The sequence below is a fragment of the Herpailurus yagouaroundi genome, unplaced genomic scaffold (assembly GCF_014898765.1).
Source record: "Herpailurus yagouaroundi ecotype Mexico unplaced genomic scaffold, PumYag 182, whole genome shotgun sequence".
Taxonomy (NCBI): domain Eukaryota; kingdom Metazoa; phylum Chordata; class Mammalia; order Carnivora; family Felidae; genus Herpailurus; species Herpailurus yagouaroundi.
This window is the reverse complement of record NW_024412413.1, coordinates 6,139,495-6,192,139: the sequence shown is the minus strand read 5'-3', so window position 1 is coordinate 6,192,139 and position 52,645 is coordinate 6,139,495. Positions and strand designations below refer to the sequence as shown.

General features: G+C 54.6%; 1 protein-coding gene, 1 long non-coding RNA gene and 1 pseudogene across 14 annotated transcripts; 1 reads left to right on the top strand and 2 right to left on the bottom strand.

The window, feature by feature from the left end:
* Nucleotides 1-2,557: 2,557 nt before the first annotated feature.
* TTLL1 (TTL family tubulin polyglutamylase complex subunit L1) lies at nucleotides 2,558-31,498 on the bottom strand. Of its 13 annotated transcripts, XM_040490622.1 has the most exons (16): nucleotides 31,168-31,291; nucleotides 30,925-31,064; nucleotides 28,300-28,331; nucleotides 27,238-27,296; nucleotides 25,971-26,041; nucleotides 22,480-22,596; nucleotides 16,922-17,130; nucleotides 16,071-16,251; nucleotides 15,307-15,441; nucleotides 14,604-14,712; nucleotides 13,700-13,776; nucleotides 11,360-11,543; nucleotides 9,311-9,397; nucleotides 7,471-7,634; nucleotides 3,303-3,356; nucleotides 2,558-2,830 (listed from the first exon to the last, which is right to left on the bottom strand). In XM_040490622.1, exons 6-16 carry the CDS (start codon nucleotides 22,590-22,592, stop codon nucleotides 2,701-2,703), a joined length of 1,443 nt encoding a protein of 480 aa, XP_040346556.1. In that variant the 5' UTR covers nucleotides 22,593-22,596; nucleotides 25,971-26,041; nucleotides 27,238-27,296; nucleotides 28,300-28,331; nucleotides 30,925-31,064; nucleotides 31,168-31,291; the 3' UTR covers nucleotides 2,558-2,700. The 13 variants fall into 13 exon arrangements, with proteins under 13 accessions (XP_040346556.1, XP_040346557.1, XP_040346554.1 ...); XM_040490623.1 differs by lacking the exons at nucleotides 30,925-31,064; nucleotides 31,168-31,291 and adding an exon at nucleotides 31,396-31,498; XM_040490620.1 differs by lacking the exon at nucleotides 27,238-27,296.
* Nucleotides 31,499-31,503: 5 nt separating this feature from the next.
* LOC121040223 (uncharacterized) lies at nucleotides 31,504-32,445 on the top strand. The gene is made up of 2 exons (XR_005795193.1): nucleotides 31,504-31,700; nucleotides 32,120-32,445. It is a non-coding gene; the product is annotated as an uncharacterized LOC121040223 (long non-coding RNA).
* Nucleotides 32,446-45,634: 13,189 nt separating this feature from the next.
* Nucleotides 45,635-46,160, bottom strand: LOC121041026 (60S ribosomal protein L23a-like; annotated as a pseudogene).
* Between the last annotated feature and the right edge of the window lie 6,485 nt (nucleotides 46,161-52,645).

The window sequence follows — 52,645 nt, the reverse complement described above, 5'->3', positions numbered from 1 at the left end:
GTGGCTCAGTCGGTTAAGCGTCCGACTTCGGCTCAGGTCATGATCTCACGGTTCGTGAGTTCGAGCCCCACGTGGGGCTCTGGGCTGACGGCTCGGAGCCTGGAGCCTGTTTCGGATTCTGTGTCTCCCTCTCTCTCTGCCCCTCCCCTGCTCTCAAAAAGAAATAAACTTAAAACAAATTAAGAAAAAAGTAACCCGCGTCTCAAAGTTAGAACATGCGTCACTCTGCCCAACTGACTCAGGTGTTCCCGTGTCTTCCTCTGGGTCACTTAGCGTCCAGGGTGGCATCGTGTCCACACACCACACCTAGAGCTTGTCCTGGCTGATGGCCATGGACCGTGCTTCACCCCCCCCCCCCACCCCCCAGGCCTGCGGCAAACCCAGATGCAGACGTCACGTAAGCCACGAGGCAGGAACCGTCTGGGCCCATCTGACAGACTCACCTACAAAACCCAAGTGACAGAAACGGGTCTCTTCCGACAGCACCGACAGACAAAGGCTTTCGTAAAGATAAATTACGGACAAGTATTTCCAGGGGCAGGTTTCCCTCAGAGTCAAGTGCAAGGGAAGGAAGCCAAGACGGCGGTCAGGTTCAGTGCCTCGCTTCGGCACAGCGGCAGGGGAGAGAGTCAGGTTTTGTTTTTAAGTTAGTGCGGTATTTTCAAAACGTGAACACCTCGTAAAAAACCAAATCACACGCCGAGGCTGGTACGCTCTGCGGAAGGGGCTGGTCTCCTCCACTTGTGAATCCATTCTTCCAGCTCTAATGAAATAGAATGGGGCGCTGGGGTTTATAGGCAACATATATTTGGTTGTCACGCGGTTCCTAAAAATACCCTTGTTGATTTGCTTTCCAGGAGCTACAGGGACATCATTTTGTTATCACGTTTCGTGTTGTTCCCAGTTCCTGAAATAGCTCCAGATAGCAAAGGTTGAAATGGGCGTTTTTCGGATTCGAACGAACCAGTTTGTGCTAAAGGCTGAGCGGTGGCTGGGGCTCCTGGGTGGCCTGGAGGGGGCTGGTTGCGGGAGGAACCACTCAGCGATCCCAGGGTTGGCACTTTCAGCCCCGCCCACTCTCTCTGGGGAGGAGGTGGGGCTAAAGGGTGGAATCAATTCACCCATCAGTGGTCCACAATTTAATCGGTCGGTACCACGTGAGGAAACCTTCATACACCCTGAACTATGGGATCCGAACTACAGAATTCGGAGAGCTCCCGGGCTGGTGAACACACTGATGCGGGGAGGCCGGTGCACCCGGGGAGGGCACAGCCGCCCCCACCCCTTCCCCGCACACCTTGCCTTATGCCTCGCTTTAGGGGGCTGACCTGGTGGCAGCCCCCGTGATGAATCGGTAACGTAGCAGCGAAACTGTTTTCCTGAGATCCGTGAGCCACTCCGGGAAATTAATCAAGCCCTCGGAGGGGTCTGAGAGGTGGTGGGAACCTTCAACTTACAGCAGGTAGGTCAGAAGTTGTGTGTCACATTCCCCGGGCACTCGCGGCCGCCCTAAAGCTAAAACAGGAAAGCACAAATGGTTACCTGATAGAGATCGGGGTCCTGCAGGACAGGAGGCTCCGTCAGTCTGCAACCGTTTTAACGATTTACGAGAAAAACAAGGCAAGCTCCAGAAACATACGAGCCTCCGAGCCTCCGTTTCCTGGAGCCCTAACGTCACCCTCCCCTCCAGAGTGATGTGGGGAACTAAGGCAAGAAGAAAATGGAGATAAAATTACGTGTCCTTGTAACCTGCAGCGCACTGACAGATACCTGAGGCAAATACAGAGGAGAACATTCCTCCAGGAAGTCCCTAGGGTCTTAAGGTTAATGCTTTGCTTGCTGGAGGGAAAAAAAACAATCTTAGCTTGACAATAGCAAAGGCTCAGGTATCCTAGGAATCCTCCTTAGCAATGAGAGTCCTTTTGTTTTTTAAAAGTTTTAAATGTTTATTCATTTTTGAGAGAGAGGGGGCAGGGGAGGGGCAGGGAGAGAGGGAGACCCAGAATCGGAAGCAGGTTCCAGGCTCTGAGCTGTCGGCACAGAGCCTGACACGGGGCTAGGGCTCAAGAACTGTGAGATCATGACCTGAGCTGAGGTCAGACGCTTAACCGAATGAGCCACCCAGGCGCCCCTGAAAGTCCTTTTGGAGGCCTCCCTTTGGCCTTCCCTCACCTCCCCTAACTCTGTGGTATAGAACCAGTCACGCCTCACGACCCCAGTGCAGCTTTCTGCCCAGGGTCCTGTCCACGTGCTTTAATAGAATCACCTTTTCGCACCAAAGACGTCTCACGTGGGCCCCGGACCCCCACCGTCACTTCAAAAGCGCATCAGTGGGGGCGCGGGAGGGGCCGTCTCGCGGGACGTGGGCCCTTCACCCGTGGGATCCGACGCCATCTCCAGGCAGATGGTGTCAGAATTGAGTTAAATCGTGGGACACCCAGCACCAGCCGGAGACGCGCAGAATCACTTGGGGTGGGAAAAATCCCCCCGTCTGGGGTCCGAAGTACCGTCCGAGAGTGACGGAGAAGCAGGGCCCCTCTCCCTCGCGAGACACTCCTTAACCTTTCAAAGAAGTGCCTTTATTTATTTACAGGGCTTACGAAAGGAAAAAAGCTCTAGAAAAAAGGAAATTTCAAAATAGGCCCAGGTGCGGGGAGCATTTGGGAGGGTCGGGCTGCGGTCTTCTGCGCCTCCTGGTGGTCACTTCCAGGTTGTGAGGACGGTTCTCCCCGAGTCTCTCGATCGGCCCCCTCTGGGCCCCAGCGACTGGCCCTGGCGACTTCTCAGCTCCCGGTCAGCCCCGTCGCCCTGCGCCAGCTCTTCATCATAGCTGGAAACAGAGGGACATCTTCAGGGTCCAGCAGCAGCAATGCCACGCACGGCCACTGGCCGCTGGGCGGCGGCGTGGCGAATCCCGCAGCAGCCAGGGAAGCGGCCCGGCCCCCACCCTGCGCTCCCCCAGCCCACCAAACCCTGCCCGAGGCCACAGAGCGCAGGCGTGCTGCCTTGTTAAACTGTTTTCGGGAACAGCTGACATCTTATAAAAGGCTACCAGATGGAACGGCGCAATGACCCCAAGGGAAACATGAGTGAGACACCAGGGTGGTGAGGGAGAAAGCTGACGTCCGGAAACATTTTTACGCACAGCATCTGGGGGCAGGTTATGACTGACCCCGGTTGAGATCGGGAACAGGGTGTGAATGACCCACCCGGGAGGAGGGGGCCAGGACAGGGAGAGGCTCACAAGAAAGCAGGGCCCTCCCAAGAAAGGCTAGATCCCGCCTCCACCAGCCTCGACTTACCTGCCCCTCTCCATTAACATTCGCGCACCAGGCCTGTGTAGGAAAGTGCATGATCTGTGTAGGCAACAGAGCCTGGGCTTTCGCCTTGGAAAGAAGTGAGCTGGGACCCTGGACGCGCCCGCCCGATGATGACATCTATCGGGGCAGTCCCTGGCCCCTCTCGCCACGATGAGCCCCTCTTACGGGGTCCGTGAGGGTGGAGAAACCCCACTGCACCGCTTGCCGGCCCTGGCAGGTGAAGGCTCTGGCCAACAAGTTCTCCTATCCCCACCGTGACTTCACATCACCCTCCTGACTCAGAACAGCGGGACTTATGATCCCCACGCCCTGACTGAGGACCCTCTGTGATAAGCAGACATTCATGCCAAATGCGACAGAGACTAAGATGCTGAGTTATGTCGCGTTGGCTGAATTTTGCTCACTTTGGGAAAAGGGTATATTTCTGTTAAATGTTTATTCCCAGAATCAGAATCTGCACGTCGAGTGTGGTGTGGGACAGAAGCTTCTCAAGCTTCTGTCAGAGACAGAAGACTATGCAGAACATAGTCTCTGCATCGTGCTTCTGGTGGCAAACTGGGGGCTGAGAAGGAAGGGCAAGGAGGGGGAAGGCCAGTTTGTTGGGCTTCTCTCTGTCGGGATGGGGATCAGGGCAACAACGGGGGACCCCCGTCTCCCCCGTCTCCCTAAGGAGAGATGATGCCGAAGGGAGGACTCCCCAGGGACGCTGGAGGGTCCGCCTGTGGGGGGTCCTCCCAGGAAGCCTCCCGGGCCCCTCTCCACCCCAGGGACTGCTAGAGCCCCTGGACGCCCCGTTCGCATGTCAGCACCCACCCGTTGGCACCTGCTGCCGGTTCTGTGCCTGTGCTGCTGCCCTAAAGGCCGGAGTGACCCCATCCATCTGGCTCGCAGTTGCCCCAGCACCTCGCTCTGGGGCGGGTGTGCAATGAGAATGTACTGAATGAGGGGGGGGGGAGACCCACACAGGGATTACCAGTCTCACTGTGCATTTGTGCTGGTGTGTGCAGCTTGCAAACATGACAGAAACAAGCATTTGGCAAGCAGCTGGCATCTGGGACGAGCTGTTCCCAGGGGCGGGATGGCCCCCGATGGAGCTAATGTGGAGGAGAATCAGGCAGGAGGGTTTTCAAGGGCCTCCTCCCATTCTAGCAGGCTTTCCTCCTGGCTTTTTTTTTTTTTAGTTGACTTATTTTGAGAGAGGGAGAGAGACTGAGAGAGAGAGCGAGCTCGCACAGCAGGGGAGGGACAGCGGGAGAAGGAAAGAGAAAATCCCAAGCGGCTCTGGGCCGTCTGCTTGGAGCCCAACGCAGGGCTCGATCCCACGAACTGCAAAATCGTGACCTGATATGAAATCCAGAGTTGGCTGCCCAACCGACTGAGCCACCCAGGCGCCCCTCCCCCTGGCTTTTTGACAAGTGGATGGCAGTCATCGGCAGGGTTCAGGCAGTGTTTTAAAGCCTGTACGAGTATACCCAGCACCTTCAGACCTGGGCCTGGAGGCCGCAGGTACAGAGGGCGGGGCCTCATGGCTTGAAGGCCGGGATGGCAATCAGGGCGACGAGAGCACCTATCTTGCGGGGCCGGCGGCAGCAGCAGCCCTGTGACCTTGGGCAGTTAACTGGCACCCCGGCTTCCTCCTCCTCCTCCTGCCGGCACCCCCCCGGAGGATGGCTGGGAACAACCCTCCAGGAAGGCAGAGCACCTAGCTGGGCAGGAAGCCGGGGGCCCGCCCTCCTGCTGCGGGAGGGAGGCCGAGGCTGTGAGCCACAAACAGGATTCCTGCCTATGAGGTCATCTGAAGCACGGGGAGCAGTCCTGAATGGAAGCGTCTGGAACTATCAGCTCTGTGCTGGAGCCTTCCTTACGTATGGGGTGGGGAGAGGGCAGCTGAGTGGGTTGGTGGGGGGAGGGGGGGTCACCTCTCTGTCTCTTCACCTAATCGCAGGGAGGCTCTGACCTCTGCATCTTCAACGGGGAGCAGAGTGCCGCCCTCCCCCGCGGGCTCCCGGCAGCCCCGCCACCCACCACCCTGGGCTGGGAGCTCGCGGATCCGGATCCGGGTCCCTCACGCTGCTGGCGAGAGAGGCAAGACTCCTCCCCACGCTCTGCCCCCACCTGTCTCAGAGGCTGTCGGGGCTCAGCCCCCGTCTCCTCCATGTCACCCTGCACGTCCCTCGCTGCCACCCCCGGAGGCTCCGCACACGCTCCAGTCTGACCCCCCCCCCCCAAACTCTTCCTTTGCGCCCTCAGATCTCCGTCGCCAGCAAACCCGAGTCCTGGGCCTCATCCTGGAAACGTCCCCTGCACCTTCCCGTGCTAAAACCTGGCTCTCCCTGAAGACGTTGCTCCCCTGCAGCCCTGCCCGTAGGGGTGCTCTCTCTCCCACCCATCATGCCCCTGGGCCTGCAGCGAGCTCCGCTCGTCAAAACCTCCTTCCCGGGTCAGGAGGACCCACCACCCTCCTTGCGCGGCTACCCAGAACCCTCCACGGTGCTGCCCCTAACTGCTTAAGGCTCGGGCTCCTGGCTCACAACCCCGGCGACCGCAATGACCAAACAGAGGAGACCCCAGTTCCCTGACCCTGCGCCCCCTCCCCCCACGACCTTGTCCTCCCCCAGCTCAGACCATTCCCACGGCACCTGACCTTGTCCCGTTCAGCAACCGCCATTCCTGCAAAACCCGGACCGCAGACGCTCACCCTGACCTCTCCTCTCCCGCTCGCTTCCCGGGCGTCCCCACCCCAGCAACTCCAACCACCGGGATCTCGGATCACCTCCCACCCCTCCCACTGTCCTCCTCTCTCGCCATCCTCCTTGCCTGACAAGCCCCCAGTGCGGCTCACTTCCCACCCTCTGCTCACCCTGCACTCGGACCAGGCAGCTGACCGTGGCTGGAGAAAACGGTCAAGGGCACCGAGCGCTCGTGCTTGAAGCTCCCCTCCGCCGCCCTTGGAGGCTCCACGCTCTTGTCTGCGGAGCTGACCTTCCACCCTCCCCTGTACCACTCGCCCATCATCAACACCACGCAGGGCAGAGGCTCTGTGGTCCCAGCCCCCGCGCCCGCAGCGCCTCCAACTGGGGGCCTGGGACCTTGTGCTGCGAGAAGTTCACTACAAATTTCTTCCCTTGTTTTCTTGAAACATTAAACACGCATTTTTACTTTCACAGAAATACATAATGTGAACCTGACACACGGGCCCCTTCAGTTCGGGACACTATCTCCTTTTCCTCCCACACCTCACGGCCCGTGGCGGCAACATCCGTGTGGACAAGCTGGTGCGCGGCCCTCCACGTTTCTGGGCTCGCCCACGCTCACGGAGGCAGCCCGACACACAGACGTATGTCCACGCTGGGGGGGGAGGGGGGGGCTGAAGCCACTGTCCGTTTAACAAGGATTCTGGGATGCGCTTTCCTCCCTCAGCATCCCCGGCCCCACGGCAGAGCTCCTGGGCCACGTTTCAGTGGCCACCCGCCACCCCGTGGTACGAACGAGTGGTACTTCACGTATCCACTGCCCTCCTGACGCTGCTCCCACTTTTTGTCACTGCCGATGGGCCACACCACCTCTCTAAACCTTTGTTTCCGCATGCCTAAGGTGGAGCTAATGATGACACTGACCTCAGGAGGGTGCTGGGGGAACGAAGCACGGGAACACGTGAGTAAAGGCCTTGGCAGTTTCTGGCATGTGGTCAGCCCTCAACTGCCTGCTGCTATTGTTACCATTTCCTGTCCTTCCCTCTGTACAACAGCCCCACTCAAAAGGCGCACAAACTGAGGCTCAAAGAGTTGCAGAGTTCCTCAATGTCATCCAGCTCCAAGTGGTGGGGCTTGGGTGTGAGCGGGGCCTGGGGTGGGGGGGGGGGGGGAGGGGGGGAAGGTAAGCCACAGAGATCTCCTGTTCCCACCTTACAAGGTGCCCAGCGTGTGGCAAACGCTTCATGAATAATTATCAAACAAAAGGCCTAGACAAACACCTAGTTTAATACCCGTTTTTTCGCTACCACGCGATCTATCCCGGAACACCGTTAGTAAAAGAAATACTCGGCCCAAACAAGGCAAGTCCACGCACAACCAGAAAATCCAAGCTGGGCCTCGCCACCCCTCTGTCTGACACACACGAGGACGGCTGCCCGGTCTGCACGCCAACTTACAGAATTTCGTAATTGCCAAGAACTTCCTTCGGGGGTGATTTGTTCCATTTACAGTCTGGAATCTCGCCATTAGGGACTGCGATATTGAGGGTGTCATTGATCAGGTTATACTTAAGGATTCGGTCGTTGGCGGTGCTGGAGGTGAGAGACGGGGACGCGTTCACCTACGAGAGGAAAGGAATCACTCTTCACGTGGATCACTGGCTCCTTTGGCATGAAAACACACACTGCAGAGGAAAACGCTGGCTACCGCGCCTTTTAGGCAAAATTGTCAATTCGTTCCGTTAACGTATAGTATCTTCAGGCACCTTGTATAGGAAGCGTTTTAGGATCCTACTTTCATCAGCTGTTAGACGAAATATAAAAAGTCAGACACAGTTTGGGATTACGACCTACAAATCGCTCAGCGCACAGACAAAAATGTTAAGTGAACGCAGATCATAAACCTAACCTCCGTGTCTACCTGTGTAGACACTCTACCCCAAGTATTGGAAGCCACTCAGAGCTTTGCTAGAATCAGCAAACCCAATTACCCTCAGTAGCATCGTGGGGTTGAAGTAAAAAGTCACGTGTCCCCGGGGCGCCTGGGTGGCTCAGTTGGTTAAGCGTCCGACTTCGGCTCGGGTCATGATCTCACGGTTCGTGGATTCAAGCCCCACGTCAGGCTCTGTGCTACCAGCTGGGAACCTGGAGCCTGCCTCTGATTCTGTGTCTCCCTCTCTCTCTGCCCCTCCCCTGCTCATTCTCTGTCTCTGTCTCTCTATCTCTCAAAAATAAATAATAAAGATTAAAAAAATTAAAAAAAAAAAAAAAGGAACGCGTCCCCTCCGCTCCGCCTTTTAAGCAATCTCTACACCCAATGTGGGGCTCAAACTCACAACCCCGAGATCAAGAGTCACGTGTTCTACCGAATGGGCCAGTCAGGCGTCCCCAGTGGGCCCCTTTTTGGCAAAGAGAGTAATACCTCACCAATAAAGCAATATTCTGACAAATGGAACCCATCTGATAAACGGAAGGTTAGTCCCCTGAGGCCTCTGAGGAGCTAAGCAACGTCAGGAGTCCTCAGGTTAAAATGCACGGACTGTGTGGAGAGTCCCACAGGCCCTCAGTCACCAGCTATTTACTCCACTTCAGGCACAGCTGTAATGACCTTGGTTAGCTGCTTCCTCAGGCCACGGCAGAGTGGAGGCAAAAACCTGCAAGTTACTCGGGTTTCTCCCAAACAGTCAGGCTGTGTCTTCGTGCTGCTGGTAGGGTATCCAACGTATACAGTCAAAGGGGCTGCATGAACCTCAGGCGCCCTTGAAATTACCACTGTAGCATATCATCATGCCCTAGTTATCGTAAATAGGCTACAATTAAGGTCTGTTATGTTACAAGGAGTATTCGTCATATTCCCAATTAAGGTCCTAGCTCATCAAGGAAAGCTTGACTGCCATTCAAGTGACTCGCTTTAAAATGGAGAAAAAGGGCTCTGTAGCGCAATGGGTAGCGCACTGAACTTCTGAAATGGAAAAACAGAGCAGGTAAACATTTTACCCACGCGTCTGTCGATCTCTCTACATATCTGTGTGTGTCTCTGCACACGCGGGTTGGGCAGCGTAAGAAGTAACCCGGGAAGAGCTATTTTGGAAGTTTGCTCTCTGATAACCTGACTCTTCCGGCAGCTTCCTGCAGGGGCGGCTCCCACTGTCCACCATCAGCAAACTTGTCCGACCTGCCCGTCTGTCCCCGTCACCTTCCAGAGCCTCACGTGCCCCGGCCCTGCCGCCTGGCCTGAGAGACGGGGCAGCGGCAGCCGGGAGGGCGACCGGCCACACGCGCTCCTGCGGGCGGTTACCTCAATCAGCCAGGGCTTCAGCTTGTCGTCGATGATGATGTCATAGCCATAGCACTCGAAGCAGTGTTTGTCGTTGTTCATCACCGGCTGTAAGACAGGAACTAGCGTCTTGTACAGCCAGCCTCGGGAGGGCCCGGCTGGGACCACCGCCCCGGGCACACAGCAGGTCACGGGGCAGGACCTCCTCGGGGTCCCGACGTGACGTGCGGGGTCTCACCACCGAGATCAGCGCTCCCCACCTCCACCCCCAGTGCCGCCTCCCATCCTTCCCCAGCTCCTCCCACAGGGCCCAGACTCGGAAACCTCCCTCGGCCTCTGAGGGCACTTCCTGAAGCGATTACTGGGTCTCCGGGTCTCACTCATCAGAGGCTTGATCAAAGCAACCATGTGTCTGCTGGCATGGGACTGTCCTCAGAGTGGACAGAAGCCCAGCTCCAGAGTCCAGGCCTGTGCAACCTCGTCACAGGCCCTTCTCAGGTCCTCAGGGATGCGGGGAGCCAGGCTATGAACCTCTGTTCTCTTTGACCAGCCAATCCGTTTACTAAAAATTTGGGGATTTTCTTTTTAATTTTTTTGTTCCATTTTTATTTTAAAAACTTTTAAATGTTTATTTATTTTTGAGAGAGAGAGACAGAGACAGAGCATGAGCGGGGAGGGGCAGAGAGAGGGAGACACAGAGTCCCAGGCAGGCTCCAGGCTCTGAGCCGTCAGCACAGAGCCCGACGCGGGGCTCGAACCCACAAACCACGAGATCCTGATCTGAGCTGAAGTCCGACGCTTAACCCACTGAGCCATCCGGGTGCCCCTCTTTTTAACTTTCAATTCCACTTTATAAACCGTTCTCCAGGTACATAAAAAACCCTGCCAGCCGCTCGCTTACAATGCAGGTCCCCAGGCCCCACCGAGGCTGCGTGGATGAAAACCTGTGGGAAGGCCTAGCAAGCAGCCATGTCACATACACCTGGGGACCCTGCTGTCCCCCACAGTGAGTAAAACCCACAGACACAGCAGTGAGGCCTTTTCACACATTAGCGGGCGTGTGGACTCTACTTCAAACGCTGGATCTAGAACCAAAAACTCCTGAGGGGGAGACAGGCCAGTCCAGCCTCACTCACTGGAGGAAAACTAGGCTGGGGGGGCAGAGGCTGGTTTCCCAGGGGAGTCAGCGGGCCCGCATCTCGCCGGGGAGTGGTCCTACCCCGGCCACTGCCCACACCACCGTCCCAGCAGCCTGTGCAGGACAGGAGGTTGCTAGCTCCCCCGGCCCCCACCCCACTGTCTCCCGGTTTCCCAGAGACGGCCTCCGAGGCTCAGAGGGGCTGGAGCTCCCTCCACGGGACGTGCCGCCTACTCTCCGGGCCGGGCCGAGCGCCCTCGGGTGTCACACCCACTGGGCCTGTCTGCTGGGAGCCCCCTCGGCAGGCCTGGGCCCCAACGCCTGTCCCCGCGCTTCCCCACTCCGGGGCCGGGCCTCCGTTTTGCTTCTGAGTCACGGGGTGATGAGCATCTGGGAGCCCACATGTGAAGCTCGGGGCACAGCCGCCCGCGCACCGGCGGCCTGCTGTTCATTCCTTCCCGTTCCCTCACACCTGCTTCGGCACAGCAAAACAAGACACCAGCGGGGACTGCGAGCCAGCCAACGAGGAGCACGCTTGGGGCAACAGGGAGGTGGGTTTCTAGCACCCCGACGTCCATGACCCCGCAGAGCGGGAGGCCCAAACTCGAGGAGGCCACCGCGAGTCCACCTCTGACCAGCAGCTTACGCCAAAACACGCCCCCTCGATCCGATGGCACGGACGGGCTGCAGCGGACACCGGCAGGACTCGCCTGGGCCGGCGGCTGCCGCGGAAGGCCCGGCACCCGGTACGCCCTGGGCGGCACCCGGCCGGAAGCTGGCCCCTCTCCCTCCGCCAAGCTGCCCCGGCCTCTGGCAGACGTGTGGCCATGCGGGAGGTGGGCCCGTAAGGACGCGTCTCCGTAGCCAAAGAACCAGCAGCCCTCCCCGCCCCACTCGGTGGCTCCCAGGCCCGACCCCCGCCCTTCTCTCACCGCCACGGCCTTCAGCGACTGCACGATGATCCAGTGGATCTCGTCGAACAGCTTGCCGGTCACCTCCTTGCCTCGGGTGCTCTCCAGGTACAGCCGCAGGTTGTTCACCGTCCACTTGCCCCCGTGGATGTGGTTGTAGTCCTCCTGGCGACGGGAAAGGACACGGGGCCCCAGGCAATGCACCCTGAGGACCCCAGCACTTGCTCTCTCACCCTAGAACGGTGCTGGGTGCTCCTGCCCCGTGAGGACCTGGACCTCCTATGCGGCGCTTGGTTTAAAATACCCACCTGTGGGCACCTGGGGGGCTCAGTCGGTTAAGTGCCAGACTTTGGCTCAGGCCGTGATCTCACAGTTCGTGAGTTCGAGCCCTGCGTCGGGCTCTGTGCTGATGGCTCGGAGCCTGGAGCCCGCTTGGGATTCTGTGTCTCCCTCGCTCTCTGCCCCTCCCCCGCTCATGCTCTCTCTCTCAAAAATTAAAAAAAAAATTTAAAAAATTAAAAAAAAAATACCCATCTCTGGGCGCCTGGGGGGCTCAGTCGGTTAAGTGCCCGACTCTTGGTTTCGGCTCAGGTCACGATCTCAGGATTCACGAGTTCGAGCCCCACATCAAGTTCTGTGCCAACAGTGCAGAACCTATTTGGGATTCCCTCTCCTTTCTCTCTGCCCCATCCCTGTCCCAGGTGTCGGGCTATGCTCTGCACCCAGGGACACTCGGGAGATGCAGCCATAGACTGCTTGACGTGTCAGCGTCCCGTGTAACATCTGTCCTTCGTGCGATTCTGAATCGGAGCCACGTGAGGCTACCAGCAAGTAGTCTCCTCAGAGGAAGGACTTCCTCACGTTAAAAAGCTAAGCATTTACCAACAGAACCGACAGGGACGGCACAGAGGCTTCTGGAACACTGCAACGATGCCAAGCTAAGGTCCTGCCTTCTGCTCTCTCCTTCCACGGGTTAAAAAAAAGTGACTTCTGTTTCTTATTGATGCAGCAGTGACTCAGCTGACTGGTGTCCTGAGAAGGCCCATCAAACGGAGCCCTCCCAATGTCAGTGTGGCCCTGCAATCCAAGCGGGGGTTGGGGCAGGCCAACATATTCTGCACTGTCCTCAGAGAAACCAAGAGGACTGGAGGCCGGTCACTGGCCACACCCACACCCACTGGCCACACCCACACCCAGGCCTCACTAACTTGGCTACAAAGGGCCTGATGTCATTGCTCAGCTTTCTCCAAACGGCTGCATCCCCTGAAAACTCATCTTCCCAATTCATTTTTTTTTCAAGATTTTATTTTATTTACATTTTTTTGATGTTTATTTATTTTTTGAGAGAGAGAGAGACTCAGAGTGTGATCGGGAGAGGGGCAGAGAGAGAGGGAGACACAGCATCCCAAGCAGGTTCCAGGCTCCGAGCGGTCAGCACAGAGCCCGACACGGGGCTCGAACCCACAAACCATGAGATCATGCCCTGAGCTGAAGTCGGACGCTTAACCGACTGAACCACCCAGGCACTCCAAGATTTTATTAAGTAATCTCTACACCCAACGTGGGGCTCGAACTTACAACCCGGAGATCAAGAGTCTCACACTCCACTTACCGAGCCGGCCAGGCGTCTCCGTTGTTCCAATTCTTCTGAATAAAGTTCTGGCCAAGCCATCCTTTCTCCTCTAATCTTGACCATGTAACAGTGATACTCTGAAGTTTGCTCTCAGGGAAACCCGAGGGACAGTGAACCAGGGTTGGCCTCACACAGAAGACCGTCAAGGCCCTCAGTAAATGGTGGCCATTGTCATTTCATTACCAGCAAGGTAATACCAGGGCTCTGTTTGCAGATGAGGAGGCCCAGGGAGGCCGTGTGACTTGCCCAAGTCACACAGAGAGAAGTGATAGATGGGGGACTGAGCCCATGCTGCTCTGAACAAACCCTTCAGTAGGTGACTCAGAAAAGCTTGGTTTGGGGGCGTCTAGCTGGCTCACTCGGAAGAGCATGCCACCCTTTTTTTAATATATTGTTTTTGATGTTTATTTTCGTAGGAGAGAGACACAGCCTGAGTGGGGGAGGGCCAGAGACAGAGATGGAGACACAGAATCCAAAGCAGGCTCCAGGTTCCAAGCTGTCAGCACAGAGACTGACCCGGGGCTCAAACCCACAAACTGCAAGATCGTGACCTAAGCCAAAGTTGAATGCTTAACCAACTGAGCCACCCAGGTGCCCCAAGAGCCTACAACTATTAATCTTGGGGTCACGTGAGCCCCCCAGTGGGCATAGAGATTACTAAAACAATTAACTTAAAAAAAAAGAGAGAGAAAGAAAGAAAAAGAAGCTTGTTTTCTATCAATGCTTACCCTCTTTCCACTCCAATTATACAAAAAGGACCAGGATACTCAAGGCCTCCAATCAAGCAAGATCCAAACAGAAGAGTCTTTCATAAAGAAATGAGACCTTCAGAACATTTTTGTTAGGACCAGATTAAAGCCCCAAAGCCCACACAGAACCGACAAGGTCCTGGGGCCTGGCCTCGCTGGCCTCACCAGGTACCTCTAACTCCACCACCCTCGGTCTGGGGGCTCCAGCCACCCCGGCCGTCTCTCAGCTCCTGCGACGCTCCTTCCTGCCACGGGATCCTGGCACAGGCTGTACCCTCTGCTAGAACGTTCCCTCCCCACCTCCACCCGGGTAACCCCTGCTTATACTTCAGGTCTCTGCTTGAGCATTTCTGCACACGGAAGCCTTCTCCGGCCACCTGGACCAGGGACTTCATTCCATGCTCTTCCGGATCTCTGCATCCCCTAGCTTGAGAGCATGCGGCTCAGTTTGTGATGACACATTGACTAGTGTGATTACTTGACGGCCGTCTTCCCCTACGGGCCAGGCTCCGTGAGTGGGGACCATCAACGTAGCCCTGGCACTCAGCACGAGACCAACCCAGACAGGTGCTCAGGGAGACTTTGCTGAACGAATGGCCACGCAGGAGCCCTCTCGTGAATCCTTCCGCCACCCCCACGAGGGGGTAACAGGATCTCCTTTCACAAATGGAGAAACCGAGGCTCCGAGAGTTCCAACGGACGTGCCCACGGCCACGGAACCAGAAGGGCTGATGTGCCAGATCCTTAAAGCTCCCACTCCTCACGAGTGCAAGGGCGTCTGGAATCCGGCTCCCAGACCCGCTTCGCCCGCGCACGCGAAAAGGAGAGAGAAACCCACAAAAGCAGCCCATTTCCGTACGCTCCAGGGAAGGGAGGCGCTCACCCCGTGCTTCTGGATGGCGACGTTGGTGAGATGAACAAACATGTTGTCCAGCTCGCTGGTGCTCGGGGTGTACTTCACCGTGCAGAAGCGGCAGAATCCAAGTTTATACCTGCGTGGGAATTGAGACCACTTCAGCACGCTGAGGAGAAGCACAGATAAGACCGAACACTTTGTTCTCTTACAAAAGCCGCTTTCTGGAGCATCTGGGGGACTCAGCCGGCCAGGCGTCCGACCTCAGCTCAGGTCAAGATCTCACGGTTCGCGGCTTCGAGCCCCACGTCGGGCTCTGTGCTGACCGCCCAGAGTCTGGAGCCTGCTTCGGGTCCTGTGTCTCCCTGCTCTCCCTGCCCCTCCCCTGCTCACGCCCTCTCTCTCTTTCTCTCATAAATAAGCGTTAAAAAAAATAATAATAGAAAGACCTGCTTTTTGATTCGGGCCGTTAAAAGAGCTGCTTTTTCATTTTTTACGGTTCTTTTCTTCGAACGGTCACGCTAAGGTACAATTCCTAGGCCACAGGACTCCCCCACCTAAAGCGTATGACGCAGTGGTTCTCGGTATACTGAGACTTGTGGGGCCGCTACCACGATCGAGAAACCCTGTGACCGCCAGCAGTCACCCCCCCACGCCGCTAATCTACTTTGTCTCTGAAGGGCTGCGTCTCGCGAGCTGCCGACCAACAAGACAAAACCCCAGCGACTCTCACATGTAACAGCGCAGTGGGCGGTACGTAGACACCAGCACGTACAAGCGCAGGTCAAACTTCCTCCCGCCGATCAGCAGCGGGTTGTTAATGTACAGGGAGATCACGTAGGCCTCCTTGGTGGACTGGGTCACAAACCTAAGGGCGGTGGAGACGGTCAATATTAGATGGCAGAGTTCAAAGGCCCCCGTCGCGTCGGGGGAGAAGACGGCGGTGAGCTGGTGTCCACGCGGGAGCCCCCAAGCCTGAGACCCCGCCCCAGAGGACGGTGCCAGCAGCACCCCCCCCCCCCGGGAACCCACCAGGGAAGTGCTCCCTGAGCCTGACCCACCTGGGGGCCGGCAACGTGCACTCAAACTTCAATGCTCCGCACAGGGAGGTGACCCTGCCACGCCCGGGAACGGTGAGCCACCAGCCCTCCGGGAGAGAACCACCTCCAGCATCTCTGTACAGTTCAGGACCCGCAGAGGCAGGGTGGGCCCCAGACAAAACCGCCTGGCCTGGTATCTCAGTTCTGGGGAGTCCTCGAACGCTGGGCAGAGACCTGACCTGACGCGGCCTCGCGCTACCCCTGCTACTGATCACAGACACTCCCGTGTTCGCCTGTCCCATCCCCGTCTTGCCCCCGTGATGGTGCTGCTACTGTCCCCAGTTTACCCAGGTGAAGCATGTAAGCGTCCACAAAACAAAAGGTACTCAGACGGTAAGTGTAGACAGGGATTCAGACCCACACACCCTGGGCCCTGATCTTAAGCAGGTGCACTCACGAAGATGTTTTGCTGTCCCGGGACCACTTTTTGATCTGCGAGAGCTTGTTGATCAAAAAGATGCCCTTTCCCTGGGCTTTGCCACAAGGTTTCATGATCCAGGTGCTGGAGGGGCTTTTCCTGAACTCCTCCACGAACAGGTTGTAGTCCGCGGGCAGCATGTAGGTGACCGGAACAAAGTCTGCAAGGTGAAAAAGAGGACGACGGCGGGTGAGCTGGCCCAACAGCGGCCACGGACGGAAACACACTGCCACGGCCTTTCCGGAGGCTGCTTCATGCCCTCTGCCCCAAGCCAGCGTCTGAAGATCAAGGCCCTGTGCCGTTCAGTTCCCGTACAATAACCTCATCGCCCGTGTGCTGAGCGCTTTACAAACCTGTAATGCCCACAGCAACCTGTTGTCATTCCCATTTATCAGATGAGGAAACGCAGGCCCAGAGAGATTGGTTATATAATTTTTCCCAGGTAGGTAAAAGGATTCTGGAACTATCCGGCAGGCCAGCCCACCAGATGGAACAGGGACACGCCGTTCCGCCTGGGAACCGCCAGATGCGGTAGCGACCGTGAATTCCAAAATGCAGCTTGCAGCTCACGCCGTTTCCCTCCATCCACACACCGGGGACACTCTCTCCCTCGCATGCACCACATTCCCTGGGCACCCATGGAAACTCAGATCCCAACGTGAGCGCCAGCCTGCCCATTCCAGACACACGTGGAATGAGAGAGGCGCCTGTCACAGCTGGCACGAACATGTTCACCCACCAAAGCCAGCAGTCGCCATCCCGGTAGCTCGTGTGACTAAGGAACTTCTAGGATTCACTTAACACACGAGCCCAGTGAAAAAGGCACAAACCCAGGTAGAGGTATTTCCCGTTTTCATCTTTTTCTGCCAGAGGACTCCCTTCTTTCTCCAGCTCCTTCCTGTATCTTTTAATATTCTTCACCATCAGATCCTTCCGGGTCAGTTCATAGTGGTTCGGAAAATGGTTGACTATTTGATCGTCCGAGAGCCGATAGCCAGCTTCGACACTAAAAACGTTTCGGATGGTTTGCACACTCATCCTAAAAGAGAAGCACAGAAGGGACGTGCAGGGCGAAAGCTCAGAGGAGGTCCCCGTGGTGGCAGTTCTCATTAAAGCTCGCGACCAGAAGGGCTGGCCTGTTCCCTGAGTCCCAGCACCCAGACCCGGAGATGCCCGGGCCACGGCGGCACAGCGTTGGGTCTGGTGACCGGCTGTGACCTGAACCTGAACTGAGGCAGGAGCAATTCTGAGTCCGTCTTACAGTGGACGGTGTCATTGCCCAGCACAGAAGAGCTACTCGATAAATGCTTACTGATGAATCAATGATACCATTGACTGCTGATTACAAACTAATGAAAAATGGCCTCCTTCAGACTCTAAAATCAGGAAAATCATTTACACAGTATTTGCACCCAAAGTCAAGAAGCACCCGGACCACAGGGCAGGGGCGCCTGGGTGGTGGCTCAGTCGGTTAAGCGTCAGACTCCTGGTTTTGGCTCAGGTCATGATCTCACAGTTCGTGGGTTTGAGCCCTGCTCTGGGCTGACAGTGCAGAGTCAGCTTGGGATTCTCTGTCCCTCTCTCTCTGCCCTTATCCCAGTTGCGTTGTCTCATCTCAAAACAAATAAATAAACTTAAAAAAAAATCACAGGGTGATTTAAGGGCTCTGGGTCATATTCTTGTAGAAACCGATGACAGGCCAGCACCCGAGTAAATGAGGACGGTTGAAAAAGAAATTGATTCCCTCTAATCCTCTAAGAAACCCAGCCTCCCGGACACACCCCTCCACCCTACCAGCCCCTCAGAGAGGCAGGGAGGGAGGGAGGGAGCAGGAAGGACTGGACTGGCACTCACAAGGGAGCCACAGGCAAGGCAGGCTGGCATGGCTTCTTGCTCTAGGCCCCCACCCCACCCCACCCCGGGCACCAACCTACAGAGGGCCCCAAGCACCCAAAGGGTCTCTTCTGAGTCTATGATCATTAGAATGATGGGGGAGTTTTCAAACTTTTAATTATGAAAGAGCTCAACCACAAGCAAAAGCAGAGAGGAAAGTGTAAGAGGATCCATTGCTCGCTTTAGGGGCTGCAACCAGGCACCCGGTCTTGTCTTGATTGTACCCCACCTGCGCCCCACGGCACTGGCTTATTTGGAAGCAATTCCCAGACACGAGATTCCAACCAAAATGCTCCTGTAAGAATGTCTAACAGTTACGGACTTCTTAATATATGATATCCTACTGGGGCGCCTGGGTGGCTCAGTCGGTTGAGCATCCGACTTCAGCTCAGGTCATGACCTCGTGGTTCATGAGTTCGAGCCCCACGTTGGGCTCTGTGCTGATGGCTCAGAGCTTGGAACCTGCTTCGGATTCTGTGTCTCTTTCTCTCTGCTCCTCCCCCACCTGTGCTCTGTCTCTCAAAAATAAATAAATGTTAAAAAAAATTTTTAAAGAGAGATACGATATCCTACTTCATACTGCTGTCACAACTAAAAACAAGCAGCAGTGACTTCTGGATATCATCAAATATTAATCAGTGTTCATATTTCCCAAGTCATCTGATAAGTATTTTTAGAGCTTGTACAGATAAGGGTCAGGCCTTCTGATGAGTTGTTCTCTCTCTCCCGACTCGTTTAACCTACAGTCTCCCTAGGCCGTCTGTTTCTGGAGGACCCTGGGCCACTTGCCTTCTAGGTCCTCACACGCTTCTTCCTCAGCCCAGTGCCCTGGCTCCCGTGCCGCCTGTCAATCAGGAGTCAGACCGCAAGGCCTGGGGAGCTGCAGGTCCATTTGGGGCACACCTACAACTGGGCCCGCCACGCCGAAGTGCTCGTCAGCCCTGAGCTCAGCGGCTCCCATACTGGGCGGGCCTAGACCCTTAGGTCATCAGGGGAGACGAGATGGTGGACCCTCTGCTTTCATTTCTTCTTCATGTGTTAGCAGGAATATTTCTACAGGGAGAAATGTCCCTTCATCAACAATCTGGATACCCCAAAACATAGCTCACAGAGGAAAGACTAACTAAATGCTTGATTCTTGCCCTTTATTTATCGGTTTTCAAGATAATGAGCTGCTTCCCTACCACTCTCGGGTATGTGATGATATATTCTGGGTACCTCTTACTGCAAAGCAAGGTGCCTGGTGTTAGCAACTTAAGACAACAACCATTGGATCAGATCTTGTGGTTTTGTGGACCAAAACATTTTTTTTAATTTTTTAATCTATTTATTGAAAGACAGAGAGAGAGAAAATGCGTAAGCGGGGAAAAGACAAAGAGAAAGGAACGAGAGAGAGAATCCCAAGCAGGCTCTGAGCTGTCAGCGCAGAGCTTGACGTGGGCCTCGAGCCCACAAACCGCGAGATCATGACATGAGCCGAAGTTGGATGCTCAACCCACTGAACCACCCAGGTGTCCCTGTGGACCAAAATTTTGGGTAGGGCTCAGGCGAGCCTGCCTCTGCTCCATGTGGCACGGACCGAGTCCACTCGGTGGTATTCGGCCAGCGGATGACCCCATTTGGAGGGTCCAAGAAGGCGTCGTTCGTATGTTTGGCACCTTGGTGGGCACGGCTGGAAGGCCAGGAGTGGCTGTAACTATCACACACAACACAGCTCCTCCAGCCAGAGAGGCCCCACCTGGCAGCTTGGGGCTCCCGCAGACAGTTCCCATAAAGGAAGGGGAAGCTGCTAGTTTTTAAGGCCTGGGCCCAGACCCGTCTCACCTCGGCTCTGGTTTGGCCAAAAAAGAGGCAGAAGCGATGGCGTGTCGCTTCTGAGACTAGCGCCGAGAGGCCTTGAGAGCTTCCTCCCTCCCTCCTGGACCCCAGCCGCCCCAGGAGGGCAAGCCCAAGCCAGCTGGCTGGAGGGCCACGAGAGATCTGTGGTGAGAAGCCACTGTGGTCCTGGCCAACGGCATCCAAGACCAGACAAGCCCCAGCTGGACCCCCCAGGTGACAGCAGGCGAAGCCCAGGCAGGATCAGCTAAGTCCTGCTGGACCAAAGGAACCGACCGGCCAAACCGATAAATGCGCGTGCTGTGCAAATGGTTGTTCCAAGCCTTAAGTTCTGTGGTGTTTGTCACACGCCATCAATCTGGCAATCGGTGATTAATGCATCTCCCTAGCGCAGCCCTGACTCCCATGTTTCACGTGCTCCTACTTCCTGCCCTATACTCAAGCTGTGATCAGAACACAGATACAGTTTCATAATATGTTTGTCTTCAGATTTTTTGTTATACGATTTTCCAAATTGCTTTATAATTGTCCTAATTATTTTCATGGCTGCACCGTAATCCACTCGGTTAACTTGGTTACCTTTTCCTAACCACTTGACATTTAGTTGTTTCCGGTATTTTACCCTAACCAATTTTTAAGACTCGATGGTACACAGAGTGCTTAGGACAGGAGCTCTTAAGGCACCAAAGAGCCAAAGTTACACAGTTCCGCTCTTTTCTCTCTCCGTCTTGTGAAGACTGGCTCCAAGATGCTTCTTCCGTGGTAGGAAGCAGGGAGTCGCTCGACGCCCTCCCCAGCGCCGATTAATTACCCAGAGAAGCCAAAAGGGCTCGCTGAGAACTGGCTAAGCCCATGGCACAGAGCCGTGGGACGCAGTAAGTACCAAACTCTCTTCTTTCAGAGCTCCCATGAAGCAGGGCTCAGGCTACATTTTTTCGCTCTACCTTCGAGGACGTGAACCCGATGCCAAAGCCCACACAGGGGCTGCACTTCTCTACCAGCCTCTCCCCGTCTGCATTCCATGCTCCCCCCGGGGAAACTGGATCGTGGTTTAAAGCACAGGTATCCTCAGCTGCCAGGGGAGCAGAGAAAGGGTCATCCCTGCAGTGGCTGCTGGAGATGGAAGCGGGCTGCCAGTCTACACCGCACCTGGGCCAGGGCCGGGCTCTGGGAGGCTGGGACCAGCCAGACAAGGTCCTCACTGTCATCGGGTTCACAGCAGCGCAGAAAGACGGGACAGGCGGGGAAATCCCAAATCCTGGCACGCGGCACTTGCTGCACAGCACTGAGGGGAGCCGTCTGGGAGGCTGGAGGGGCACAGGCGGCTTCTAGGGCAGGAGGCTCGAGGAGTGGTGTGCGAAGGCCAGCAACCGCTGGCCGCTATCACATGCCACACGCTCTGTGCTTTACTGACTCATTCAGGCTTCCGACAGCTGTGTTTGAAGGGAAAGGTCAAGTCCCCTGCTAAGGGCCACACAGGCAGCAGCGGGGGAGCCAGGGTGTAAAGCCAGGCACGACTTGGCTCCAGCGTCTGGACGTCTAACCGCCGGATGCGTGGCGCCCCCAAAGGATGGGCTGAGGAGGCAGAGAGCACCGGCCGTCTTAGCGGGTCGGCAGGGGAAAGCGTGCCGGCGGCTGCACTGGGGCGTGGGGGGGAAGGAAGTGGCTGGAACAGCAGGGAGCGGGTCTCAGGGAGTGGGGGACGCATAGGGTAAAAAGGCCTCCGGAGACCCACCAGCTCCCCTCCCTCAAAGGTTCGCTCAGGGCTCCGGGCCCGGGAGCTGCGGAGGATGGCGCCCAGCAGAGATGACCACGGATCTGTGTTCGGGCGCACGACCCTGCCAGAGGGTGGAGGCAGGCCTGCGGCAGGGAGCACACCAGGCCCGGACAAGGGAGGACACGGGACCTCAGCCCACGAGGAGGGGGAGGCGGGGCGGGGGCAGGAGGCGAGGACAGCTCCCAGCTTTCTGGCTGGAAGGAGCACCACCGGGGAGTCAACACCAAACACACTGCTCTCCCGTTCGTGCGTCTCCCTCGCTTTTCGGTTGTTGTTACCCAGTCCAGCCAGCGCCCTCTGCCCTGCGAGAGGAAGCAAGGGAGGCACAGGCCCCTCCCCCGCGGTCCCCTTCCCCAGCGCCGGGCAATAAGGCACTGACTGGCACCGCCGGGAGGGGCCTCTGGCTTCTCACCTGACCCCCCACGGGACTCGCCAGGCCGGGTCGTGCAGAACCGTCCTGGGACTTCGGACGTCAGGCTGGTAAACGGGAGTGTGAGGGCACCCCGCAACGCATGCTCCCAAAGAACTTGGGATGAAAGATGTGTCGGGGGGGGGGGGGCCGCCCCTCTGAGAACACAGCCTGTGCCTGGGCTACCGCCATTCACAAGACTGGTAAGAAGCCTTCAGGGGCGCCTGCGCGGCTGAGTCAGTTGAGCGACTCTTGATTTCCGCTCAGGTCATGATCTCGCGGTTTGTGAGACCGAGCCCTAGGGTCGGGCTCCATGCTGACAGCGCACAGCCGGCTTGGGATTCTCTCTCTCCCTCTGTCTCTCCCCCGTGCGCACCTGTGCACGCTCTCTCTCAAAAATAAATGAAAGTAAGTGTTAAAAAAGAAAAAAGCAGGCTTCGGAAAAACAACCAAATCCTGCTTTTCGTACGTACCAGTAGAAGTTCCAGTCCTCGTTTTCTGTCACTTGGACCCATCCTCTCTTTTCAAAGTTATTTATCAGCACCGACTTCTCGATATCAGTGACCCATTTCACTTTCCCTGCCATAATCCTGGAAGAAGTCAACTTGTTAGAGCTTCGAAACGGCAGTGGCCACAAGCTTCCCCTTCGCACACCCCAAGTTCGACCTGCTGGGCAGTGGTTCTCAGCCTGGGGCCACTGTGGCCCCCAGGGGACATCTGGTTGCGTCTTTTTTTTTTTTTTTTTAAGTTTATCTATGGATTTTGAGAGAGAGAGAGAGAGAGAGAGAGAGAGCAGGGGAGGGGCAGAGAGAGAGTGAGAGAGAGAGAATCCCAAGCAGGCTCCACACTGTCAGTGCAGAGCCCGATGCGGGGCTCAAACCCACGAACCTCAAGATCATGACCTGAACTGACATCAAGAGTCGGATGCTTAACCGAGTGAGCCAGCCAGGCGCCTCTGGCCTCGTCTTTTGTTGTCACAGCTGGGGGCAGGGAGGCTTCTGGCATCTAGTGAGTAGAGGCCAGGGTGTTGCCCAATACCCTGCAGTGGACAGGACCCCCCTCCTCCCTCGCCCCCCCCCGCCCCAAAGCAAGTCCCCCAGGCCAAAATGTCAACTGGGCCAAGACTAAGAGATCCTGGCCTAAGCGGGGGAGAAAGACAGCAATCGGATAATCGCCACCCAGTGTACATCACGAGGCACGAGGCAGGGACAGCACTGGGGCTGTGAGAGCCATGGCAGGAGCTGCCCATCAGGGTGGCTGGGGAGAACCACCCTGAGCAGGAGGCCCTGGAGCTGACTTCCAAAGGGTGGGAGAGAGCACCTAACCCAGCGTGAGCACCCCCAGCGCCCCCAGCGCTCCCTGCCTCCTCCCCTGCCCCGCTCCAATTCACTCTCTGTAAGTGCCGGTGACGCTTACGTGTTTATCTGACCCCATCACTCCCGTCTACCAGTCTCCGTGGCTCCCCAGTGAGCTTAAGATACGCAGACCCCTGCCCCTCACCCGCTTCTCCTTCCCCTGCTGTGTTCTCACCACACTGGACTGCTCTGCCCACACTCCACCCCGGGACCTTGGCACATGCTGGTTGTCTCTGCCTGCAGCACTCTCCCTCCCTCTCAGCCTGGCTAAGCTGCTGCCCACTCGCCTGCCAGCATTAGTGAATGTCACCTCCTCCACAAGGCCTCCCTGACGCCGGGTACACAGGCACACAGCCCCTCAGCACTCCTGCAGCTCTGTCCCAGCTAGAGGGCAAGGGGGCCGGCCTTCTTCCTCGCTGCTTTGTGCCCAGGGCCTAGCTCCATTCAGACTGACCGACTATGGCCCCAGGCCTGTCAGTACCACGGTGTGACTTGGACAAAGTTAAAAGGTGGGCACCCAGGTCTGTGCTTGCTTTTGGAGAGGGAAAGAGAAGGCGCTCCCGTGGGGCTGTCACACGAAATCAGCCCACTGCCTCCTCACCTGCCAGCAATGGCGGTGTCAGAGGAGGGACTGTGGTAAGAGCGCGGGCTCTAGGGCTTGAGTCGGAGGCCCAGTTCTGACACTCACTTGCTGTGTGACTCTGGACAAGTTACTTAACCTCTCTGAACTTCTGTTTCCTTAGGCGTAAAATAAGAGGAACAACAGCAACCACCCATCTCACGGGGTTATAGTAAGGATTAACTGAACGAACACGTTAAGGCACTGAGAACAGGGCGCTCGAGAAATATCTGGTGTTATGAGTGTCATCGTCCCCCTTACGGGTAAGGAAGCTGAAGCTCAAAGATTAAGAACCCGTATGAGAATCAGACTGAACGCTGGGGCGCCCGGGTGGCTCAGTCGGTTTAGCGTCTGACTCTGGCTCAGGTCATGATCTTGCGGTTCGTGAATTTGAGCCCCACGTCGGGCCCTGTGCTGACAGCTCAGAGCCTGGAGCCTGCTTCGGATTCTGTGTCCCCCTCTCTCTCCGCACCCCGCCCCTGCTTGCACTCTGTCTCTCTCTCTCAAAAATGAATAAACATTAAAAAAAACTGAGGGGCACCTGAGTGGCTCAGTCGGTTAAGTGTCCGACTTTGGCTCAGATCGTGATCTCATGGTTCATGGGTTTGAGCCCCGCGTCGGGCTCTGTGCTCACAGCTCAAAGTCTGGAGCCTGCTTCGGATTCTGTGTCTCCCTCTCTCTCCGATCCTCCCATGCTCACGCTCTGTCTGTCTCTCTCTCTCTCAAAAATAAATAAACATTAAAAAATTAAAAAAAAAAAAAAGAATCAGACTGAACGGGGCGCCTGTGTGGCTCAGTCGGTTAAGCATCTGACTCTTGATTTCGGCTCAGGCCATGATCTCATGGTTCGTGAGATCGAGCCAGCACAGAGCCAGCTTGAGGCTCTCTCTCTGCCCCTCCCCCACTCGTGCCTGTGGGTGCCCACGTTCGCTCTCACACGCTCTTTCAAAATAAATAAATCAACATTAAACAAAAATCATACTGAACGGACCCATGGGGCCCTGATTTGAATTGAGGGTGACCCGACTCTGAAGCACCACCTCTTTTCACACAGTCCTCTGCCTCTCTGGCCTTCATTAGGATGATGCCAGTGGCCATGGGGTCAAGGTAATCGTCCTCTGTGAGCCAGAAGGTGCCATATGACAACGTAAGGCTGTTAACGTGGAGAGTCAGCAGTCACCGCACAGAAACGACGGTAGGGGCAGCACGGGAGCCAGATCCCCACGGCTGTTACCCCGCACCCCTCACCGAGCAAACTCCCCACAGTGTCAACACCCACAGTGGAGCCTGGGAGCCCGGTTCCCCACTTGAGCGCGGCCTCTAGAGCCTGCGTCCCTGCCCAATCCGGCTCCAGCTCTGCTCTGCCCCCTCCAGTCCGACGGCAGACTCCAGGCCGGAAACGCCCACATCACCACCACCACCACCAGCAGGGGCGAAGTCCTACATCTCAGTGTGCCCCTGCCCCCTGGCACAGGTGCTGACCCACCCCGGGTGACCCAGCACAGTGCCTGATACCTGCCCTGTGCTTTAACAGTCAGCAAATACTTCCGGGGGGCCCGGGCGGGGGGAAGGGGGGAGTTGTCCTGGGTGGCTTAGTCGGTTAAGCATCCGCCTCTTGATTTCCGCTCAGATCACGATCTCGCAGTTAGTGAGATCGAGCCCCACGTCGGGCTCGGTGCTGACAGTGCGGAGCCTGCTTGGGATTCTCTCTCCCTCTCTCCCTCTGCCCCTCCCCTGCTCATGCTCTCTCTCTCTCATACTCTCTCAAAAATAATAAGTAAACATTTAAAGAAAATGCTTCCCAGGCACGATCCCCAAAACCAATAAGGCAGACAGGACAGATATTCTCATCCTCACTTTACTGAGCAAGGACACGGAGCCTTCAAGGGGAGGTTTTCTTGGTGCGCCCCCGCCCCCCGCCCCCGGCTCCCCCTTTCCATCGTGTGGACAACGGGTGCTAAGGAAAACCAATTGCTCAGGCCGGACCCACCATAGGTACTTATGGAGCCAACAGGAACGTCCAATTTCTCTCCTTCAGTGACTCGTGCTGCGGGTTCTTACCTAAAACAAAACGAACACGCAGACAAAATGTACACAGCACAAGACCGAGAGACAGAGAACACCGCAAGCCCGAGCCTCGCCACGGTATCCGGGACATACGTCTTCTGCCGAACAAGGGCACGCCGCCAGATGCTTCGGGCCTCACTGTGCTAAGTATCTCTGAATTCTATTACTTTCTGGCTCCCACGGCCTCGTTGAGCTGCCGTGACACTCCTTCATTTCGCGCACCCCTGCTTGGGCGAAACACCACCACCTCCCCGCCGCTGCTCCGGATCCAGCTCCGCCAATCACACAAGGCGCGGTCCAAAGGCCGCCTCCCCCAGGGAGCCACGCTGGTCACCTTTTCCCTCCACCAAACCTCCTGTATCCCTCTCCTGGGATACAGTCGGCACACAGAACTTCCTGGCTTGTGTTTTAGTTCTCTGAGTACGTTCCTTCTAGAAGTGTGTGAGGTGAGGGCTCTCTCAGTCACCTGTTTCCTTCTCATCCCACCGATTCTTTCTAGGTTCAGGTGGGAGCCTTTGCAACAGAGCTCACAGTCCCTTTGGCCGGCCCCATTATCTCCAGATGGCGGGCTCAGTCGGTGAAACATGCGACTCTTAATCTCCAGCTTATGAGTTCAAGCCCCACACTGCGTGTAGAGATTACTTGAAAAAAAAAGAAGGAGGAGGAGGAGGAGGAGGAGGAGGGGTGCCTGGGCGGTCCAGTCAGTCAAGGGTCTGACTCTTGGTTTCAGCTCAGGTCACGATCTCACAGTTTGCGAGTTCGAGCCCCACGTCGGGCCCGGTGCTGACAGTGCAGAGCCTGCTTGGGATTCTCTCTCTCCCTCTCTCTCTGCCACCACCCCGCTCACTCTCTCGGTCTCTCTCTCTCAAAAATAAATAAACTTAAAAAAAAAATTAACAACAACAAAAAAGGAGATCTGGACACAGACACGGGCAGAGAACGCCATGTGACGACACAGGGTCGTACAGACACACGGGGAAGACGGTCACGGGAACATGAAGGCAGAGATGACAGCGATGCTGCCACAAGCCAAGAAAAGTCTGGGTCCGCCAGAGGCCGGAAGAGGCGAGGAACCCGCCCCAGATTCTTCAGAGAGACCGTGGCTCCACCGACACCTTGACTTCAGACTTCTCACCTCCCTGAGCCACCCACTTCGTGGCCCTTTGGCAGTACGGCCCTCGGAAACTTACGCAAAATAGAACCGTCCCAGACACGAGGAGACGGAGAAGAAACTTCCACCCATAAAGGGCTTTAAATACGCATGTGGGAGCAAGAGCACAGCACAGTGATGGGCGACAGGGCAGACCAGTTATTGACGGTTAAAAAGGAAGAGAAAGAAACGAACTCAGGCCACCTCTCCTTTAAAGACGCACAGGATTTCTTTTCAGAAATGCACCGAACCAGCACGGTCACCACCACGGAGAACCAACGATGAGGCAGCCTGGGAGGGGCCAGAGGACCGGATGGCCGGTTCCTCTGCACCTGAACCCTGGAGACGGTTCCTTTCCGGTGCTCGCACGCCCACGGGTGCTCACTAGTTCTCTTGGGGCCTCGGCACCCCCCCGCCAAAACGGGAATGAAAGCCACAGGTCCTTCATGGTATGGCGGGGGTCACGGCACGGTCTGCAGGTGTGGGCCTGGCACACCACAGGGACTCCGGTTCACTGGGTTGGAAACGAGTGCCTCGGCTCTCCCTGATTCGGCCCTGCACACTCCTCCACTCCGCCCCACCTGCAGTGGGCCCACCGGGCCCTTGGCTGGGTACTGGCGACCCTCCCCACCCTCTCGGGGTCGGTAATTGCATTTGTATGCTATCACTAGAAACAACGGCTACCATTCACGGAACACCAGGACCCACGGGGCACAGAGCTGGGCAGTTTGCACCCGCTCTTCTCTACCACGGGTACCATTCGGGCTGCCGGGGGGCAGGTGTTCTTCCCATTTATAAGATGGGGACAGTGGGGCTCCGAGAGTAACGGGCAGAGCACAGATAGCAGCCTGAGGACACCCACACTCGCCTCCCTCCCACAGTGTCGACTGTCAGTTCACCCACAGGGCCGGGGGTGGGCCGATTCGTCTCTGTCCCCCTAGCACCCAGCCGGGGCCAGGCACAGTGAAGGGGGCTCGAAATGGTCTGCGGAACAGGCGAAGGAGCCAGCTGGCCAATCCGCCCCTGGCACAGAAGCTGGGGCTGCCTGCTTCCCAACCCTAAGAAATACTAAGCCCTTTGCCTTAGAAAAATCAAGAAATACCTGACGTCAGATGGTCTTCCTGTTACTTCCTCCTAGAAAGGGGGAAAAAAAAAAAAAAAAAAAAAAGCTAGGTTAACAGTAGCCTGCAATGAACTTGATAGGTCACCTCTCTAGTGGTTCCCAGGAACTGCGCGTTAAAGCCGTTCGGTCTGCTGCTTTTCAAACTGAACATCAGAAAACCTAACCCAGAAAAACAGTCAGTTGTGTGCTGATCTCTACGCTGACCGTGCTCGAAATCATAGCGGACTGTGGTCACCTCCTAAGGTACGTCAGCCAGGCAAAGGCATTCGGAAACCAGGCGGTTGGCAATTTTCAGAACACGACGTGGGACCCACTCCTGGGGCCAGTGGGTGGGACGTTCGTAAGCTTGAGGACAGGCTGGCACTAGGGAAGCCTAGCTTCTTTCTCACCCACCCCCTCAGCACCGACAGCCGCTCTGTGCTGGGTCCATGACGGGAGGCACAAAGCTGCCTGGGACGAGGTACCTGTGGACGGTGTTGATCCAGGGAGGCAAGAAACACACCCCATCCGCTGAGGGCCCCCCATCCGCTGAGGGCCCCAGCGGCAAAGTACGTTGGCACCCCAACAAAGCTCAACTGTGGTCCTGAGGGGGAAGTAGCTACTAATTCATCCAGCAGCAAATCGTGCCAGCTCTACTCCAGAAGATTCCAGATCTGTCTATGCCTCTCCCCAGCGTCCCCGTAATCCCAGATGACCATGGCAGGCTCCCACTGGCTTCCCTAGTGCCGGCCGCACCAACGCACCCATTCTCCGCCGGGCAGCAGACTGACCCCTTTCACACGCACCAAGCAAATCGCGTCACCCTGCCCCTAAGCCTCCAGGGGCTTCCAGAATAAAGCACCCAGAACAAAGATGTCAGTCTGCCGATGACTTGCAAGGCGGGCCCCATGAAATCTAGGTTTCCCGTCACCTCTCGGGCCTCGTCTCCAGCACCCTCCCCACGCGCCAGCTCTCTTCAGCTGCTCACACCCACCAAGCCACATCCTGTTTTGAGGCTTTGCTCTTCCCCCTGCATCTGGCCCCTTCGCAAAGGTCAACCTTTCCGAGTGGCCTTCCCAATTCCCAACCACGCACCACGCTGTCGCTTTGCTTCCCGGTGGCACCCCGGCTGTGCCCAATCGTTCGGTCCGGGGCCAACTCAAAGCATGGCCCGTGAACCGGCAGCAGCCGCACCACCAGGAGCTTGTTAGAAAGACACACTCCTGAGCTTCCCCCAACCCCTACACCGACGCACACGCTCAGACTCTCTGGGGGTGGGGCCCAGGAATCTGTATCTTAATAACCTCTCAGGTGAGATTCCTACCCCTGCCCAAGTTTGAAAAGAACTGGTCTAGGGGCGCCTGATGGCTCAGTCGGTTGAGTGTCTGACTTCAGCTCAGGTCGTGATCTCATGGTGTGTGGGTTTGAGCCCCGCGTCAGGCTCTCCGCACTGTCAGCACAGAGCCTGCTTCTGAACCTCTGTCCCTCTCTCCCTGCCCCTCCCCTGCTGGTTCTCTCTCTCAAAACTTACCCAATAAGCATTTTACAAGAATCTGCAAAAAGAACCGGTCTAGTTCATGAACTCGGTTCCCCGGTGACTCCCTATCTTTGACACACATATCTCCCACCAGGAGAGCAGACATGTTGTTCCGCATTATTGCCTACTGAATCCCCTGCGTCCAGAATAGTGTCTAAAAACAGCAGGTGCTCAATCAATATTTGACAAATTAACTAAAATAAGGATGGGAATTCCCTCCGCACACCATCAAACAAGTGCCGTCCGCGCCAAGTAGAGAACGAGGCACGGCCCAGCCCCACAGGGGCCGTCAGCCCTGCAGGGGACAGAAAACCAGTAAAAGCACCCACAGATTCCACAGCTTTTCCAGGGGCCTGAAGCAGACCTGGAGTTGGGCGGATTTCGGCTGAGCGAGAGAACATCTCGGGGAATAGCTGGACCTACAACCCCAGGAGGACAGAACTTTGCCAAAAGGCCTTTCACATGCCGGAGTTATGACTACATCCAGTTACAGCCAGGACAGCCATTCAGGAGAAAAAGCAGACAGAGGGAAGAACTTCCATTCATAGAGTCACTGCACTTTTCTGGGTCCAGCCATAAAAAAAAATAACAACAACAACAACACAAGCCGGAGCCCTCTCTGTCTCCATCCCCGCGCCCCCCCCCCCCAAACACTCTGGTCAGTATCACTTTCCACAAAGTCCCAACGAGCCCAGGATTCTAAGGGCATTTCGATTCCTTTCCGGCCAGTCTTCCTTGAGAAGGAAAAAAAAAAAAAAAAAGCCACCCTTAAAGAAAACAATAGCTCATCGTGAAAAACAAGGACTTTCCGCACCGCTGTATGGCCACCATCCATGTCCACACCCCACCGGGAGGCAGTGCCAGCCTCCACAGCAACTACTCAGCACTATTGGTAATCCCCTGGGCACAGGAGCAAGACCAACCTTTCAGCGCTGCCACAAGCCAGCACTGAAATGTGCTCATTAAACGTTTTCGTGAACAAAGAACCTCTCTGCAAACCGTAAACTGCTTACAATAGGGATACTTTTACTTCTCGAACGAATGCCCTGTAATGCCCCAGCTACTCTACGGGGTGCATGGCTACCTACCCACTCACTCCCACTCCCTTTGAGTGATGAGGGCACGGGGAGGGGCAGTGCCTAGGTCCCATCCCTCAGAGAAGGGCGAGCAGGGCGGGGGACACGAATCTGTCTCCAGACCACAGCTGCCGCCACAGGTACACCGCGCCCTGCAAAAGATGCCGAGAGAAACGATACAGACTGCAAATGAATGGGAAAAGCCCAGGAACGATGAAATGCGGGGATAACCAATATGAAGAAGAATGCAATTACAACGAGCGGGCAGCACAAGGAAAGTCACAGGAACTCGGAGGAAAAACAGGGGCACAGTGATCGGCGCAGGCTTCCCGGGGGCCGCAGGTCCGGCAAGCAGCATCTAAACCACACGGTCGCGGCCGCGTAGACCCGGGCGCCCACGCTCGCTCGCGCATGCGCACCCGCCCACCAGGAGCGGCCACACCCTCGTCCGGGGAGGCGGCGGCCTCCGCGGCGGGACCTCACCTGCGGGACCTCACCGGGCAGGGCGGCCCCGCGCCGGGCCCCGGCCCCGCCTCCAGCCCCACTCCGGCGCCGGCAGCAGGACGCCGCTCGCCGCCCCGCGGACCGGCCCGCCGCGCGCCGCGCTCTACTTCCGGGGCGGCGCTCTGGCAACCGAAGACGCGGCCGCTGGCGCCGCGACTGCTTCCGGGGTCACATTTTCCCGGCCGCTCCCTAGGCCCCCCGCCCGCCGCGCCCTCGGCGGAGATCCTAGAAGAGCCGGCCCTCCATCCCCGGGAACCTCGCAGCCTTCAGGACCCAGGAATGAGGTTGAGAAGGGTCGGGGCGCGAGGTGGAGCCTGACAGTGGGAGGCAGAGCCGTGGGGTGATTAGGGCCCGGGGTCCGGTCCCCTCGGCTGCTCAGCTAACGTGTGTGTGCGCTTGGCGCTGTCGGTAGTGCCTCCCTTGGCGGGTGCGTTGTCCTTAGGTGACATGTGCTCGGCACGTAATTATCAGTACGGGGCCTACTCAAAGGTCACCTCATTTGTGAAATGTCCCCTGAGCGTGGCGCAGGTCTAGTTTCTCTAACTGTATTTTGTAAACTCTATTAGGAAGAGGCAGCTTGGCCCAGTGAGAAATTTAAAACCAGAGCCAGACCTGGATTGAGCCCTCGCTCCAAAGTCCACTAGCTTATGTGGCTTTCGGCAGGTCACTTCCCTTATCTGACCTTCAGTTTTCCTGTCTATAGCCGGAAAGAAGAAAAGCAGAATTTTATGTCCCTGCTCTGATACATTCTAGCTGTTTGGGCACAGGCACCTCCGATCCTCTCCATTACAATTTCTCCCCAGAGAAATCTCCGTCTCTTAGGGGTGGAAGAGATTTTAAATTCCTGGTGCATGGCACCTAGGAAGTCGCATCACTTGGCTTCCCACATCCTCCTGTCTTATGCAGCATACGTGCCATTCCAGATGCATCACCAGCAGCCAAATACTAGAAGGCTTGGCGACAGCCAATGGAAGGAGACCAACATCACAGGGAAGAGCGAATAGTATATTAAAAAAAAAAAAAAAAAAAGTTGTGGCCAATATGAAAAATTAACTGGGAGCTAGGTGATCCCAGAGAGAAAAGACAAACTGAGATCACGTAAACGTAGTTTAAAAAGTTTTCAAGGCCTAGGGGCTCCTGGGTGGCTCAGTCTGTTAAGCGTCCAAATCTTGGTTTCACTTCAGGTCATGATCTCACTAGTTCGTGAGTTCAAGCCCCACATTGGGCTCTATGCTGGTAGCACAGAGCCTGCTTGGGATTCTCTCTTCTCTCTCTGCACCTCCCTGGCTCTCTCTACCTCAAAATAAATAAGCTTTTTAAAAAATGTATTTAGGAGTACCTGGTGGTTCGGTCGGTGAAGCATCCAACTTTAGCTCAGGTCATGATCGCACATGGTCAGTGAGTTGGAGCCCCACGTAGGGCTTTGTGCTGACAGCTCAGCTATCCGGAGCCTGTTTCCGACTGTGTGTCTCCCTCTCTCTCTGCCCCTTCCCCGCTTGCACTCTGTCTTTCAAAAATATGGGGCGCCTGAGCGTCCGACTTCAGCCAGGTCACGATCTCGCGGTCCCTGAGTTCGAGCCCCGCGTTAGGCTCTGGGCTGATGGCTCGGAGCCTGGAGCCTGTTTCCGATTCTGTGTCTCCCTCTCTCTCTGCCCCTCCCCCGTTCATGCTCTGTCTCTCTCTGTCCCAAAAATAAATAAAAACGTTGAAAAAAAATTGAAAAAAAAATAATAAAACGTTAAGAAATAATAGTAAATAAATAAATGTATTTAAAATAAAAAAGCCTTCAAGGGCTTTCCATTGCCATCAAGATAACCAGGTTTTAGTTTTTAAAGTAGCTACAATCTGTTAACCCTTTTCCAGTTTAGCATCTCGTTTCCTGTTGTGCTTAGAAAGACCCATCCTCACGAGTTGTAAAAGCATAACTTGTAAGAGGCTAAAAAGAAAATCAACTAAGCTAAATGATACATTGAAAATGCGTGTTAGGGCACCTGGGTGGCTCAGTTGGTTAAGCATCTGACTCTTGATCTTGGCTCAGGTCATGATCTCACCAGTTGGCGAGTTTAAGCCCCGCATCAGGCTCCCCACTCTCAGTGCAGAGCCTGCTTGGAATTCTCTCTCTCCCTCTCTCTCTCTGCCCCTTCCCTGCTCATGTGTGTGTGCTTTATCTCAATAAATAAATAAATAAATAAATAAATAAATAAATAAATAAATAAAAGAAAATGTGTTTTTGAGAGAAAGAGAGAGGAGGAGAGGCAGAGAGGGAGGGAGACAGAATCGCAAGCAGGCTCTGCGCAGCCAGCACAGAGCCCAACACGGGGCTCAAAGTCACGAACCATGAGATCATGACCTGAACAGAAATCAAGTCGGATGCTTTTCCAACTGAGCCACCCAGGCAGTCCCAGCCTGTATCTTTTATTGTCTGGATTTTAGTAGCACAAAAATATTATTTTGTAATTTTTTAAAAGCTACAATAAAATAAAGTTAAACTTTTTTTCAATTTTGAAATGGCAGTCTGAACATACGTATTTCCCTTCACACCCCCAAATCGCAATGAAAAAGCAGAAGAAATAGACAAATACAGTAGAAGATGAATCATTCAGGATTCTAAATACCAAAGGCATCCAAACCAAAGAATTGCTCTATCAGGTTTTGTCTTAAGATCATCTGTTTCTCATGGGAATGCAAGCTGGTGCAGCCACTCTGGAAAACAGTACGGAGGTTCCTCAAAAAACTGAAAATAGGGGGGCGCCTGGGTGGCGCAGTCGGTTAAGCGTCCAACTTCAGCCAGGTCACGATCTCGCGGTCCGTGAGTTCGAGCCCCGCGTCAGGCTCTGGGCTGATGGCTCGGAGCCTGGAGCCTGTTTCCGATTCTGTGTCTCCGTCTCTCTCTGCCCCTCCCCCGTTCATGCTCTGTCTCTCTCTGTCCCAAAAATAAATAAACATTGAAAAAAAAAATTAAAAAAAAAAAAAAAACTGAAAATAGGGGGCGCCTGGGTGGTGCAGTCGGTTAAGCGTCCGACTTCAGCCAGGTCACGATCTCGCGGTCCGTGAGTTCGAGCCCCGCGTCGGGCTCTGGGCTGATGGCTCAGAGCCCGGAGCCTGTTTCCGATTCTGTGTCTCCCTCTCTCTCTGCCCCTCCCCCGTTCATGCTCTGTCTCTCTCTGTCCCAAAAATAAATAAACGTTGAAAAAAAAAACAAACTGCAAATAGAACCACCCTACGACCCAGCAATAGCACGACTAGGTATTTATCCAAGGGACACGGGTGTGCTGTTTTGAAGGGACACACGCACCCCCATGTTTATAGCAGCACTATCCACAATAGCCAAAGTATGGAAAGAGCCCAAATGTCCATCGATGGATGAATGGATAAAGAAGATGTGGTATATATACACGATGGAGTATTACTCGGCGATCAAAAAGAATGAAATCTCACCATTTGCAACTACATGGATAGAACTAGAGGGTGTTATGCCAAGCAAAATTAGAGAAAGACAAATATATGACTTCACTCCTATGAGGACTTTAAGAGACAAAACAGATGAACATAAGGGAAAGGAAACAAAAATAATATAAAAACAGGGAGGGGGACAAAACACCAGAGACTCTTAAATATGGAGAACAAACAGAGGGTTACTGGAGGGGGTTTGGGAGGGGGGGATGGGCTAAATGGGTAAGGGGCACTAAGGAATCTACTGAAATCGTTGCACCATATGCTAACTAATTTGGATGTAAATTTAAAAACATAAAATTTAAAAAATAAAAATAAATAGGATCTTCTGTTTCTCAGTCATGCCTCTGGGTTTGCTGAGGATCAATGACCATATCCCATTGTCACTGGTGCTGGAAGATCCAGCAGGCGGGGCGAGATTCATTGCCCATGTCAGGTGGTCCCCGTGGGTAGAGTGATGACAGGAGATACTACGTGGTGAGGTCACAGCACGGGTTCTGGAAAATCCCAGTTTTTTTGTTTTTGAAGGATAACAATTGTATAAAGTCCTAAATTGAAAGTATGCAAATGTAAGTGCATTGGTTGTTAAGTTCTTTTCAAGGACATTACTCTCTTTAGGTGCTAAGATAATGGAATTCCAGAAATAGTCTTTACCCAGGACGGATCTGCTTCCAGAACTGGTTCTCTGCATGAATGACTACCTGCTCTAAATCTGTGACATAGTTGGGAAACTGGAAGAGATACTCCCGACAGACAAAACAGTGAGGAATTCCTGGAAGATGTGTTCAGAACCAATGAATGGGCGGCAACCCCGGTAAAATGGGGACAAATACTCCCACAAGCAAAAGAGAAAAGCTCCAAAAAAGGTGCATTTTCTGAACAAAACCCTGGCACACCTCTGAGATAAGAAGCAAGAGGGAAGGTGAGAAAATACGCATGTGGACAGTTGGCCAGAAAGTTAATTAATGGTGTGGCTGGGTCGTTGGTCTCCCCAGAGAGCATTCTCCCATTTCAGCTGAAATGCCTTAGACCGTCTCAGATTGCCCAGACCACCATCACAAATCCCCAGACACTGGTTGCCTTTCACATGCCACAGATTTATTTCTCAAAGTTCTGGAGGCTGGGGAGTCCAAGATCAAGGCACCAGCAGGTTTCGTGTCTGCTGGGAACCCACTTCCTGGTTCACAGACCATCATCTCCTTACCCTGTCCCCACAGGACAGAAGAGGTGAGGGAACTCGCTAAGGTCCTTTTTTTTCTTTTTTTTTTAATGGGCACTAATCCCATTCATGAAGGTTCTACCCTGGTGCGCTAATCACTCCTCAAAGCCCCCACCTCCTGTCATCATCACGTCGGGGATTAGAATTGCAGCACATGAATTATGTGTTGGGGGGGGGGGGATGTAAACATTCAGTCCACTGCCCCATGAGAATAAATAGTTCATGAAAGAGAGAGTTCGGGGGCGCCTGGGTGGCGCAGTCGGTTAAGCGTCCGACTTCAGCCAGGTCACGATCTCGCGGTCCATGAGTTCGAGCCCCGCGTCGGGCTCTGGGCTGATGGCTCAGAGCCTGGAGCCTGTTTCCGATTCTGTGTCTCCCTCTCTCTCTGCCCCTCCCCCGTTCATGCTCTGTCTCTGTCCCAAAAATAAATAAACATTGAAAAAAAAAATTAAAAAAAAAAAGAGAGTTCGGACGAAAATATTAAAGAACAACAATGGCACAAAATTCAGCCAAAGGAGAACTGAGCACCAAGGAAACAGAGTTAATACAGTTAATACGCTAGGTCAGGAGACAGCAAACCACTGGCCACATCCAGCCTGCCACCTGTTTTTTACAGTTCGAGAAAGCTAAGAATGGTTTATACCCATGACCATTTGCAATCGATTGGATGACAGGGAACACGCTAACTTTGAAGCCCAATTTAGTGAAAGTTATCCCCCCTCCACCCCCAAGAAAGAAATTCATCCTCCTCATTAGTAGACCCATATTACAAAAACATATGTATATTCTCAATTATGTTTTTAACTTAATTCAGAAGTTGTGAAAATTTGTGGACTTTGTAAGTGGCAGAGCCTGGATTTGAACCCTGGAAACCTGACCATTCACACCACTGCCTCCCCAGAACATAAAGAGCCGCCTTCTGGAGAAGACAGGTGCATTTTCTAGATGGTGCTCTGAGCTTCGCTTAGGAGCATTCCTGAAACCGCCCCACAAGTCTAGCCAAGGTCCATCATCATTTCCATTCAGCGCCACCTAGTGGAACCAGCACTAACCGGGAGCCTGACTGGCCGAGTTTGCACCCTCTACTGCCCCTGTCCCTCCGTGCCTGGTCTCTCCGGGGCTCCAGGCCTTGGTGTTGTCACCTTAAACCAAGGAGGTGAACGAGAACAGGAACATCATGCAGGTGAGGCTTTCCGGCCTCGCGCTGCTGCCTCATGGGTGTTCAATAAACCTTATCTGCTGGATGAAATGTACCAGCAACGGCCGGTTTCCCAGGCCGGTTCCAAGGGACACTTGAAATACTGACTCGCGCATCGTTAGGGCCCTTTTTTGGGACGATCTGGACCCAGCCCCTTCCCAACCTCTGCTCTCTCTGGCCCTCTGCCCTCTCCGCAGGTGGCCCCACTGCTTCTCAACCCCCCCGCCCCGAGAGGTCATCATGTGGCCCTGATTCCCTTCTCTACCCCCACCATCCGTGTCCCCTACACTGAGCTCTTCCTGCACAGAAGTAGGGACAAAGTCTGTCCATGTGTCCTTCTTACTAAGAACCACCAGCTCCTGTGGTTCTTAGGGGCCGAGGGCCAGGACCAGCTCTGTCATTGGAGGGGCCCAGTGCAAAATGAAAACGCAGGTACTCTTGTTCAAAAATTGTGAAGCATTTTAACAGTGACAGTAGCATTAACCCAGCTGTGGGGCTGTGGGAGCATCATTTGCCCAGGTGACAGCCCACAAAGCCCAACCCACTGTGTGCAGGACACTGGCCAGAACACCCCTCACCGAACCCTCACAAGAGTCTTGCCCAGCAAGTGGTGTTCCTCCCACTTTTTCTTTTTTTAAATGTGCTTGTTTGTTTGCTTAATTTTTTTAATTTTTTTTTAACGTTTTATTTATTTTTGAGACAGAGAGAGACACAGCATGAACGGGGGAGGGGCAGAGAGAGAGGGAGACACACAGAATCGGAAACAGGCTCCAGGCTCTGAGCCATCAGCCCAGAGCCCGACGCGGGGCTCGAACTCACGGACTGCGAGATCGTGACCTGGCTGAAGTCGGACGCTTAACCGACTGCGCCACCCAGGCGCCCCTGTTTGTTTGCTTATTTAGAGAGACAGAGTGCGAGCAGGGGAGGAGCAGAGAGAGAGGGAGAGAGGAAGAATCCCAAGCCGGCTCCGGAGCACGATGCGGGGCTCAAACCCGCAAGCCACGAGATCGTGACCTGAGCCAAAACGGAGTCAGACGCTTAACCAACTGAGCCACCCCGGCGCCCCCTCCCACTTTTTACAAAAAGTGATGGCAAAATACATAGAACATAGAATTTGCCGTCTTTACCAGTTTTAAGTGTACAGCTCAGCCGTGTTAAGTATATTCACGTTGCTGTATAATCCCCAGAACCTCATCAGCTCGCAAACCCGAAACTTCATCCACGAAATGATGACCCTTCCTACCCTCTCCCCCCAGCCCCTGGCAACCACCTTCCTACTTTCTGTCTCTGCAAACTGGAAGGCTCTAGGGACCTTATATAAGTGAAATCATACAGCATTTGTCTTTTTTTGTGACTGGCTTATTTCACTTAGCATAATGTCCTCACTCAAGGTTCATCCCTCCTGTAGCACGGTGTCAGGATTTTCTTCTTTTTCTAAGGGCGAATGATATTCGATTGTATGTACAAGCCACGTTAGGCTTATCCATTCATCAGTGGATGGACGTTTGGGTTGTTTCCAACCTTTTGATTGCTGGGAATAATGCTGCCGTGAACGTGGGTGTGCAAATATCTGTTCCAAAACCCTGCTCCCGATCCTTTTGGATATTTACCCAGAAGTGCATTTGCTGGCTCACGTGATACTTCTTCAATTTTTTTTAGGAACTGCCATACTGTTTTCCATAGTGGCTACATCATTTTATAGTCTCACCGATAGGGTGCAAGGATTTCGATTTTTTCCACATCCTTGCTGATCTTTATTGTTTCCTTTTGTTTTTGTTTTATTTTTTTTAAGTTTATTTTTTTTAAGAGAGACAGTGCACGTGTACAAGTGTGAGCGGGGGAGGGGCAGAGAGAGCGGGAGAGAGAGAATCCCAAGCAGTCTCCCCACCGTCAGTGCAGAACCCAATGCGGGGCTCGAGAGATCATGACCTGAGCAGAAATCGAGTCAGATGCTTAACGTACCGAGCCACCCAGGTGCCCCTTTGTTTTTGTTTTAAATAGCAGTCATCCTAATGGGTATATTTCCACTTTTTAAAATATGGTCACGCTGCCACCAAGGAGGTCTGCTCACCATTGTCAAGGTGCCAGCGGAAAGCACAGTTGAGAACTTTGAAGGAGCCCCAGTGCCTTGCTCCCTGAGGCCATCGTGAGCCCCCAGTGGCTCCATATGCTACTGTGGAACCCAGCGACTCACCCACCCAGCGCCCAGGCTCTCACAGACCCGCAGGCCCTGTCCTGCAGCAGGCACAGACCAGTGGTCTAGCCAGGAACTGCCCCACCTTCAGAGCATCCAGCGGCCCCAGGGCCACCCTCGGGCTTTGGCTCACCGGTGTTTCTAGCACCCCCACGCCAGCCCCTTGCAGCGTGGAGGCCATGGGCTTGATGGTGAGAGTACCCGGACCCAGACTGGGCACCTACCAAGGATGGGGAGGGGCTGCATACTAGGGCCCAGCTCTGGCTTTGTGGTGCCCACTTCTGGTAGGTGGTGAGGCGGGAGGGAGGGCGTTGGTGGGGGGAGGGATTGAAGCCCAGAGGGCAGGCTGCCTGGCCTGGGGCCAAAGGAGTGGAGTCCTTGGGGGCTCAGAAATGATGAGAACAGAGATGGGGAGGGGTTTGAAAGCAGGGAGCCCCTGCCTACCCCCCTCCCTGCCTCCCCCCACTCCTGCCGCTGGAAAGAACGCTCTCAAGAATAGTCTCTTTCTTGGTAGTTGTCCAGGACTGGGAGACAACCCCCTGGTGGGCTGTGAGCTCTGTTTAGAGGGTCATGACCAACATTAAAAAGCAAACATTAATTCATTCAATAAATAATTACCGAACGCCTCTCCCATGCTTGGCTCCGGTGGGGACAACACACATTCCGCGGGGCAGAGGAATGATCGGCAAGTAAATGAATAAATACAAACATACCAGGTCGTGTATAAGAGAAGACACACAGGCTCTGTGGGGCTGTGACTTCTGGCCTCCCGGAGGCTGTCACTGGAGGCCTTCATTCCACCCCCAGTTTCTTCTGTCATGCCCTCTTTCCTTCCTCTCTCTTATTTATTTAAAAAAAGTTTTTAAATTTGGGGCACCTGGGTGGCTCAGTCAGTTAAGCGTCCGACTTCGGCCCAGGTCATGATCTCGCGGTTCGTGGGTTCGAACCCCGCATCGGGCTCTGTGCTGACAACTCTGAGCCTGGAGCCTGCTTCAGATTCTGTGTCTCCCTCTCTCTCTGCCCCTCCCCCGCTCCTGCTCTGTCTCTCAAAAATAAATAAATGTTAAAAAAAAAAAAAGGAAAAAAAATTTATTTTATTTTAGAGAGAGCAAGCGCGAGTAGAGGGGGAAGGGGGGGTAGAGAATCCCGAGCAGGCTCCACACTCAACGCACAGCGTGGGCGCCCCACTCAGAACTACCTTCAAATCTCAGTCCTGCCAGCTCTCTGGCTGTGCAACCCTGGGCAGCAAACATAACCACTGGGCACCTCGGTTTCCTATCTCATGACCCTTGTCCCAGGCCTGGCACACAGCAGGGAACCTGGCCCAGGGGTAGCCAGAAGGGCCTAGAATGCCACGGGGCCCCGTCCAGGAGCCTGGGCTGTTGGGAGCTGGGCCCAGTCTCCTCCCGTCCCCAAGTCAGGGCTGGCACGGGGTAGCTGAATGGGGAATAAACACTAGAACAGGGTTTTGGCGACACCTGGGTCACACTGCCACGTCAGCCTCATCTAGCTAGGTGACCTGGGCGGCTCGTGGACACACAGCAGAGGGCGGAGACAATTCAGCAGAGTTGTGGGCCCGAGAGGGCCTTTCAGACATGAAAATGCCCTCCCTGCACTTCTGTGTTCCTGGCTAGAATCTTCAGTGCCTGGAGCCAGTGGGAGGCAAGGGCCACTCCTCAAAGCCAGCTGGGTGGGCCATTTCGGTGGGGGGCCCCGCTTTCTCCCACCCCGTCCTTCCCTTCTCATCCATTTCTGCGCCTGCAGGGACCCCGCCCCTTTGCCCTCACTCTGGGATCCCCCAACTGTCCCCCAGCCCTGGGGGGGCCCCAGGTGTTCAGACCCTCCACCAGGTAAGGCTGAGTAGGTGTTTAGTCAGCAGTAGAGGAAAAACAATGACAAAAGAATCAATTTATATCCCGGAAAGCCGCCCACAAGCTGTGGTTTTGAATTCTTAGCCTCTCGGGTGCTCAGTTCCTCCTCTTTAAAATAGAACCAGCTGGGGGGTTGTGAGGTTCAATGAGGCCGCATGGAACAGTCCAGCAAGAAGCCGGGCCTGGGGGCGGGGGGGGGGGGTGCGGTTTCTATGATCATTCCTGTTATTACTATTATCATTCATTATTAATGAAAGAGAAGCACTCAGATGAGGACCACATTCTGTGTGTGTGTGTGTGTGTGTGTGTGTGTGTGTGTGTGTGTGTGTGTTTACCCCATGGCAGGACTGAGGTTTGATGGGTTGGGATGGGGGTTAAGAGAGAGTCTAGAGTCCAAACCTTCTCTCCAGACAAATCTCAGATTCATGGGAAATGCTCTCCTCCCCATGTTAAGGCCCCAGGACAGACACAAAGCCAGTGAGAGAGATGGGGTCCTGTCCCCCCACCCCCCACCTCCAAGTGCCCGTGAGCCAACCGCACACATTCGTATCCCGTCCTGCTCAGTACTGCTCATATGGGGAAACCTGCACCATGGAGGGAGCCAGCTGGTGCCAGAGGGGATCTGAGCCCAGGTCTGGGGGACTCCGAGTTTGCTGCCCTTTGTCTTGGGGCAGCTGGAGGCAGGCAAGCTGTGCACCATCGGTGGGGGAAGGCGGGGTGTGCGGGCGACTGCCGTGGGTGGTGGAGGCCGAGAAGTGCAGCTGGAGGTCAGGGAGCCCATCACAGGAGGCTGGCCGATCACCTGTCTCCCTCTCCGACCGCTTGTGACTATTCACGGCTGTGCCCCCCGGGGGCCTGGCATGGGTCTGGCCACGGAAGGTGGCCAGCGAGGACTGGGAAGGACCAAGAAAAGAACAGCTCCCTGTATGAGCACGCGTCTAAAATACCCAGACTTCTCCCAGCCCTGGGGCCCCTCTCTCTCAGAAGAAAAGGTCTGAGTACGTACCTGACCATCTCTTCTGGACCTGAGCTCGGCCTTTAGGGCTCCTGGGCCTTGGTTTCTCCATCGAGAAGGGTCCACGCACCTCGCCTGGCAGTGCTTTTGACGAGATGGAATTTAACAGAACCGTGTGAGCGTATGGACCCTAATGTAATAAGCCCTCGATCCTCCCTCCGGCCCCCACACCCTTGACCCCTCACCCCCTCAGACTGCCAGAGGCGGTTGCACCAGACGAGGGAGTGAGGAGGAAAGCATCTGCAGGTGGCAAGGAGGGACCGGGTGTTGGTGAAGAGACCCAAGAAAAGTTCCTACCAATGAATTAAGCCACCCGGCCTCGGGCAGGAAAATCTGAGCCCCCCCGATTCACATCATGATATCTGCGACGGCCTTCCGAGGTTCAGAGTTACCCCTGTTCAGCACTGAAGGGAACTGAGGCAGAGGTGAGGAGGCTGGCCCAGGCCCCACAGTTCATCTGGGGCCAACACAGACCTGACGCAGGACCTGTAGAAAACTCTGGGCAGATGCCCTAAAACGAGCACGTGCACCCGAATGGGCTGTGCTGGGTTCCATTTCCGCCCCCGCCCCGAACTTCCAACCCCACCCCCCAAAAAGACCCACATTATCAGAGGAAGATTCAGGCCCCTAAGCCTTTAGCTGGATACTTTTTCCCATTTTCGACCTCCCCTCTGGATGCTGAGTCCCCTGAGGGCAGGGCTTTCGACACCCCGTGTTGTTCCCAGAGTCTCACTGCTCAGTGGAGATGCCACGGGGAGGTTTGGGCATGAATGGATGACCTTGAAATCGGGAATTGGACACACCTGAGTGCAAACTGGTTTTTGTTTTGTTTTTGTAATTGCATTATGACTTCAGGCCTGTTGCTGAAGCCTCACTGAAGTCAACTTCCTCATCTGTGAAATGGGCTCTAGATACAAATTTCACCAGATTGCACTGGAGAAATAAAACAAACCCTCACTGGCCAAACGCTGAGGGGTCAGTTTCCACCCCCCACCCCCCCCCCTCAGTGGGCTCCAGGCCCAGGCCTCCCCCAGCCAGGATCATTGGCTCACTGAGTGCTGAGCCCAGTCCTTGATGGGGGTGATCCGTCCTGCCACCGGGCTTGGCCAGCAGCTCCCTCCTTCTGGAACAAAGAGCCAGGTCAAACGTCTGTGCTTCAACTCTCCAGCCTTCATACCTCTGCTCACGCTGTTCCTTCTACCCTGAGTGTCCTTTAGTGAAATTTCTGGGTCGTAGACGTTTTGAGATGTTTACCAGGCTGACCTCCAGGCTGCATCTCTGTGTGTTCCCAGTCCCAGTGCCCAAGGAGACGGGGCTCCCCACTCCCCTGTGGTCATCAAAGGCTTGATTGCTCGGCAGTATCTGTATTGATTCGATTTGGGGGAAATGGTGACAACCACGCTTCTTCAGAAGAGAGGACGAGACTGCAGAACTTTTAAGTAAGAAGAAAAATTATTTCTCTACGAAAGAAAAATTCCCAAATTGCTGTGGTCCCTCGGGGTCCTCCTCACTTTTTGAGGCTGGAGCAGGGGCGTTTGGGACAGCTGTGGTTAGCAGTCCTGAGGCGGGGAAACCGGCAGGCCTGGGAGGAGAAACGGGGTCCCGCTCGAGTGGCCCGCATCACCTCCCGCTTTCACTTTCCTCCTCTGTAAAATGGGAACGGCACCGTTTGTCTCCTAGGTTGTTGTGAGGACGGAAAGGGATGGTGAAGGGACATTCCCTCATTTGTAAATCAGAGGTCTACAGAGGGTCCGGGGTGCGGGGTACAGGAGAGGGAAAGTGAACCCGGGCCCTGCCCTCTCGGAGCTTACAGACCACAGGAAGCCAGACTGGGAGAGGTCCTTCGAAGGGTGCCTCCTCCCCCCAGAGAAGAGGTGTGGACAGCAGCTGCCCTGACACCACAGGCCAGCCCCTCCTTGTGGACTGTGGGCATGTGAGCCGTAGAAACTGCTGTTACTGTTTTCAAAAAATCTGCTATCGCTGATAAAACTGAGCTGTCAGAAGGGATGTTATTTCTGGGTGAAAGGAGATTCTGCAGAACCGGGGCTCCTTCCTGCCTGCAGCCACGTGGGCCAGGTCCCTCTCGCCAGACCTGACTTGAGTGATAACCTGGGGCCTTGAACCTGCTCCTGGCATCGAACAGCGGTGGCCGTCGCTGCAGGATGTCCACGGCCTGCGGCTCAAGGCCCCCACAATGCTTCAGGAGCAGATATCACCTTCTCTCTGACCCTGGATTCCTGGAATTGTCTGATGGAGCGGAGGCCTGTTCTCTGTCCCCCTGACAGGTTGCATGAGATTAGGTTATTTTGGTCACTCGGGGCCATTTGGTTTTTTTGGCCCGAACACGTGTCTATTAAATTGTTGTGGCACGAGTTGAGTGGCCTGGCTGGTTAAGCCTCCTTAATCGGCTCTGAAATGCACGGGCTCTGTTTTCGATTGTGATAGGACCCTCGCCACCAGCAAAGGGGGCCCCTCGGGTTCCCATCATGGGCTCCGCCCACCAAGTAAGTACTCCTGGCAGCCGGGCATCTGGGTCTTAATTAGAATCCTTGCGCTTGGCTATTTTAAGTCTGATGCGTTGTGCTTTGTGTTGTTTAATTTTATTTTCCAGTATCGAGCTTTCATTTACATACCGGAAAGTGCGCAAATCTTAAGCGTTCAGCTGGACGCATGGTTACATAGGTATGTACCCCGTGAGCACCATTCGCACCACCCCAGAAAGTTCCCTCGTGCCCTTTCCCAGCCAGTACCCACCCCCACCTCGAGACCTAGCCAATAGTCTCACCTCTATTACCATAGATTAGTTTTGCCTGTTCTTGAACGTCACCCAAGTGGAATTGTGCAGTATGTTCTCTCTGATGTCTGGCTCCTTCCACTCATCATAATATCTACTAAAAAGTTATTGTTTTGGGGCGCCTGGGTGGCTCAGTCGGTTGAGCGTTCAACTCTTGATTTTGGCTCAGGTCATGATCTCTTGGTTGGTGGGATCGAGTCCTGCGTTGAACTCTGTGTTAACAGCTTGGAGCCTGCTTGGGATTTTCTCTCTCTCTCTCTCTCTCTTTCACCGCCCCCCACTCTCGCTCTCAAAATAAATGAACATTTAAAAAGTGTTATGGCCAGAAACATAATACATCTTCATTGGAAAACTTGCAAATAATGTACAAGAGAAAGAAAAAAAAAACCAATATCTGCACCTATTAACCACTCTTGACCTTCTAGAATGTTCCTTACAGACCTTTCAAGGCAAATGAAAAATTTTTTTTTTCTAATGGTGAAAAAATTTATATTTAGATTTGGCCAGCTGGACTCAGTTTAGATGATGCCCATTTTGTTGGCACCATCCAAAGCATCATGGTCGGGAGCCAGTCGAACATATGCCGTCTTCTCTCTATCGGGCCTGATCCGGGTGTTGACCTTGGCCACGTCAATGTCATAGAGCTTCTTCACAGCCTGTTTGACCTGGTGCTTTGTTGGCCTTGACATCTATGAGGAACACAAGTGTGTTGTTGTGTTCTATTTTCTTCATATCTGACTCCGCAGTCAGGGGGAGCTTGATGGTGGCATAGTGGTCAAGCTGGTTTCTCCTAGGGGGCCTCTTTCTAGGATATTTGGGCTGCCCTAGGAGACACAGTGTCTTGGGCCATAGGAAAGTAGGTGACGTGTGGATCTTCTTTTTTTTTATGGCTGTGGACGCCTTTCAGCGCCGCTTTCTTGGCCTTCAAAGCCTTTGCTCGGGCTTTGGTTTCGGGGGACGGGGGTGGGGCAGGGGCTTCCTTCGTCGCCTTTGGCGCCATCTTTGTGAAGGGGGAAAATATTTTCCGACTTAAGCCAACTCCCGTGATACATTTTACCCTAGAACATTTTTGGCTCACTCGGCACAGCCGAGGTGCGATGCCTGTCCACGTCAGGACGTGTGGACCCACAGCTGCACGGCACGGCATCTTTCATCCCCGGATGATGGGGACTCAGGTTGTCTCTCCCATTCGATTTCCTCTTGCTTCTCTCTCACTCCCGGGACAATATGCTCCATAAGAACAGAAAACGTATCTGTCTGTGTGCCGCCTCCCCCACACGGCGTGGGTGCGGGAGGGAGCGGACAAGTTTCCGAGAACGTGCTCGCACACACACCTGTGACAACTAGTTTAACTATGTTTGCAAGAAAATTCCTGAAATTCGGAGTGTTGGCCCCCAAAGAATACACATTCTTAAGTCTTGGGGTTTTCTTATAAATATATTTTTTTAAATGTTTATTTACTTTTGAGAGAGAGAAAGCGCACGAGCGGGGGAGGGGCAGAGAGGAAGGGGGACAGAGGATCCATCCGAAGCAGGCTCTGTGCGCACAGCAGGGAGTCCCATGTGGGGCTTGAACTCAGGAACTGCGAGATCATGAACTGAGCTGACGTCAGCCACTCAACTGACTGAGCCACCCAAGAGCCCCCACAGTCTTAAGTTTTTTTGTTCTACATTGCCAAATTACCTTCTGGAAAGATCTGTTTAATCATGCGTTCATTCTAATTTTTAGTGAACACCTACTCTGTGCCAGATACGGTCCCAGGCGCTGTGTTTATAGCGGTGAGCAGCCCGCGTCTTCATGGAGCCCGCGTGTACCCCCCACGAATCTGGAAGGCCCAAGGCCACTTTCCCACCGCTCACCCTCACTCAATTACCTCGTGCTTTTGAAACATTCCCCATTGGGTGAGAAGAGATATCTCACCACTTTTTTAAAATGTGTATTTATTTTTGAAAGGGAGAGACGGAGAGAGAACGAATGGGGGAGGGGCGGGGGGGGGGGGACAGAGAATCCGAAGAGGATCCGTGCTGACGGCAGAGAGCCCGATGTGGGCTTGAAGTCACAAACCGTGAGATCACGACCTGAGCCGAAGTCAGACACGTGACCGACTGAGCCACCCAGGAGCCCCTCAACAATTTTTTCAAAATGTATTTATTTCGAGAGGTGGGGGGAGGGGCAGAGAGACAGGGAGAGAGAATCCCAAGCAGGCTCTGCGATGTCACCACAGAGCCTGACACGGGGCTCAAGCCCACCGACCGTGAGGTCACGACCTGAGCGGAAACCAAGAGTCGGACGCTCAACTGACTGAGCCACCCAGGCACCCCGAATGCCGACTCCAAGTTAAGCCTTGTCCTAGGCTCTGAGGATATGGCGGTGAAGACAGGAAAAAGGATAGACAGAGATCCCTGTCCCTGTGGCGCTTTTATGCCAGTTGGGGAAGACATACCATAAACAAAATTGAGAACTATAGTGCCCGTAAGAGGTCATAAATGCAAGACAGTCGTAAAGAACTCTAGGAAGCCAAGGATTGCAGGGTTAGGTGGGAGTGTCAGGGATGCCTTGCTGACAAAGGTGACGTTTGAGCCAAGATTTAAGGAGATCCGAGGACCAAGCTGCAGATTTCTAATGGAAGAGCAATCCAGGCAGAGGAGTACGTGTAAAGGGCCCGAGGCAGCCGAGAACCTGTGTTTGAGGAATCGCAAGGAGGCCAGGGTGGCTGGAATGAAATGCGCAATGAGAGGAGTAGTCGAAAATGAGGCCAAGGGGTGCCTGGGTGGCTCAGTCGGTTAAGATTCTGACTTCGGCTCAGGTCATGATCTTGTGATTTGTGAGTTAAAGCCCTGCGTCGGACTCTGTGCTGACATCTCAGAGCCTGGAGCCTGCTTCGGATTCTGCATCTCCCTCTCTGCCCCTCCCCTACTCATGTTCTGTCTCTCTTCCTCTCTCTCTCAAAAATAAATAAACATGAGAAATTATTCCCTGGAAATCAGTCCCTGGCTGGCTCAGTGAGTAGAGCAGGTGACTCGTGATCTTGGGATTGTGAGTTCAAGGCCCACGTTGGGGGTAGAGTTTACAGGAGGAAAAGAAGGGAAGAAGGGAGGAGGGGAGGAGGGAGTTGAACCTGGCCCACATTCAAGGAGGTGGCAGGACACCATCGAGGACAACTCTGAGGTCTTGGGTCTGAGCACCTGGAAGGACGGGGCTGCCGTCAGCTGGGACGGGATGTCAGCTGAGACTGGCGGATGCCGGTGTGGGAGCAGGTGAGTTAGCGGGGCTGTGAGAAGGCCAGCGCCAGACCCTTGGGAGGGATCTGAGGGGGTAACTAAGCTCTCCGGGTTTCCAAGGCATTACTCAAGCAGCGAAGAACCAGCCTTGACTTTCAAAAATACTCTTACTACCGCTGACTCTTGTCCCCTAAGGCCTCTCTAGGGTCTGGAGAAGTATCTGGCTCCAGGCTCTGGGCACCCAGGGACCCTTCCCCACCTCCACCTTCCCTCAATCTCCAGCGGCTCCCCAGCTGAAGACAGATGCTTGGTTCTGGCCACTGACCTTGATCTCGGTCATTCCTGAAGCTTCCTCGAATTCCCAGAGAAGCCAAGTGCTATCGGCTGTATACAGCCCAGACTCCAGATTCATGTGCCCCGGGGCCCCCACGGATGCAAGGTCACACAGCCCTACGGTGACCTGTAGAGACTGCCTGGTCCTGCTCCCCAGAAATTCCAGGCAGGGCTAGCCTGTGGGGATGTGTCTCTTAACCCAGTGACCCGGGGAAACTCCCCCCCGCACCACGGTGTCACTGGACTCCAAGGGGGACCAACCCCCAGAGGTATCTGGAGAATGTCCCCATCTTCCCCCCCTACAGCTCCATAGACAACATGTGAATATGCACACACATACCCCACTCCCCAGGTTGTAAAGCGGCAGTTCCTCCCCCACCCTCACTTAAAGAAGAGGGAGGAAGCTGCGAGCTGCCATAGAAACTATTGTAAAATGTGGTTCTTGGGGGAGAAATGATGTAAGGACACAGGGAGGAAACTGACTCAAAACAGACAAGCCCGGAGGTGCTCATCCTCAATGCATTTGCTGGCTCAGCAAGTACTGACTGAGCCCCCACCCTCCAGCCCTGCCCAGAACAAACCAAGCCTGGCTCAGTCTCAGTGGGGAGCGGGGGAGTCTAATAGACACACACATTGGTAAATAAATACGGGCGACAGCAGAAGGTGTCGTGGAAGGACAGAGCAAAACAGGTAACAAGGGGCGCAGTAGCCCCACCAGCTGCTGAGTGACCTGGGACAGTCATGGCATGACGGTCTCTTCAGGCACCCGCTGCCGTCCTCACAACTGGGTGTCACTGTCCCCCACTCCCTGCAAAGTGAGAGAAACAGGCTTGGATGCAGTAGGTGAGTTCCTGCTCACATAGCTGGGAAGGGAGCCCCCTCCCCCTCATCCCAGTGCAACGGCACCTCCCTATCCTACAGCTCAGCTGGCCTCTCTGAGCCTCAGTCTCCTGGCCTGTAAAATGGGAATGTCATGAGGTTCCCAAGGGCTTCACAAGAGGTCCATCCATAGGGGGCCGCACTAACTGTGGACTGCAGTATAGTCTGGGCCAGATGAGCAAAGCAAAGTAAAGGAGACCCTGCTGGCCAGCTGTGGGGGGGGGGGGGGTAACCTGGGTCTTTCTACTAGTTGGATGGAAGCTGGGATGCCCTCCCTCCCCCCAGTTCAGGAGCCCTGGCCACTCTCAGAGACCCCAGGCTCCATCTGCCATCCAATAACATCTCATGTGGCTGCCGGGTCCAGTTCCTAAAGATCTAGTCCTGCTCAGAGCCCTTCCATCGGCACCCCCAGTACCCACAGGACCATAGGACCAGACTCATCTTTCCCTTTTGGTTGAAATCCAGCCCTTTCTGGCTCTCAAATCTAGCCCTTCAAAGACCTCTTCCTCCAGGAAGACTTTCCTGATATGCTTGAGTCTTCTCTAAGGAGCCTGACTCAGTTTTCCGTCTCCCGAGGCCCGGAGCTTTCTGCCTGAGATCCATTATATTCTTCTGTCCTGCTTTTATCTCACTTGGAGCTATAGATTTGCCCATTGTCTTTGGCTCAGCTCCAGTCTGAGACAAGACCAAACAGTTTTCTTTCTTTTCCTAAAAAAAAAAAAAAAAATTTTTTTTTTTTGATTCCCAATACTCATCTGTAGAGAAAAAAAAAATCTGGAAAATACAGAAAAGCACAAGGCAGAAAACCATACCAGTTAGCTGTATGCCCAGAGACGACCACTATTCCCGTTTTGCAGTCCTAGATTTCTTCCCAGACTTTTCTATAAGGATATTTTCAAGATGTGGGATTGTAGTGAACGCACTGGCTTGTAAAAGTGTGTTTTCTCGTTTAATAGAAGCTGTACTCCGAGATACAGTTTCTTTGGTGAACATGCCAAGTGGATTCCTTCAGCAATAGCCTCTGGGTTTCCTGACCTCCAGCTGTGTGCGGGGCACTGAAGTTTTCCTATGCTTCCATTTCCTCAGCAGCCCGAGGCCACACAAGTTACAGTCAGGATCCAACCTCAGTGCTGAGTGATCCCAGAGTCCCCATTCTCGACTTTCTCACTCACCAGGCTGCAGGCTCCCTCTCCGGAAAAGGCAAATACCCCAACTGAAATTTTGCTTCGTTTGAAGGGGTTCACAGACTTCCTGAAGCCTTGCTACAGACCCCCAAGTCAGATGGGACAGAGAGACCAAGGTTCAAGCCCCAGTCTTCCGATCTCTTGGCTAGGTGACCTTGGACTCTTTAGGACCCCTCTCTGAGACTCAGTTTCCTCGTCTGTGCAATGGGGAGACCTACCTTGCAGGAGCACATGAAGGTGACACGAAATCACCCAGGAACACGCCCAGCCCACAGAGCTCTCCACAGCCTCCTGGCAAGGAGCTCAGGCACAAGTCAGGAGAGAATAGCAAAGCCCTTTGATGAGTCCCTCCTGATACTACAAAGCCTCTCAGAGCGGGAGAATTTTCCAGATAAGGTGTCCCAAGGCGAGGCCAAAAGTCTGGGATGGCAAGTGGAAAGACAGGACCATTGAAAATCCCACCGATGCGCGGTTCCCCCACCTGGGCCCCGGTCACTGAGGCTTGCACTTGGCAGACACACTTGGCCAGCCCTCCTCGCCCCTGCCGCTCCCACCTCCCCTCCCTTCCCCTCTCTCACCTATAGGCAGGGGAATGTTCTCATCTAGGGAAGGCCCTGTCTTCATTTCTTTCCGGCTAGAAGACCTGGCCCTCCCCCTCTCCCCACTCACCGCCCGGCTTTACTGTGCCCCCTCCAGCATCCACGTGCTCCAAGCTGCCCCGCTCTCTGCTCCCTCTTCCCACCGCCCGTCTCCCCACCAGCCCCCCCCCGCCCTGGATGGATGTCCGGCTAGAATGTGTCATCTCTAGACCCCCATCAGCTACCACCCTGCCTGGCATATGGTGACAATCAATATTTCTTAAATGAATGATCCAGAAAAATGTCATATCAAGGACAATACTCAACCCTAAGTTGGTGTCAGAGGATCTACCGGCTAGTGGATCCCTAAACTGCTGAGAGAAGGGGTCGGCTGGGGCTGGAGGATCCCAAGGCCCCTGGAGGCAGCTCCTTGGGATGGAGACCCTCCCCCCTCCCTGGGAAGGAAGGGGCTGCCCCACCAGGTCGTGGTGTTCTCTTAGAGAGCAGGATTCATGGCATGACGGCCCTGGGACAGGCCAGCAAATCCCTACGGAGAAGGGGAAACTGAGGCCCAGGAGGTTTGAGCCCAGCTGTGGAGGGGTGGAAAGGGCACTGAAAGGACCTGGGCTTGTAACTGTCTCTGCACACAAAGGCTGGCTGCGTGATCTCCAGCAACTGACCTTTTTTTTTTTTTTTTTAAGGTTTATTTATTTATGTAAGTAAGCTCTACGCCCAACCCCGGGCTCGAACCCGGCACCCTGAGATCAAGAGTCGTACACTCCTCGACTGAGCCAGCGGGGCGCCGCTAGCCTCCTTTTTTAGATCCTCAGTTTCCTGATCTGTAAAATGGGGCCGCAAGTTGTCTCTTGCCTGCTCTGGGACCCGTTGTGGGTGCTCTGGTGTCTGTGACACCAGGATGCTCATTCCTGCTGCATCAGGCAGTCCTAAGAATGACAGAGGATGATAAAAAGTCGTTAGCCCTGGGACGTGGGGACAGAACAGATGTTTGTGGATGCCAGCATTCTCATTACTGTTATTATCCTTTGCCATCTAACCCAGGGCTTTTTCTTGGACTAAAAGGAAGCTAAGGCCTTCTGCAGGCCCAATTTTTTTTTTAAATTTTTTAATGTTTATTTACTTTTGAGAGAGAGAGAGAGAGAGAGAGAGAGAGAGATGGAGGAGGAACAAGCTGGGGAGGGGCAGAGAGACACAGAGACACAGAATCCAAAGCAGGCTCCAGGCTCTGAACTGTCAGCACAGAGCCCGATGCAGGGCTTGAACTCCTGAACC

What these genes read in the sequence shown, in the direction of transcription:
- TTLL1 (XM_040490623.1), bottom strand. Translation starts at nt 22,592, where the DNA reads ATGGCAGGGAAAGTGAAATGGGTCACTGATATCGAGAAGTCGGTGCTG. An exon ending in TCGCCATCCAGAAGCACGGG is followed by an intron (nt 13,777 to 14,603) that starts GTGAGCGCCTCC and finishes TCTTTATGAAAG; the next exon opens with ACTCTTCTGTTTGGATCTTG. An exon ending in CTTGGCAATTACGAAATTCT is followed by an intron (nt 3,357 to 7,470) that starts GTAAGTTGGCGT and finishes TTGCCTACACAG; the next exon opens with ATCATGCACTTTCCTACACA.